Source organism: Cryptomeria japonica, chromosome 8 (assembly GCF_030272615.1).
Source record: "Cryptomeria japonica chromosome 8, Sugi_1.0, whole genome shotgun sequence".
Classification (NCBI taxonomy): domain Eukaryota; kingdom Viridiplantae; phylum Streptophyta; class Pinopsida; order Cupressales; family Cupressaceae; genus Cryptomeria; species Cryptomeria japonica.
Window position 1 is genome coordinate 731,817,530 of NC_081412.1, and position 72,089 is coordinate 731,889,618.

At 34.1% G+C, this 72,089-nt stretch overlaps 3 protein-coding genes across 3 annotated transcripts; all 3 read left to right on the forward strand.

The window, feature by feature from the left end:
* Positions 1-10,906: 10,906 nt before the first annotated feature.
* On the forward strand, positions 10,907-11,575 carry LOC131028509 (ethylene-responsive transcription factor ERF098-like). Its single transcript, XM_057958790.2, has one exon. The coding sequence runs from the start codon at positions 10,907-10,909 to the stop codon at positions 11,573-11,575; it is 669 nt and encodes a 222-aa protein (XP_057814773.1).
* Positions 11,576-32,725: 21,150 nt separating this feature from the next.
* LOC131028510 (ethylene-responsive transcription factor ERF098-like) lies at positions 32,726-33,325 on the forward strand. The gene has a single exon (XM_057958791.1). The coding sequence runs from the start codon at positions 32,726-32,728 to the stop codon at positions 33,323-33,325; it is 600 nt and encodes a 199-aa protein (XP_057814774.1).
* Positions 33,326-35,144: 1,819 nt separating this feature from the next.
* LOC131028511 (ethylene-responsive transcription factor ERF098-like) lies at positions 35,145-35,771 on the forward strand. The gene has a single exon (XM_057958792.2). It carries the CDS (start codon positions 35,145-35,147, stop codon positions 35,769-35,771), a length of 627 nt encoding a protein of 208 aa, XP_057814775.2.
* Positions 35,772-72,089: the final 36,318 nt, after the last annotated feature.

Here is a 72,089-nt window from a genome sequence, read left to right on the forward strand (position 1 = left end):
TTAGACATGTGATGGTATAATCTTTGTGATTTTCTTGATTTACATTGTCTTAGGTAATCTTCATATGTTATGGTGGATCTTTGTTGTTGTTAGGCTAGGGTTTTGTGGTTGAATCTATTTAGTCTTTCAATATTGTTGTTTCCATTTTTACCATAAACAATACCTACAATCAAATTTCAAGAATTAGGCGACCATGCATAGTTTGAATCAAGATTTGGGAGATTTTTGGAGATCCATATAATCCTAGACATTCCTAGATGATCCTATATCAAACTCCCTCATTCCAATCAATGATTTTGACAATCTTCCCCTTGATGATGATACCTTAGAGGAGTTTGAATATTGAGCATAAATAGAGCATCTTGACAACCTAGAGACTTCTCCAACAACTTCTACTTATCCAATTGAGGTTAGACATTTATCTTTTGTTGTTGGTTAATTGAGTACTTATGGTGATTCATTATAGTAGCTATTTAATTGTCTTCCTTATCAAAATTCCTATTTATAAAAAAAATACATCTTTGTTTGTAGAGTTTCACATTTTAAATTTGATGACAGTCATGGCACAACTATTGTCACATCTTCAAGTCTTTGAAGCTAGATTAATATCAGTTTCTCTTAGTTCTTAATTTTTCACTTTCTATCGTGATTGGGAATCTACCTAACTAGATTATGGCATTATCATCATCATCTTCTAAGGACTTGGTGACACATGAGTAGTTTTTAGAGACAACATCATACATTTGAATTCTTATTTTACCAATTCCTATTTGGAATGAGAAGCATTCTTTTATTTGTACTTTATCTATCTCTAAATAGTATTGAGTGCATCCCTACATGGTTAAAAACCATATATCACAAATGAAGCATTGAATTTCTTTGATAGACCATGTCTCTCTTATCTTCCCTTATTTTATATATGAAGTGCTAGACATCACAAAATTGGTTTCCTTGTTATATATATATAAATAAAATCACTGAATATAGATTTTTGGGATAACAGGAGAGGAAAAATGATCAAATTATTCAATTTCATTCGTTTAAAAAGAAAAAAATAACTGAGCAAATACTACCACAAATTTAAGCTGGTTACTAGTGGGTACAATAAAAAGAGTAGGGAAATGTACCATGGATTTGGCAATAAGACATTAATAGAAAACCTTAACAGTGAAAACATTTCAATAAGTATTAAAAGAGGACGAAAAAAAGTGAATAAATATCGAAGAAAATCACAAATGAAAAAGTGACATGCCAGAACAAAACTATATCTGATAACTGAATTTGAAATTAAAAGCTATAAATTAGGGTAACATCACATTCTTGAGAAAAATATTTACATCACAGCTTGCTCAGGGAAACAACTTTGAAAACGACAATGAAACATCTCTTCACTGTTCTATTAAAGAAAAAAGAAAATTGTTGGCATTTTTCATGTTTATGATGTGATTGTCATTGATGGACACACACTTGCATTGAGACTATTGGTGTTTTGCAGAATGTGTTTACCGATCTGAAGCGACATGTCGACCCCAAGTAGTATGTGGATCCCAAGCGGTATGAGGGACTAAAGAGGAAAAACACTTTTTTACCAGTCTTCATTTTGTCAAACCGGCAACTGGTATTCTATATGAACCGGTAATACTTTGTGATGAGTTACCAACCGGCATTTTGTGATGAGTTATCATCCACCGATTGTTTCACGGTGTCAACACTTTAACGGTGCTTTTTGTGTCGTGTTACCAAGTATGTCCAGGTTCATTAAACCTAGGGAATTGGATTGTAAACCTATTGGACCGACATGAAATCAAATTCCTTTAAAAGGACATCATGTCTAGGGTTTTAAGGTGTTGTTGATATTATTCCTAGGGTTTAAGGTGGTTGAGGAGTTAGAGAGTATGAATGTGTAGAAGACTGAAGTAATGTTGGAATGCATTAGGAACGAGCTATCAAGGATCTAACCAAGCAATCTGTGCTATTTGCTAGATCACTCACTTGTTGATTACTCACATCTTCGACAAGTCTGTAGCCCTTAACTAGGTAGGCCCAAAAGCCTTTTGTAAATCCTCTAACAAGGTGGTTCACATCTGTGGATCTAAAATCCTCTAGCAAGGTAGTCTTTGATCAGACTTATCTCCTAACAGAGATTGAGATTCCTAACAGGATCTGTTCTGGTAAAGAACATTGTAAGACCTTAATCGGTCTGTTTCCTATTCTGCAAATAGTTACTTGTGAGTTCCATCTCACCGTAGTTTTTCCCATTTGGGTTTCCACGTCAAAATATCTTGTGTTATGGTGTTTGTGCTTCTATGGATCAATGCATTATTTGCTATTTGGTTTGCATGTGTACTAACCGGTTTATCTGCTAAACTATTTTACTAGTTTACTGTTAGTCTTGCAAAGTGTTTAAGTGCAAAGATTTTTGGCATACTAATTCACCCCCCCTCTTAGTATTCATCAATTGGTATCAGAGGCTACCTTTCTATAAGTTTAACCGCTTGGAAAGAGATATGGGGGAATACACATTGAGGGAACTTACTCATCAACTCACTCAGTCTGAGCAAGCCTATGATGATCTTATGGTCAAATACAAGGCATCTCAAGCAAAGAGGAGAGAACATACTGAAATGTTGATGGAGCTATCTGAAAATAGTTCCTCTGATGAAGTGAACATGGAAGCCCTGATTCAAGAAGTAGAAAAGCTGAATGAATCCAATTCCAATTTGAGAAAAGAATTGGAAGGACTGACTATCCGAATGTGCCAAGAGCTTGAGAACCGAAGGAAAGCTAAAGATCTAGTCAAAGATAAAGATCATGAAATCTTCAACCTGAAGCAAGAGATCAGTGCCCTAACTGCTCAAGTACATGCAAGCAAAGTGGAAAAGGAAGACATGCAAGGAGAATTGAACATTGCCATCTCTGAAAATGAAAACCTGATGGAAACAAATGCTGCTATTTCCAAAGAACTCTCTGAGTAAAAGGAAATACTTGCTAAGTTCAATAAGAGTACTGTCAAGCTAGAGCAAAAACTTGAATCTGCCAAACCTATCAAGAATATTGATGGACTTGGTTAGTCTGGTCATGAGGAAGGTGAGACCTCTGGTACAAATGTTGGAATATCAAAGAACCAACCAATATCAAAGGATAAAGGTAAGCAAAAGTTTAAACCTGTTTGCTTTAACTGTCTTAAAGAAGGACATATTGCAAATGTGTGTAGGAGTAAGGCTTATAATAATTTTCCTTATTTCCTAAATTATAAGCCTAGATCCTATAGATTCAACGGTAACTGTTATGCATGTAACAAGTTTGGGCATAGAGCATGTGAATGCAGGTCTGTTATGAACAACACTGGAAGATATCCTCAGAGGACTCAAGGAGTTGGTCCTGAACCTTTTGTGAATCGGAATCACAACCGGTTTAATGCCTTCAATCATCAGCCAAGAAGCGGTGGCTATCAACCGGCAACCAGATGGAGAGAAAACTGGTGGATTTGTCATGGTCATGGTCACACTACTGCAACATGCAGAAGGAAGAATGGAAACATGAACAATGGACCTTGGAGAGAACTTGGATTGGTCTGCTATCACTGCAACAAACCGGGTCACATTGCTAGATTCTGTAGATCAAGAAAGAACATATCTGATGATATACCGGTCACTCCGGAAGGAAACATTGATGTTGAAACTGTTAAAGTGGATATGAGAAAAACCTGGAAGAAGAAACTAGCAATGTTGCAAGAGGAACCGGTTTCTGCACCTAGTATGGAAATCACAAAACCAACACACTAAGCTTTAGAAAAGCTTAGGGGGAGAAAATGGCGAAATATTTCAAACCCCTGATTTACACCAGTAAAAGACCTTAACCGGTACATGATACCTATCATTTGGCGGAAGATCGGAAATGATAAGAGGCAAATTAGGGTTTACGCCCTAATGGTTGAACATTAATTACAGTAGGTGAGGAATATGTTTAAAAGGAATTTTCAAATCATTTCTCACTATCATTTTTCAAAGCAAAGAAGGTTTTCAAGTACAGAGCGAAGAAAAGTGATTTGTGCTGTGATTCTGAGAAATTAAGGAACCTTGAAGGAGATTCAAATTCAAATTGCAAAGAGTCAATTGAAGAATGCAAAGAAGTGATTCTACAACCAATGAAGTGTGAGCTGGAGAAGAATCTGAAAGCCCTAAATTCACAATTTCCAAAAGGTATTTTTTGAGTTTTTAGTTTCTATCATGGCTTCTGCATCCCATACTAGCTCTAGTGCATCTATCGATTCAACAAGGTTTATTCAACGCAAGTCTAAATATAATGCCCTATCACAAGTTCCAACTAGTGTGATAGTAGAAGTGGGAATCTCAGATTACATAGATTGTAAAATCGAAGACCTAGGGTCTCTAGCAATTCACTCGCAGCTAGGTTTATTTTGTGGAAAAGATAAAAAGATCAAACCTGAGTATAGTATTTTGGAGAAGAAGAAGCTCCACAATGTTGTTGATTTCCTAGAGGACTTCACAGATGATCACATTAGAATCATTCTGAGCAGAGTTCATGGTGACAAGATGTACCTGGAAAGGACGCATGATATTTCACCACAAGCAATTCATGTCATCATCAGTTTCTGCAATACAGGGGAAGTGCTAGCCCTAAGGACGGTAAGCAAGACTGAAATGTCCAAACTCACCGGTTTAGTCAGCGACTCATGAGGTATGACCATCAATTCAATGAAGGACGATTTGGTCAAGTATGCCTACATGGTGATAGGCTACTGGACGTTCTCTGCTAGCAGACTTAACTCTGTATCTGTTGCAGTGGTAAATGTTGCTTACCAGATGTTCAAGGAGGATGCATCATTTGACCTATGCACTGATATGCAAAGGCAACTCCTGTTGAATCTTAAATCAATCAAACAGGATAATGCATTGAGGCTCAAGTTTGGACAACTACTGGTTGGGTTGTTCTCTTACTTCCAAGGCTACTTTCTAGGAGTAGGTGATGTCCAGTGGTCTGTTGACCAACCGGTAACCAAGAAAATCAAGGAAATCCTTCAAGCAGTTGGAATCGGTTACCCTGAAGTTCTAAACAAGTACTTTGATGAGTTCAGACACAAAATGAGTCAAAGGGTGAGAATATCAGGTGATATTGTCAAGAAATATGAAGATGATATCTGTTTCACCATTAAAGTGGATCAATGCATAATAGAGGCTGTTGAGCCAAGACAGGAGGAAGTGGAGCCTATGGGCTATGAGGTAATGAATGATATGCTGGAAGGATATGCCTCTACCCTTATTGCCTCACTGATTGATCCAAAGGCGAGGAGAACCAGCACCTACCTATAAAGGATAACATTGGTTGAGGAACCCTTAGATATGAAAGGAAAAGAACCTTCAGTGAAAAAGGCAAAAACAGTGCCTTCAGCATCGGCACTGGCTACTACAGCCAGTCCTAAAGTGACCAAGTGGTCACTTTGCTAAAAAGAAACCAGAAGCAGCACCTGCTAAAGTGTTCGAGAGAAAGAGGAAGACAAGGAATACCTCACTAGACTCGGAAGAAATTGTGTCTGAGGAAAAACCTAAGAAGACACAACAAGCAAATAAAACGACAAAGAATGAACCAGCATCATCGGCACCGGTAAATATTGACATTTCCTCCTACAAACCTTTGACACATTGTCAAAGAACTATCAAAAATATTAGGAGAAAAGTGCTAAATGATTTGATTGATTGTTTTGATGACTTTAATGATGATGAAAAGGAAGCAGTTAAAAAAGAAATTATTCAATATTTATGTGTTAATGACTAGTTGCCTTCAGAAATTAGATTTGAGACACTGAATTCTTTGTATAAGTCCTTATATAATAAATGGCGCATTGCCATAGAGCAGGAATGGGAAATGAGAGAGAAAGTTTTTGCTGAACATTTTCCTGATGTATCAAATTCGGAACTGTTCGAAGTAATGAACAAATACAAAGGCCTCTTCTTCATGAGAAGAAGAAGACTCCTGTTACTAGAAGGGAAGGGTAAAGAAGTGCTCAAGAATACACACACCCTTTCTCTAGAAGCTCTGAAGATGCATCGAGTGGCTGAAGCCAATAGGAAGGCTAAGCAAGAACCAACAATAACTAAACTAGATGAAGTGTTTGATGAAGAAGGACATCCGGTTGCTGAACTGATCGACACTATTGATGTCGATGCTTTGGACGTAGAGGATGTTACTTAGGAAACACCATCTGAGGGAACAGGATAGGAGAAGCAGGCAGAACAGGTAGACAAGCAAAAAGAAATTGAGGACAAAAAGGAGGAAGCACAGAAGCAAGCGGAGAAGAAGAAAGCAGAAGAGAAGAAGAAGGATGAAGAGGAGAAGAAGAAGAAGGATGAAGATGAGGAGAAGAGGAAAGAGAAGGAAAAGAGAAAAGGGAAAGAGGAGAAAAGAAAAGAAGATGATAAAAAGAAAAAAAAACAAGAAGAGGAAGACAAGGAAGAGGAGAAGCGGAAGGAAGCAGAGAGGAAAAAGGCAGAGGAGGACAAAGAAGAGGAGAAGAGGAGAGAAGCGGAGAAGAAAAAGATAGAGGAGGACAAAGAAGAGGAGAGAAGTGGAGAAGAAAATGGCAAAGGAGGATAAGGAAAAGGAGAAAAGGAGAGAAGCAGAAAGGAAGAAAGCTGAAGAGGACAAGGAAGGCATAGCAATAAAGAGCACACAGATGGAGACTCCGAAGGCAACCGATAGTCAAGCCAAACTGGCTGACCTCACCAGTCCTATCGACCTCCAGTCTGCAAGTGAAATGGAGTTGATGCAGAGCATCAAGGTTGCTCAAGAACGCCTTGAAGTCATACGGAGGAAAAAGGAGCAAGATGTGATCCAAGCGGCAGTGGACACTCTTACCGATTTGATACTTGGTACAAACCTTCCAAATACTGAATCATCACTAGCTAGATTAAAACTCCTATGCACATTAGTGGATGATCAGGTGTAGAGCCTAGAAGAGGCAGCAGAGGCAAATGTCAAGAAAGAGCATCAAAAGGCTCTAAATATTGATCTGGTGAAGAAGTTAAATGACTTCTGGACTGAACTCCAAAAAGCACAAAAGGATATAAGGGACACTCTGGATGAGGGGAATCTTCTACTCAGCAAGATTTGCCAACCCCATCTGTTCTGTGACGATGTGCTTGCATAGAAGCAAAAGCTTCAATCTGACTTGCAATCCTACATGAGCACATTCAAGCTACCCTATGACTCCTTTATAGCCTATGGGCAAACCATTCAACGGTTTCACATCCAAACAACAAAAATGGAGCATGAGATCAGCACCCGGTCTTGAGATTTGTAGGAGCTACAACTGGTTCTACTCCCACATCTGCAAATTCTTCAGAAGTGCTATCTTAATCTGGATGCCTTAACAGTGACACAGGAGATGAGCACAATTGACGCCATGGAAGAACAGGTCTCCCAGATGCAGACAGAGAAAGAAGTAGCCACCTCCCTACTTGAGTCCTGGTCTTTATCTATGAAACAATTCTTATAAGACTTTAAATCTATTTTTGACAAGTTTTATTCCTTATTGTCATAAACTTTTATTATTTTAATACCAAATGAAAACAGGGGTTGTTCAGCTATACTTTGTCATTGTTGGCAAAGGGGGAGAAGTATTCTAAGGGGGAGAAGTCTCTGGTATTTAAAATTTTGATGTATGCTCTGATATCTCAATGTCTATCTCTATATGCAAAATAGTTATACATTGTATTGTTAAAGGGATAGTGTATATGCTTAGGGGGAGCAATTTCGCTAATGGCATGATTTTGTTAAAAAACGCTTAGATATCAATATTTTATTTTCCTAAGTGTTGCCATCAATGCCAAAGGGGGAGATTGTTGGCATTTTTTATGTTTATGATGTGATTGTCATTGATGGACACACACTTGCATTGAGATCTCCTTTATATGTATGAGTTTAAGCTCAACCGGAATATGTTGCAATTGGTATGTTGTATTATAGTCGTTAGACTATAGGTGTTTTGTAGAATGTGTTTACCGGTCTGAAGCAGCATGTCGACCCCAAGCGGTTCATGGATCCCAAGTGTTACGAGGGATTAAAGCGGCATAACACATTTTTACCATTCTTCATTTTTGTCAAATCGGCAACCGGTATTCTGTATGAACCGATAATACTCTGTGATGAGTTACCATCCACCGATTGTTTGATGGTGCTGACACTTTAACGGTGCTTTTTGTGTCATGTTACCAAGTATGTCCAGGTTCATTGAACCTAGGGAATTGGATTGTAAACCTATTGGACCGACATGAAATCAAATTCCTTTAAAAAGGACATCATGTCTAGGGTTTTAAGGTGTTGTTGATAATATTGCTAGGGTTTAAGGTGGTGGAGGAGTTAGAGACTATGAATGTGTAGAAGACTGAAGTAATGCTGGAATGCATTAGGAATGAGCTATCAAGGATCTAACCAAGCAATCTGTGCTATTTGCTAGATCACTCACTTGTTGATTACTCACATCTTCAACAAGTCTGTTGCCCTTAACTGGGTAGGCCCAAAAGCCTTTTGTAAATCCTCTAACAAGGTGGTTCACATCTGTGGATCTAAAATCCTCTAGCAAGGTAGTCTTTGATCGGACTTATCTCCTAACAGGATTTGTTCTGGTAAAGAACATTGTAAGACCTTAATTGGTCTGACCTTAACCAGTCTGGTTCCTATTCTGCAGATAGTTACTTGTGAGTTCCATCTCACCATGGTTTTTCCCATTTGGGTTTCCACGTCAAAATCTCTTGTGTTATGGTGTTTGTGCTTCTGTGGGTGAATGCATTATTTGCTATTTGGTTTGCATGTGTACTAACTGGTTTGTCTGCTAAACTATTTTATCGGTTTACTAGTAGTCTTGCAAAGTGTTTAATTGCAAAGATTTTTGGCATACTAATTCACCCCCCCTCTTAGTATTCATAAAAAATTGCCATAAAATAGGAAATAAACAAAAGCATCATCTAAAAAAAATGTAATAATAAAATGCAAGAGAAATGAATTGAAGGAATGAATTATTTTTTCTATGATTACCAAGATTATCTCAAGATAGGTGAAGGGCAGATGGAATGAATCGATGTTTTCTATGGAACAAAAGCTTCAGTGGAGAAATGATAGCTTCAAATCAACTATGCATCCACTTACATGGATCTAAACATGATTGAAACAAAAACTTTGAATCAAAACAATAATTAGGCTCCATTGCCTATAGGCTCATGTTATGTTTGCAATTGAGATGGAGAGAGAGAGAGAGGGTGGTGGCTGGGGGGGGAGGAGGAGATTGAAAGAAGGAGAGGGATATAGAGAGAAAGAGAGAGAGAGAGAGAGAGAGAAAGAGAAGGAGAAGGAGAAGGAGAGGGATATAGAGAGAAAGAGAGGGTGAGATGAAGATAGAAAAGGGAGATGGATAGATAAACATGGAATAGATAAATATATAGAGAAGGGGAGAAAAAAAGAGGGAAAGAGAGAAAAATAAAAGAATAAATAAATTAAAATTCAATGTGATATCAAATTTATCTTCCACTATCACCTCTAAAAGTAAAACTTATTAAACCCCTTCAATTTAATTCCCTTCCAATATTGTTGAATTATGTAATCCCACGAACTAATAAATCTAATTGTGGTTTATTTGTGCTGAGGTGTAGGCATTTAATCAGCCTCCACCAAGTTTAGGGATACACAATTATTGGCAATACTGTATCCCAAAGTGTATGTACAGATTTTTTTGTACTCCATGTATATGTCCTTTGCAATCCCAACAAGGAAAAAAAAAATATCGTTAGGGGAGAGGGACTAGTAGTTGTACGAGATCCAACAGTCATTATAGCAATTGTGCATATAATATCCAGTCTTTCCACATATTTATACTATATAATATAAATAAACAATCCACATGCAAATAAAAAAATTACCAAATGTTGATCAAAATGGACCAATACTTGAACATAAGAGAACCCATAAATGTTATATAAAAAAGACATAAATACATTAATTAACAAGTGAAATAGATCATTTTTTGTTTTAAATGAAATATCATAGCTATCCACTATAAGTATGTCATATATAAAATAAGGTACTCACTTAAAAAAGTAGTGTTATCATAGTGTAAAAATATTATTCTTATGTGTACAACTATTGGGTTAGCAATGTATATGCACTGGAGTATTTCATATTAGTAATTTGTCCTATCACAAATATAAAAGGTGAACACAATAAATACCTTGTTTTTCTCCATGAAATGTGAAGGATTGTCCAAAGATTTAAGTGTTCAACAATTGGTCCCTTTGTATTTATATAAGTTTTATTTTATATCATAATATGTTGTTTTTGTGTTTAACTATTGGTCCTTTAGTGTTGGATATAAAGTTAGAGATAACACACATTTATGATTACTAATAGGTATTTGGTCCATTTAAGTTTCATATAAGTTATATTTTACATAAAAATATGATATTATACTAATTGCAAATGATAATTTTTTATTCAACAACTAGGGATTTTTAGATTAAGTTTTGGTCGAATCTTTTAAAAGTCATTTTTTTACCCTTTGCACTAGACGTGTTATTTTGACGACTTGCATGATGAGTCACGCCTTCAAACCTTAGATGTAGATAGTTATGTGTCCATATTAGATTCCTAAACAAAACAGAGGTCTTACGATATTCCATGTGACGGCTACATGTTGATGAAGTTAGCCCTAACAACTACTGGTCCCTCTCCCCTAAAGCCAACAAAATCGAAATGTGAAGAGGCGATCTTATTTAGTTGCAGAACCCAATGCTAAATTTTCCATTTTTAAAAGAAGCACAGTACTGTGGGAACGTCACAGCTGCTAACGTATGCACAAATTTTTTAGCGCCATGGAAGATGCCTTCGTGATTTATAGATGTATACAAAGTTGGGAAGAAATAGAGTTATAATAGCTGCAAGCTCTGATTTGAAAGATAGAGCATCCATTATGATAACTGTAAGCTCTGATGACAAAAATGAAAAATCACAAGGCGGAAACCAGAAGAAGCCCGGAACAGGGAAGTCGGTGGTTGAGAATGGATACAGAGGAGTGAGAAGGCGGCCATGGGGAAAATATGGTGCAGAGATCAGGGATTCGAAGAAGCAAGGCATTCGGACTTGGCTTGGAACATTTAACACTGTAGAAGAAGCAGCCATGGCTTATGACAAAGCTGCCTTCAATATGAGAGGCTCTCGTGCTATTCTCAACTTCCCTAATCAATTTGTCTGCAGATCATCCGAAGAAACAGGAAGCCCCAATGAAGGTTCTGAAATATGTATCTCATCATCTTCTAGTGAAGAGAGTTTGAGTGCCAACAAATCGTCATTGGGCAGGAGATCATACAAGAGACACAGGCCATGTGTTCATGAATCTGCTTGCCCAAATCAGAGCCAAAATGAGAATAGTGATGAAATGAATAAGATGACCAAATTGTACCAGAGTGGTCACGTTAAAGAGGCCGTGTTGGAATTGGAGGTTCTTAGTGTGGATTATTTGGAGGATCTGCTGGTTGCACATCAATCGACTCAGAACAGTTTACCTTGATTCTCAGACTTGTGAGCTGATTACGGACATTATTACCTGGTTTTTCTTACATGCTTCTTTCAGGAAATAAATTCCTCTTTCGCTATGTATCTGGAGATCTTATTACTCTCCCGTTTAATATGAGGTTACTTGTACTATGGACCACCACTGGGATGATATGATCGATTCAGAAGAAATTAATTAATAATAACGACCAAGTGGGCATCCAATTTTGGCATGGGCCACTACATCTATGAAAATTGATAGATTTAGCATAATTTCCTCATGTCAATCGACAACGCTCATGCTTCTAGTATTCAATGAATTGATTACCATATTCAGCAAGTTAGTGGACACCCTTGCTGTCCAGATCGACTTCCTAGATATGAGTGGGGATCACTTATTATTAGATTATTAGGGGATCAATGATTGTGTGTATAGGATGAAACCAAATGATTTTTTAAATGTGTATTTGTATTGAAAGGAGGTCTAATTGTTATGTGGATTGTAATTTATTTAATGTGTCTTATAAATTTGATCGACGAAAGTAATCAATGTTTTTTAAATATTTTAACAATTATTGGATTTTTAGAGTATTTTACATGGATGAATACTCAATAATTGACTATAATTTTATTCATCACCTTTGGATGATAAGATGCATGTTTCTATTGTTTAATAAAATTTTTATCATATGCACGTACACCCTTGTTGTCAAGATCAACTTACTAGATATATGTGGTGATCAATTGTTGACTTGTTAAATAATTAGGGATCAATGATTGTGTGCAAGGGAGGAAATCAAACATTTTTTTTTAATTTTATTATATATAACTTTGGGGTTTGAACTTTATTATTGTTTTTAGTTTACCATGTATGAAGAAATAATGAGGCTTTAAATCTAAATTTCTTATGTTATTGTTAGAGAAAAAATGTATAGGTGATAACAATAAAAGAAAATTATAATTAAATTTGTTAATATAAATAACATTTAAATAGAATATATTGTATTAATTTTATTTTTAATTTCAAAATTTTATGTTATATGTAGGAAGAGTAACCTATATAGATTAGAACAAGGACAAGGAAGTAAGCAAAGATAGTAATTCATATCGGAAGCATGACATAAATTTCTACCAGAGGAGATAATCAGATGGCTAGCGGAATGAGAATTTTGGAAAAGATGACAAGAGACAAGATAAGAGAGTGTTTAGAGGAACTTATTTTAAATGTGGGGGAGAAGAACATCGTGCATTTGAATGTAAGAAGACTGAGAATACATGAAGAGAAGCAGTGGTGGAAGAGATCCCCACCGGATCATCTAACAAACTGGAAGATAGAGAATTGTTGATGATGAGGAGAGTTTTGTGTCATACCGAAGAAGATGAAGAACCCTTGCAAAGAAGAATTTTTTTTCAAGACCAGATGCAAAGTATTTGGTAAGTTTTGTAAAGTTGTTATTGATAGTGGTAGTTCAGATAATCTTGTTTTAGAGGAGATGGTGAATAAGTTGAACTTGGCAAGATTGAAACACTATAAACCTTATCAGATAGCATGCATTCAAGATGAACATAAGTTGTTAGTAACTGAGCAATGTTTGGTAAAATTGAAGATTGGGAATTATCATGATGAAGTCTTGTGTGATATTATGCCTATGGATATTTGTCACCTTTTGTTGGGTAGACCTTGGCAGTTTGATAGACAGGCAGTACATGATGGTAGAAAGAACATATACACTATTGTGGCTAATGGAATGAAGCAAACCTTGGTACCCTTAGAGGAGCATTTTAAGAGTGAATTTTTTACATGTGTCAGAATCTGTTTGTGTAAAGACGTAAATTAATCTATAAGACATAATCTACTCTTTATTCATAAATAAATTCATAGGTCAATTAAAAAGTCTATTTCATTCATAATATAAGGAAATATCAATAAGTTGATAAAAGAATGATAGATATACAATTTTCATGTAAAATGAAAGATACAAATTTTTCAATATATAAATCCTTATTCCCTACTTAGGCTTTCATATTGCCTTAAGTAATATACATATAGAAAGAAGGTGAGATACATTTGTCGATCTCCATTCTGAGTCACTTCCTTTCAGTCATTTGAACGAAGACGAGAACAAGATTCAGGCGCTTTTTCTGCCAACCTTGAAGCTTATGCTTCCCCCAAATTCTTGGTCAATCAAGAATACCCGACCTTACATGAATTGTTTTAACCAAAGAATTCGAAAGACAAGAGGGAATCTGGTGCATGCCTAGATGATACAAGCATTTTCATTTTTCTAATTCATTTTAAAAACAAGCATTCACTATCATTCAAGGATATGGTAGAGAGGATAAAATAATGAATTCCATCTATTTCTATGGATAATTCAAATAATTACTCGGCCGAGTATAATGCCATGCACAACAAAATAAATAGTTGGAAAAGGCAACTATTCTCTCTAAGAATCCATATTCGGCACCCGTCCCGAAAGGTAACTTTCTATACACAAGCCTATCCATAGCTTGGTTCCCACAAACAAGAATACATTTTAAGAATACAATCTTTTGACTAATTGATATAGCATCTTCCCTATCACTTTCATAAACACTATTTCATTACTTTCACCTAAATGAATACAATCTTTCGTAATTTGAAAACCAAATATAATTTCATCAACATTATTCGAATAAATACAAAATAAAAAGATAATATTTTGCCTTTCAATTCTAGCTTCCTATTTCTTGCAAGATAAAATCCAATTCTAAAGAAGACAATCTTTCCCTTCTATTTTACAAGCAATTTAAAGACAATAATTAAATGTTAAGAAGGTGTAACACATGTATGTATCTTACATATAAATTGAATAAAATGAGTACACATTCTTTTATTCAATTATTAAAATATTTAAATAGCATAATCATTAACATGCATTCCATTCTTATGGTTTAGAATACTAAATTTATCTCATCTAAACTCTCTCTATCTTTCCAAGTGTCGTGGTTCATTTACCTCTTTTCTCAAAACATCATATTTAGTTTAATACTAATATGTGACTTTTCATGATTTAAAACTTAACACACCGACTTCACTTATTTACCATAACGAAAATCTAATATGATACAAGTTCATAACGCCTATCTATAAGGCTTTTCAAATGAGACACTCAATAACCATCTTTATTTTTCATGCAAAATTCGAAAGTGTAAGTCTTTCCTTGTGATATCAAAATAACTTCATTATTTTATAAGTCGTTATCCTATTATTTCATCTTCTTCGTGGTTCAATCTCAAAGTTTCTCTCTCTATCCTCTTACTTAATTTCTAGAGGATTTTGTGATCTAATTCTATGAGTTACACTATGTTTCCCAACAAACCTTAAGAAAATATTTCATTATTTCATCTCTATTTACATGAATATGTATTAAAGCGATCTAAAATGGTTTCATATTAGGAAATCGAATATCATGATTCTAATTCCTTTATTGTATAAATCTAAACAAAATAGAACATTCTTTTATCTTTTAGATCTCTACAACAAAACAAGCTAGAATAGAGCCTACCTCCGGAATACGATCCAAGTCTATTATGATCACTGATAACTTTAAACTTTCTGCAATACGTCCAAATTCCAATGCTTTTCTCCTCTGCACTATTTTACCTCATGAGATCTCTCTTCCCTACTTACTACTCAATATTTTCATTCTCCGTTCTTTAGTTCTTTCTCTATTCTAAATGCTCTAAAATTCAACGCTAAATCTGAGATGATCATAACCAATCCTCTACGTCTGGTTGTCATACTCCTAAATCTCCAATGTCTTTTCTCTTCTACATTCCATTCTCTAATCCTTTGTTGTCTATGTCTATCCTTCTAGACTCTTCAATAACCTTCTTATTGCTCTATGCTTCTCACACCATCGCTCTTCTAATACACTATTTTATAACTTTACTATTCCTGCATCTCTTTCCTTCTCTATTCTTTTTGTTGTCTCTATCGAGCTCATACCGCTATTTATCTTACTATCCTCCTATGTTAGCTGCTATTATTTTGGTTTTGACTCAAACTTTTTAACCACCTCGGTAGCCACATCTGCTAGTCGTAATATAGTTTCAGTTTCAAATGGTTTAAAACTCATGAAGGAATGTTTACATGTCGTCCATGCACTGCAAATACCATTTTAATGATTGAGAACCTTGTTACTAATCACCCATGTCTATCTGTTCTCATCAACCGATAGTTCATTTTTAATAAAAACACCAAGTGCTTGATATTAATATTGATTCACTTATCTCGCGGTTTACTCTTAGTCGATGAAAGGTTTTAACACTATCGACCTCCTCTAATAACCCATCAGGTACCATGCAAAGTTTGAGTTTATAACAAATACTTAAGCGTTTGTTACATGCAAGTTTACCGTTATTTCTGCTAATGGTTACCTAAGTTGATTAATATCGACCTATCCTAAGTCTAGGTCTGTTGTACCCTTAGCAACCAATTTCAGTTAACATGGTTCTAAGTCGACTTCCTTATCAACGTGGTCCTACTAACATGCAAAACAGTTGTTGACTTAAGTCTAAGTCGATAAGACCCACCTGCTTTCCTTATTTTATAATTATATTAAATGATTATATTTGAGAAAATTTAAACGTAAAGATTTTAGAATACAAAAGCATAAATCACAATTTTGTATATGTATATATACATACATAATTTTAAATGATTATGTATATGTATAAATATACAATAAGAAAATAATCACATAAGAGTAATCAAATAATTACATATGAAATATATATATATATATATATGATTAAGTTCTAGTTATTGGGCTAATATGCATATAAAATATGTATAATTGTAATATAATTTTGAAAACCAATTAGTAAATATAGTTTCAATAAATTACATACTCCTATACAAGGAATGTTAAATCATAAAGACTAACTATTTTCAACTTATTAACAAATTTTCACTCTCATAGATGAATAAAACATAACATTTGTCATTACTCACAAAATTTCATTCATACTCAAAACCATGCATCAATGTAAACATAAATGTATATACATAACTTCTGTATTGTGGTATGTGAGATTCCCCTAGTCTAGAGAAGTCATAAGTTAAAAATAACTCTACCTGAGTCATGTTATCGCCTTCAACTTTGTTCACCTATCCCTACATCACTTGAACTCAATAATTCATCAGCATTGACAATCCCCAATTAAGATAATACTAGATATCGAATTACATATTGCATGAATAAAATGCATACATCATTTCCTATTATTTGTATACAACTGAATTATCATCAAAATGAATGCTCATATCTGTTTCAATTTCAATTCATAAATAAAAACCTACATTATATCTCTTACTAACATATTATCAAAAATATGGTTCGTGACAGTTTGGTAGATGGAAGGAAGCTCTTGGATGGAATGAGACATGGGAATGTGTGTTTTGCCTTAGTTCCTAAGAAGACTAAGAATTCAGAGTATGAAGAAGGAAAACCAGAGGAGATAAAGGAGTTGCTATTAGAGTATGAAGACATTATTTCAGATAATGTGCCTGATGGATTACCTTCGGTAAGAAGTATCAGTCATTGTATGGACCTAATTATAGGAGCTAGTTTTCCTAACAAAGTTGCACACCGATAGAGATCAACAGAGAATGGAGAGTTGAATAGACAACTACAGGGGTTGTTGAAGAAATGTTTGATTAGAGAAAGTACATGAGTCCTTGTGCAGTACCAGAAGTATTAGCACCTAAGAAAGAATGGAGCATGGAGGATGTGTACCGATACTAGAGAAATAAACAAGATCATAGTGAAATATCAGTTTCCATTTCCTAGGATGGATGAGATAATGGACTGTTTGAGTGAAGCCAGATACTTCACAAAGATAGAATTGAAGAGTGTATATCATTAGATTAGGATTAGAGAAGGAAATGGGTGGAAGACAACATTCAAGACAAATGAAGGACTATATGAATGGTTGGTGATGCCTTTTGGGTTAACTAATGCACCTAATACTTTCATGAGGCTAATTAATGATGTATTGAAGAGATTCTTGGGTAAGTTTTTTATTGTGTATTCAAATGATATTCTAGTTATCAGTAAGACAAAATAGGAGCATTTGTTGCATCTGAGACAAGTTTTGTAGAGGTTGAGAGAAAAGAAGCTATTGATAAATCTTAAGAAGGGTAATTTCATGAAGTAAGAGTTAGTCTATTTGGGATTTGTGATATCTGTTGATGGACTGAAGATGGACCCTGAGAAAGTGAAAGGAATTGTTGAATGGCATGCACCAGAAATAATTGGAGAGGTAAGATCATTTCATGGATTGGCTAGTTTCTACTAGAAGTCTATCAAGAATTTCAGTTTTGTTTGTAACCCTATGACTGAGACAATGAGAGGAGATAAGAAGGAATTCAAGTGGACTATAGGAGCAAACAAAAGATTTGAACTATTGAAGCAAAAAGTTACTGAGCAACCTGTGTTGGCTTTACCATATTTCAACAAAGTATTTCAAGTTCACTGTGATGCAAGTAGAACAACAATTGGACCAATCTTGAGTCAACAAGGAAGAGTTGTAGCCTATTCCAGTGAGAAGTTGAATGATGCTAGGAGGAGATATTTAGTTTATGATTAGTAATTTTATGCCATAATTCAAGCCTTGAAGAAGTGAAGACATTACTTGTTGCCTATGGAGTTTGTGTTGTATAAATATCATCAAGCCTTATAGTATTTGAACAATCAGAGTAAGTTGAATCAGAGACATGAGATGGCTAGAATTTTTGCAGAGTTACACCTTTATGTTGAAGTATAGGAGTGGGAAATCTAACAAAGTTGTTGATGCATTGAGTAGAAGGAGGAATTTATTGACAGAGATGAGAGTGACAGTATTAGGATTTGAGGAATTGAAGACCTTGTATGATGATGACTCGGATTTTGCAAAACCTTGGAAAGAATGTAAAGAACTATTTATGGTGGATAGGAGTAAATGATTGGACTATTTCATTCAAGAAGGGATGTTATTTAGAGGAGTTCAATTGTGTCTACCTAAAACTTTTATGAGGGAGAATTCGATAAAGGAGAAACATAGTGGAGGATCAGCTGGACACTTTGGTGTTGACAAAACAATGGCATTGGTGATTGAGCGTTACTTTTGGCCCCAAATTCACAAGGATGTTAAGAAATTTGTGTAGAGTTTTAGAGTTTGTCAATTCGCAACAGGGTGTAGTCAAAATTTGGGATTGTACAAACCTTTGATAGTACCAAAAAGACCTTGGGAAGACATAAGCATGGATTTCATACTTGGATTGCCTAAAACAAAGAGAGGGAATGATTCTATATTTGTAGTGGTGGATATATTCTCTAAGATGACTCATTTCATACCTTGTAGGAAGACATCAAATGTAGTACATGTAGCAGACCTATTTTTCAAGGAAGTGGTGAGATTGCATGGATTACCTAGAAGCATAGTTTCAGACAGAGATACTAACTTTGTTTGTTATTTTTGGAGGACACTTTGGAAGAAGATAAAAACGGATTTAAAATTCAGTTCTACTTTTCATCCACAAATTGATGGATAGACAGAGGTAGTTAACCAAAGCTTGGGAAACTTATTGAGATGTTTAGTGGGAGACAAAACCAGAAGTTGGGATTTGACTTTAGCACAAGAAAAGTTTGCCTACAATAACTTAGCGAACAGGAGTACCAGAAGAGCACTTTTTTGATATTTTTACCAAAGCACACCCTAGGGGTATATCAAAGTTGAGAGATGTCAGCAATGAAGACTGGAGAAGTTCAGAAGCAGAAGACTTTGCAGACCAAATCATAGCCTTTCATAATCAGGTTAAATAACATTTGGAAGACATGAACAACAAGTATAAGGAGAAATAAGATGAGAAGAGGAGACATAGGGAATTTGAATTTGGTGATGAAGTGAAGGTATTTGATAAAAGAGAGATTCTTGGTTATAAATTATAATAAATTGGGGATGAAGTTTGGACCTTGTAAGATCTTGAGGAAATTCAGTTTTGGAAACACATATGAAGTGGAGATACCAGATGACTTGAGTATTTCACCTATATTCAACATTGCAGACCTACATCAGTATCATGATTCAGAATTGAGTAAGGACAGTATTGCAGACTCGGAGAAATAGTTGCCCTGGAAGGAACCAAATCAGATTGAAGACATTTTGGACAATAGGATTGGGCGTAGTACCCGGAGCAGTTAGTATAAAGAGTATATTGTGAAGTGGAAAGGCAGACCAACTGAAGATTCATCTTGGACTTCTCAGGAAGAGGTAGACCAACTTGGTTTTACTCTGACCCCTGCAAAGTGAGAGACTCACTTTTTCAACAACCCCGAATGTCCGATGAAAGAGAATCCCCAGTTCTTGGAAATCTTGCATCAATCAAAAATTTTTTTTTTTGTTTTCTTTCTTGTTTTGCAATTTCAGCATTTCTTTTTTTTTGTTACTGGATTTGGCTCACTGGAACCCATGGATTTGGATTTTACTTCAAGACTTTATCATCTTCCTTATTCCCAGACCATAGAGCATTTGGATCATTTTTGGCAAGAGATCGCTATCAATTTCCAGGATGGTTTCTCTGTTACCGGTTGCTTGTTTGTAACTGGTTACTTGTACCTATTTGATCTACCAGATCCCTTCCATAGCTTGTAGAGCTTTGAGCATTGATTTCGATGTTCCTTGGCGTTTGGTCGACCTTCCCTTTGAACTGCACTTCATCCTCTAGATTTTCCAGAAGGATTTCTTTGGCAGAGGCCGACCGGATCCCCTTGGATTATATAAATAATTTTAATAGATCATTTGAATGCAATGGAAGGTGGTAGAACGAACATAGAAGAAAGATCTATAGCTTTGAGGTCCTTGTTGTGACATGTTTGTACTTTGAGCATGTTTTAGTAGACCTGTGAGTCAGTTTATGTAACCCGATTGTTACTGGTTGATTGTATTCAGTTTTCATGATATAATTTCATATGATCTGCATTGCCTCCATCATATCTTTGTGTTACCATTGTTTTTACTCTTACGGACCAGTCCAGACTTATCTCTTTGAGGTCCCTTCTCACTGGTGACTACACCAGAAGGAGAAGCTTGTTGTAATCCTTCTCGTGTCCTACCAAATACACACTTTAGCAAAGGCCAAAATGAACAATCCAACAATAGAGAATATAGATGAAGTGGGGATAATAGTGTGACCATAACTAACTCTTGAGTTTTGTCTAAAGAACGTTTGTTATACAATAACATACTTATATTCCTAGAGTCAATTACTAATCCTTGAATCAAAGTTAAGAATTTGTAGTCTGTTTAGAGAATTTATAAAATGTAATAAGCATTTGTTATTGTAGATAATACACTCGTTATCCTTATAAAAGATCAAGGAAATAGAGGAATTAGTGGTCCTTCTATTTCTTATGACAATTGCAATCTTTGAAATATTTTTTATTTTTCAAGAATTGCTAAAAATTTTATAAAATAATTTAAATAACTCAACTTAAAAATAATATACAATGATTTTATCATTATTTTGATTTCCAAAAGTTTAACTAATTAAAAAATAATTACCTAAAGTGATTCAAGTATCTCTTACATAAGATGGTGGAAATGATATTTAAGTGAACTTAGAAATTAATTTAAATGTTTTTCTCTTTGGCTACAAATCGTCATTGGTCAGGAGATTATACAAGAGACACAGGCCATGTGTTCATGAATCTGCCTGCCCTGATCAGAGACAAAATGAGAATAGTGATGAAATGGATAAGATGACATTAAAGAGGCCGTGTTGGAATTGGAGGTTCTTAGTGTGGATTATTTGGACGATCTTCTGGTTGCACATCCATCTCAGAACAGTTTACCTTGATTCTCAGACTTGTGACCTGATTACGGACATTATTACCTGCTTTTTCTTTCAGGAAAATATTTCCTTATTGGCTATGTATCTGGAGATTTAATTACTCTCGCGTTTAATATAAGGTTACTAGTACTATGGACCACCATTGGCATGATGTAGTCGATTCAGAAGAAATTAATTAATAATAACGACCAAGTGGCCATCCGGTTCTGGCTAGGCATGGGCCACTACATCTATGAAAATTGATAGATTTAGCATAATTTTAGTTGTCATGTCAATCGAGAATGCTCAAACTTCTATTATTCAATGAATTGATTACCATATTAAGCAAGTCAATACATACCATTGCTGTCCAGATCGACTTCCTAATATGAGTGGGGATCACTAATTAGATTATTAGGGGATCAATGATTGTGTGTATAGGAAGAAATCGAACGATTTTATTTGTATTGAAAGAAGTTGTAATGGTTATGTTGATTGTAATTTACTTAATGTGTCATATAAATTTGACAAAATTAATAAATGTTTCTTAAAATATTTTAGCAACGGTTGGATTTTTAGATCACATGAATGAATATTCAAACATTGAGCATTATTTTATTCATCATCTTGAGCGATAAGACACATGCCTCTATTATTTAACACAATAATTATCAGATAAACGCACACCCTTGTTGTGAAGATCAACTTACTAGATATAAGTGGGGATAAATTGTTGACTTGTTAAATAATTAGGGGATCAATAATTAAGTGCATGGGAGGAAATCAAACAATTTTTTAATTTAATTATATATAATTTTGGGGTTGAACTTTATTATTGTTTTTAGGTTACCATGTGTGAAGAAATAATGAAGCTCTAAATTTAATTTTCTTATGTTATTGTTAGAGAAAAACTGTATAAGTGGTAATAATAAAATTTATTTTATAATAACAAATTTTAATATAAATAAGATTGAAATAAAATGCACTGTATTAATTTTATTTTTAATTTCAATTTGTTATGTTACGTATGTATGTATGTATGAGAAATTGTTGATGTGTCACACATTATTGTTGCATATGATTTATTTAATATAAAGGAATTGATTGATGGATAGTAGGGATTTACCCAAACTTTCAATGATGGTAGGAAGGAAAAACTTGTTGGTTATATACCATGTTCCAATCCTTCTCATGTATTGCCAAATACACACTCAAGCAAATGCCAAAATGAATGCTTCAATAATGAAGAATATAGATGATAGATGAAGTGGGGATACTAGTCTGACCATAACAAAATCTTGATTTTTCTCTAAAGAACATTTGTTATAGAATAACATACTTATATTCCTAAAGTCAATTACTAATCCTTGAATCAAAGTTAAGAATTTGTAGTTTACCTAGAGAGTTTATAAAATTTAATGAGCATTCCTCATTGTAGATAATACATAAATGTTATCTTTATAAAAGATCAAGGAAAGAGAGAAAAAGGCAGTCCTTCTATTTCTTGTGGCAATTGCAATCTTTGAGATATTTATATTTTTCAAGAGTTAGTAAAATTTTGATAAAATGCAACTATGAAATCTTCAAAATTGGTATATATTCAAGTGATCATAGTACCATGTATTATTCATTTCAAATTTCAAATAAAAACAAAAAATGACATAAATTTATTTTACTTCAAAAATATCTACACAAACATTCTAATAAAAATAATAATTAAATATCATATATTTAAAAGATATATATTTTTTTTAAAAATAGACAATAAAAATGAATATAATACATTCCATTTCAACCCAATGTACATTAAATTCTTCTATTAGAAAACAAATTTTAATATTATAAGTGCACATATTTTTCTTTATTCAACCTTATTATTTTTTCACACATGTTAACCTAAAAACAATAATAAAGTTCTAGTGCCAAATTATATAAATAAAATTTAAAAAATGGTTTAGTTTCTCCCATACTCACAATTATCATTCCCTTAATTTATTTAGGCAACAATTAATCTCCTTTATTTTTGAGTTTTCACAAAGTGCATTATCTAGCTCATGTTCATGTAGAGTGTGATACAAAACCAATGGGCAGGTTTGCGAGACATAGAAGTTGAACAATCGAACCTAGAGACTTTCCTACAAGAGCTTGAAGGAGATAGGATAGCTCTGTTGCAGGAAATAATTCTTCATTGTGGCCTGCCTTTTGCATCTAGTTTTTTGACTGTCATGCCTAGTGTAGATTTAATTATTGCATGCTCTGAAAGATACAACCCAAATACACAAGAAATCTGAGCAGATGGGGGTAAGGTTGTAGCATGGATCAATGTTGAAAGTGTCTCTCATGCTTTATGCCTTCCTGAGAGGAAACCCTCTGAAGACATGTCCATTCTAGCTAGTGAAGAGTATTTCAAAGTGCATGGAGACTTGTGTTTGAACTACATTGCCAAAAATTGGTTGAAGTCTGAAAAAGGAGGTAAGTCTCAATCGCTCGCAAAATTGAAAATAATGCATTTTAAGGATGAAGTTGCAGAGATTATAGTCCTTCTACACTGTGTTATAGAGAGTGCTTGCTTTGATTCTTTTGAATTCTAGATGTGCCATTTTATCTTGGTAATTTGTGCTCCCGGGAGTTTTATTGACTAGGATACCATCATTACCTATCATTTGCATGAACAATTATGGAATTTCCACCAGTCCTTTGCCTTTCTTATGTGTTTGTACTTGATCTTCATACTAAATAGTCAAGAGTCTGCTTGGTCGGGGTTGGAATTGCATCATCCTCTCCCTGCATTTGCACCCATCTATCAAAAATCCCCCTAGGTCACCATGTGTAAGGGTATGCAGGCTTTCTCCTATGTCAATGATGTATTCTTGATGGATATGGTTAGAAAACTAGAAGGAAACCCTGGTTTATGGATTTCCCATGACTTTGCAACCTTTGTGATGAAGTTTGGAAGTTTCTTCACCCAATTCGACAGGCTCACATACCTTAGGATTGGGGGTTTTGAAAAAGCCACGTTGAAATTTCCTTAGTTTCCATCTGATTATATTGTTTTCTTGGAGGTTTTCCACAAGACGGTTGTCCTAAATGTTAAATATCTAAATATGGGAAAGAAAGGATACTCCTTCACATTGTCTACATTTCATTTCTCTTGCAAAACAAATGGCATTGCTAAGGCCATGGAAACATTTCTAGAGAAGTTTCATTTTCAATCCACGTCGTCTAGAAATGGTTTTGATAGCAAGGGATATAATGGGCACACTTTGTATGGAGCCAAAGGCCATATCCACCGACCTGAACTCAAGGATTTCTAGGAAGATTGTTTGGATGATGTTGAAGTGTTCAAAAGAAGTTTCATGAGAATTTCCTTGCAGAAAATTCATACTCTTGGCATTTCATTTAATATTCTTGATGATCTTATTGAAGATGAGGTCATTTTGGACCCAGAGTGTCATACTCTTGTCAATGGGGCCCCCACAAAAGTTGATTGGTCCAAAGAGGAGGTCTCGGACCTAATGGTTCATACCACTCTGGTATTGAGAAGAACGCCTAACTAGTTAAATGGCAAGTAGAAACAACATGTCAGCTCCTCACAAAGCCAAAGGTCATCATCCCATAAACAGAAAGGAGTAGTTTCTTCTTCCCTTGTTCCAACATCTACAGCCAAATCTACAAATAGGTTACCAACTCGAGGTTCTCAGCCAGGCAACGATGGGAAGAAGCCTAAAGAGATTGTTGCTAGGCTAAAATCAACCTATGAGCAAGATGAAAGAGTTATACTACCCAAAGGGAAGTATCCTCTTGCTGATTCTGAAGGTATTTACTAGCAGACAATTAATGATCATTCTTTCTCGGATTTGCTTGAAATTCCCTTTTCTCTTGTGCAATATCCCCCCAACACTACTAATAAAGAATCAAGAGTTGAAACAACCTATTCGACATGGTTGAAGAAGGCGGTAGAGAAGAAAAGGAAAGTGTCCACTCATGTTTCTAGTGTGATAGATACAGTTGCACTGTTGTTACAGAGCTCTCGTAAGCCTAAAAAGGCTAAGTGAATGTCTCAAATCATTGTCGATCATGTATCTGGTCACCAAGAATAAATAAGATTGAAATAAAATGTATTGTATTAATTTTATTTTATATTCATTTTTTTATATGTTATATATGTATGCATGCATGCATGAGAAATTGTTGATGTCATATATATAATATGAGTTTATGTTTTGATAATAAAAAGCATTGATGAGGAGCAATATTGTTGCATATGATTTACTGAATATGAACGGGTTGATTGATGGATAGTAGAGATTTACCCAAACTTCCAATGATGGTAGGAAGGAGAAGCTTGTTGGTTACACACCATGTTCCAATCCTTCTCATGTCTTGCCAAATAAACACTCTAGCAAGGGTCAAAATGAATGCTTCAATAATGGAAAATCTAGATGAATTGGGGATAACAGCGTGACCATAACAAACTCTTGAGTTTTCTCTGAAGAAATTTTTTTATACGATAACATACTTATATTCAAATTTGTAGTATATCTAGAGAGTATATAAAATGTATTGAGTATACCTCAATGTAGATAGTACATCTCTTATACTTTTAAAAGATTAAGGAAAGAGAGAAAAAGGTGGCCCTTCCATTTCTTGTGGTAGTTGCAATCTTTGGACTATTTATATTTTTCAAGAGTTGGTAAAACTTTGATAAAATAATTTCAATAATTTAATTTAACAATAATATACAATGATTTTATTTTTAATTTCAATTTTCAATAATTCAACTAATTATAAACGAATTAATTACTTAAAGTGAGTCAAGTATCTCTTACATAAGATGGTGGAAATGAAACCTAAGTTCTTAGTAATGAATTTAAATTTGTCTTTCTCTTAAATTGTAAAAAAATACATTCTTCAAAATAATAATAAAATTATATGTACTACCTAATACAAAATTTATAGAATAATAGGTAATGATCTACTATTACTGAGTTCAATGTCGATGATTGGGTGTAATATATATTCAAACATAGTACAAATATTGATGATTCAGACGAACCAGAGTGGCGACATTAAGGAGGGCGTGTTAGAATTGGAGGTTCTTAGTGTGGACTACTTGGAGGATCTGCTGGTTGCACATCCATCTCAGAACTGTTTACCTCCATTCTATCACTTGTGAGCTGATTACGGACATTATTAACTGTTTCTTCTGAAAATGTTTCCCTTTTGCTATGTATGTGAATGTTTTATTACTCTCCCATTTCTTATAACATTGCCTGTACTTTGGACCACCATTGGCATACTATTGTCGGTCCAATAAATTGATTAATAATTACGGCCACACAGGTATCAAGTTCTGGATAGGCATTGCTCACTACACATATAGTATGATTTTATTCATTATGCCAGGCGATAAGACACATGCCTCTATTATTCAATGCATATTACTTACCATAAAAAGCGATTCAATGAACTATGGTTTTAATTCACTGAATAAATTATTAGGGGAACAATAATTGTGTGCATGGGAGGAAATTAAACGAGTTTTATATACTGTTAGTGGGTATAACTTTATTTCTCTTTTATTATTGTTTTCGACTAACTATTTGTGAAGAAATAGTACGGCTCCAACTCTAAATTTTTTTTAAGAAAATAACTGTAGTGGTAGTGGTGATGATAAAATTTGTTGTATAATAGAAAAATCAAATATGAGAGAGTATTTTTATTTTGTTTATTATTTTTATTTTGTTTAATTATTTTTAATTTGTAATATCGGTTACATTTTTTTAATAAGATTGTTTGTGAATATATGTTCTTTGAAATAAAATAAAATATACATGAAATTGTTGATGTGATGGTATATATAGCTTTTATTTATATTTGATGCATGAAAAGAATCAGCATTTGTTATGTGAATGTTTGTTTTATCTTTCAAATTTCAAATAAATGGCATTATGGCGATTATTTCAATACATTTCTATTTAAAAGATTTAATAGGTGTTTCTGTTGATATTTAACTAAGCACAAGCAATAAATGACTCTAGTAAGAGGTTATTCTTGTTGAGTAGGGAATGTATATTATTGTTTTTGAAGAAATTTTGTAAAGTATATGATTATTTATGGTATCCACTGTTAAAGTTGAACTCACAAAAAAGTAATATATGATCACTGAGTTGTAGCTCAAGTAATGTACTCAACCAATAATATCTATATTATTCTCAATACTTATCAGTTGATTATTTCTTTGGGAAAATATATTTTACATAGTTTAATACAAAGGAGTATGTAGATTCATTCCAAAGATCTTATAGATTGATGAATAATCTAGAGAGAACCCACTTTGTTCTTGACCTACCCAGACAGAACCCACTTTGTTCTTGTGAGATTACAACTCTCAAAATTTTCTTCATTCTATTTTATATTATGTTGGTAATTATTTTGTATATCGTATTGCATAGGCAATAGGCCTAAAGTCGCATAGTATATGAATCTATTTTCATGGGGATGAAGGAAAGGAATGCATGATTTATGTCCCCCAATATTGTCATTTTCTTCATAGATTCCTCAATAGCATTAGTCAAGTTGACGCATACAATCTCCCAAAAGTTCTAAAAAAAGCTTGCCAGAAAGTCATCCAAGCTAGGAGTTTTTTCAAGGTTGAGTTGAAATGTCACTATTCTAACCTCCTTCATTGTGATTTCTTTTAGTAAAGCATCATTTTTCTCATTGTTTATTAGTGGGAGGATAGCGCTAAGCATAGCATCCCTCTCATCTCTATGCTCTTGAACATCCCTATTTATTATTGCCTCGAAGAAACTAATTCCTTCCCTATTGACTTCCTCCATGGATTGCACCATCATTCCATCATCCTTCCTTAAAACAACTATTATTTTCCTAATTGAATTTGCAATGACTAGTCTATGAAAAAATAAATTATTTTTGTCCCCTTCCTTCAATCTGGTTTCCCTTGACTTTTGTCTCCAATAGCATTCTTCGCTAGCAAGTAATTATGATAGGTCCTCTTTTAGTGATTTCTCTATTTCATAGTCATCCACACTCATTCCTATTTCTATTATAATTTAATTGAATGCAGTCATACCCTTTTCAACTCTCTCCTTTTCTATGAATATGTTTTTGAATTGTTCCTTGTTCCACACCTACAGTTATTTTTTATGTAGTTTAATTTATTATTTATTTGATAAAGCTTTGAGTGGTTTTTGATATTAATTTCTTACCACTAGCATGCAATGAGGTTTTCCCCTTGGTCACACGTTTTTGAATTTGAATGGGCTTCCTATAGGGGGTTCCTTAGTCCTAATAACGAGCTAGATGAGAAAGTGATCCTATCCATGATAGGGAAAAATTATGGCTTCTTACATATCCACTTGATTATCCCATTCCCCTACCAATAGGAATCTAACTAGCCTCTTAGAATTGCTCATGAATCCCTTCCTTCAGTTAGTCCATGTAAAGATGACATTTTTTGCTTATATGTCTCTAATTTTGTTGTGGTCCACAAATGCTTGTAAGTCCTGCTAGATTATTCTAATATTAGTGAGGCAACCCCATTTTTGCATATTAGTCAAGGTGGCAGTGAAGTCCCCTCCAATAATTCATCTCTCGTCTCTATAGTTTAACAACTTATTGGATAGTTGTGTCCATAGCTCCCTTTTTCCTATGGTTGATATCAGTCCATACACATTGATGATGAAAAAGCTCTTAGTCTGTTGCAAGAGTTTGCATCTTATCATAATCTATTTTTGGTTATCTTCTTCAACTACTCCCTCAATTGTAACGGGATTCCAGATTATCCCCTAGCCACCTAATGCCCTCATAGATCCTACAAATTATACTTTCAATTGTTTCTAGTTGATTTGTCTTTTGATACTTTCCTCATTACTCCATTTAGTCTCCTAGAGTAAAACTAAGTTTTATTTTGTCCAGTCAATATCGCACTTGACTATGCACCATTTGTTAGGGGCATTAATGCCATGTTAGGGGCCTCATTTCCCCTTGGGAATGAGGATCTCCTTCCCTGATCTCAATTTCCTTTTCCCCTTAGCATTGGCAATAATCTCTAGTTTTGGCTTGCTCATTTTCAGTCCTGACTTTCCTTTTTGTTTGATGTTTGGTTTTTTTACTTCTATTGGGTTTGTTCTAGCATTATTTTCTCTAATATTTCTCCCTTCTCTTCCTCCCATCCTCTCTCCTCTTCCAACTTTGTCTCATCCTCCCTTTCATCCTCAAAATTCGGGACCATTGCTTCTTCTAGGAGTTCATTATTTGTGAGGCCTTCAAATTCCTATTCTTGCTCTAACTCTTCTTTCTTCTTGTCTACTTTTGAGGGCCTAGAATTCTTTGTAACTGTCTCTACATTCTTGTTTGTAGTCCTCTCAATAGGTTTTGGAGTTTCCATAGTCTTTCCTTATGGTTCCACCAGATTCTAGTATAGTAGCCCTCCACTATACTGATGTCTAAATTATTGTCCCTTATTTGATTTTCCTCTATATCTTCTTGTGGGATGAGAAAAATTAGGGTTTCTACTCCCTCATTTGTCTCTTTCCTCTAGTCAAGCATGGACTAGATCTCCCTCCCTCTTAGCTGACCTAGGTCATTTCTTGATGATGATTCCCTAGATGATAATATTGTCGGTGTTTGTCTTCTTGTACATCTTTGTTGGCTATTATAGAACTCAACACTCCATCTAGTCATGCCCTATGGATTTGATTTTGGGGCATAGGATTAGGTTGTCCTCCCTCTCTACCTTCTGTCTCCAAACACCCCATCTAGTGTGTATTTCAATTTATTGTTTAATTAAGGGATGTGGAATTAGGTTTGCATATGTGTCAAAGTACCTATCTTCTAGCTTCTTATCCACTTGGATGAGTGGGCCTATATTTTATTCAATCTCTTTCTAGATTTTTTCTTCCTAGTATTCTACTAGGAGGTTGTAAAGATGGATCCAAACTGGTCTTGCTTTCACCTTTTGCTTCCATGGATCAAAATTAGGTATCCAATCTTTGATGTGTATCTATGTTCCATCCAAGATGTAGGGCCAATGAATTAATATGATCCATCTATCTCTTTCTGATGGAAATTTTGCTAGATAGAATCCATTGGGTAGGGCTTTCAGATGTATATTGGTGATCTTGTGTTTGTTTCACCAACTCCTCATCTTCGGGTATGCTAGCCAACCATCCCCTCTTTTTATGAAAAGCCTAACTTCCTTTGTCCTTGCTTTTGAATTTTCTACTTGAGTATGCTCTGAAAAATTTGAAACACATTTTCTAAGGGGTTTTTTTAGGTCTTGGGACTCACCTTTGTGATGTGCCATATTTGTTTATGATGCCATCTCTGAGTGCAACACTCCTTTGCCTTTCCATAGCCTTCTTGTTCTTATTCCATTTACCTTTCGTTTGATGTGTGGTTCCTTTGTCAAGCAGTTCCATGAGTAGTCAATATTTGTTTGCACTTTTTTCCAAAACCATCCATACCTACGATTCTCCATCTTGCCTTTGTATTTAGGGTTCCATATTTGCCAATTTTTAGCATATCCTTCATTTGCCCTAGGTTCTGCCTTGTTTATCCCCTACTCCTAGTTTCTTCCTTACTAGTCCCTTGTAGGGTTGTTGATCCATTTGGTATTGCAGTTCCTTCTATCTTTACCTCATTTTCTTGTTTTTTCCACTCCATTCCTCTCCACAGGTTGGTGAAATCTTGGCTTTGGAATTGGGAGATCTTCGTCCACCTATTTTAACCACCAACTAGGCCACCTACCCATATTCAAGGGTCTATTTTTCCACCCAAAATGAATTTTGTTTGCTCTTATAAGTATTGTCACAATTTCATCTAGCTTTCGGTGGAATTGTTGATCTCTATAGAATTCCATTCCTTCACCCACTCTACTTTTTTTTTATATATTATTTATTATTAGAAAAGTATTTAATATTATATAAGTTATAAATTATGTTAACATTCTTATTTGAAATACCTATTTAAGATCTAATTTTAAATCATTGATCAGCCCAACATTTGATCCAATAATGAGTAAATCATCTACATAGAATACAACAAGAATAATCTCATCTTGAATTTTTTTCATATAAATATTTGAATCTGATTTACATCTTTTAAATTCATATATGTCTTCTCATTGGATCTCGTGACACTTATTCAAGACAATAAAGTAGCAATATTAAGTTATTTATGATCTACAAAATTTGTACCTACCTACCTATCTATCTATCTATCTATCGATCTATATATCTACAAAATTTCCATTAGAAAGAGATAGATGGATCATATTAAATCATTGCCCCTACATCTTGGATGGAACATAGATACACATGAAATATTGGATACCTAATTTTGATCCATGGAAACAAAAGGTGGAAGTAAGACTAGTTTGGATCCATCTTTACAACCTCCTAGTAGAATACTAGGGAGAAAAAATCTAGAAAGAGATTGAACAAAATATAGGCCCACTCATCCAAGTGGATAAGAAGCTGGAAGATAGGTACTTTGACACATATGCAAACCTAATTCCATATCCCTTAATTCTGCAATAAATTGAAATACACACTAGATGGGGTGTTTGGAGACAAAAGATAGAGAGGGAAGACAACCTAATCCTATGCCCCAAAATCAAATCCATAGGGCATGACTAGATGGAGTGTTGAGTTCTGTAATAGCCAACAAAGATGTACAAGAAGACAAGCATCGACAAGAAAAGAAGAGGAATATATTATCATCCAGGGAATCATCATCAAGAAATGACCTATTTCAGATAAGAGGGAGTCAGATTTGGTCCATGCTTGACTAGAGGAAAGAGACAAATGAGGGAGTAGAAACCCTAATTTTTCTCATCCCACAAGAAGATATAGAGGACAATCAAATAAGAGACAATAATTTAGACATCACTATAGTGGAGGGCTACTCTACTAGAATCTGGTGGAACCATAAGGAAAGACCATGGAAAATATCACCGAAGACTTATACTTTAAGAATGTATAATAGTTTTAACTATATTTGTTCTAATGTCAGAAGAAAATATTTATTCATAATCAACACTCTTTTTGAAATATATTTATTCATACTGAACATCTATGTGTGTCTTTCAAAAGCAGCAAGGACTAACCAATAACATTAAACAAGTTCGAGCTCAAATTTCCATCTTTAGACAAAACAAAGTACGGTGTCAACGTCATAGCTGCTGACGTATTGGTAGTGACATGGAAGATGCCTTCGATATCTGATTTATACAAAGTTGGGAAGCAATGGAGTTATAGCTGTAAGCTCTGATTTGAAAGCATTATGAGAACTTTAAGCTCTGGTGAGAAAAATGAAAAATCACAAGGAAAAAAGCAGAAGACGCACGGCAAGGAGAAGCGGATGATGGAGAAGAAGTACAGAGGAGTGAGGAGACGGCCATGGGGAAAATACGCAGCAGAAATCAGGGACTCAAATAGGAATGGTGTCAGAGTGTGGCTTGGAACATTTAACTCTGCAGAAGAAGCAGCCATGGCTTATGACCAAGCTGCCTTCAATATGAGAGGCTCTCGGGCCATTCTCAACTTCCCTAATCATTTTGTGCCCACATCACCCAAAGAAACCGTAAGCCCTGATGAGTGTCATGAAATATGGATCTCATCATCCTCTGGTGAAGACATTTTCAGTGCCAAGTCATCGTCATTGGGCAGGAGATCATACAAGAGACACAGGCCAAGTTTCCATGAATTGGCCAGCTCAGATCAGAGCCAAAATGAGAATAGTGATGAATTGAATAAGATGAACCAGAGTGGTGACATTAAAGAGGGCGTGATAGAATTGGAGGTTCTTAGTGTGGATTACTTGGAGGATCTGCTGATAGCATATCAATCTGAGAACAGTTTACCTTCATTCTCAGACATGTAAATTTATCACAGAGATTATTACCTTTTTGTTCCCTTTTGCTATGTATTTGGAGGTTTTATTACTCTCCCATTTCATATAGGTTGCGTGTACTTTGGACCGCCATTGGCGTCGTATTGTCTGTCCGGAATAAATTGATTAATAATTACGGCCACACAGGTATCCAGGTCTGGATAGGCATTGCCCACTACATCTACGAAAATCTACAAATTTAGTATGATTTTATTCATTATGTCAGGCGATAAGGCACATGCCTCTTTTATTCAATGCATTACTGCCCATAAAAAGCAAGTCAATGCTTCGTGTCAGGCGGGGATTCACTTTTCATTGAATAAATTATTAGGGCAACAATAATTGTGTGCATGGGAGGAAATTAAACGATTTTTTAAATGTTTTTAAATAATGTTGGGGGAATAATTTTATTTCTCTTTTATTATTGTTTTCCACTCACCATGTGAGAAGAATTAGTACGGTTTTTACTCAATTTATTTATGAACGTTCAATGAATGTATGAATGATTTTCTTTTTATGTATACTTAAATCTAGATGGTGGTTTGATTACAAAACAATATCTAGTCTATAATGAGTCTAATAAACAAAGTTTCCAACAAGTTGGCTATATAAAGTGGTATAACACTGTTAGAAGTATATTCTTTAATAAGTATCATTCTAGATTGAAAGGGATCAAAGTAGTTTTTGCATTCAAGCATTTTAATTTTTTTAAATATTCAAATCATATTTTGATTGTAAAATGAACAATCCATGCAACCAAGAAAATACTTTATCTCACCCAAATCATTATTTCAAATGCCTATTTAAAATCTAAATTTGAATCATTGATTTCATAGAAGTTTGAAGCTAAGTAAAATTATAATTTATTTAATTTAATCCTTTATTGTAAAATAATTTTTATTTTGATACAGACACATACATATATACATATACACATACATACATACATACATACATACATACACACACACACACACAAACACACACACACACATATATATATAGACACACACATATAGATATATAAAAAATTTATTTTTTTATTTAAAACAATCAATATTATATATATAAAAAAAAAAAATCTTCATAGAAAAACATAATGCACAATATGTAAGCATTAATTTAATTTTTGCAATCAAATCATCATACATAATTGAAATTAATTTTGGCAACAACATTTATTTTATTTTATTTAATCATATATATATATAAACATAATGGATAATATATAAACATTAATTTAATTTTTATAATCAAATCATCATAATATGCAATCATTGAAAAATAAATATTAAATCTAATAATAAGTATATCATCTGCATGAAATATAAGAATCTTGAACTTTCTTCATATAAACATTTGGATTTGATTTACATCATTTAAATCGACAGAATTAAAATGCATGGAAGTCTTCTCATTCCATGCTCATGCCACTCGCTTAAGACCGTAAAGTGGCTTTCTTATTTGCTAAGAAGATTAACATATTTTGAAGACCTGTAGCCAAAGAGAGAATTATTTTAACTATATTCATTTTGATGACACGAGAAAATAGTTATTCATTATCAACTCTCTCTTTTGAGAAAATATTTATTCATAGTCAACACGTATGTGTCTCCTTCCAAAACAACAAGGACAAAGTAACAACATTAAACAAGCTTTGAGCAGAAAAATAAGAAGCGTGAAGAGGCGAGCTTATCTGGGTAGTTGCATGCAGCTCAAATGCTTAATCCGTATTCTTTGCTAAATTTTCTATTTTAGACAAAACAATGTACGGTGTGAACATGGAAGATGCCTTCCATGTCTGATGTCCATGGCTCTGAAAGCCAGAGCACCCATTATGACAACTGTAAACTCTGATGAGAAAAATGAAAAATCACAGCGAAAAAAGCAGAAGCAGCCCGGCAAGCAGAAGTGTGTGATGGAGAGGAAGTACAGAGGAGTGAGGAGACGGCCATGGGGAAAATATGCAGCAGAGATCAGGGACTCAAATAGGAATGGTGTCAGAGTGTGGCTTGGGACATTTAACTCTGCAGAAGAAGCAGCCATGGCTTATGACAAAGCTGCCTTCAATATGAGAGGCTCTCGGGCTATTCTCAACTTCCCTAATCAATTTGTCTGCAGATCATCCGAAGAAACAGGAAGCCCCAATGAATGTTCTGAAATATGTATCTCATCATCTTGTCTTGAAGAAAGTTTCAGTGCCAACTCATCGTCATTGGGCAGGAGATCATACGAGAGACAGAGTTCAAGTGTCAATGAATCGGGCAGCTCAGATCAGAGCCAAAATGAGAATAGTGATGAATTGAATAAGATGAACCAGAGTGGTGACATTAAAGAGGGCGTGATAGAATTGGAGGTTCTTAGTGTGGATTACTTGGAGGATCTGCTGATAGCATACACATCTGAGAACAGTTTACCTGTATTCTCAGACTTGTGAGCTGATCACAGAGATTATTACCTGTTTCTTAGGAAAATCTCACTTTTTGGCTATGTATTATTACTCTCCCATTAATTATAAAATTGCTTGTACTTTGGACCACCATTGGCATCTTATTGTTGGTCCATAATAAGTTGATTAATAATTAAGGCCAAACAGGTATCCAAATTCTAGATAGGCATTGACCACTACATATACATTTAGTCTGATTTTGCTCATTGTTTCAGGCGATAAGGCACATGCCTCTTTTATTCAATGCATTACTTACCATAAAGAGCAAGTAAATGGAATTGTCGTCTTCAGCTCGGATTCCCTGTTCACTGAATAAATTATTAGGGGATAAATAATTGTGTGCATGGGAGGAACCTTAAATGCTTTTTTTAATGTTTTGATATAATGTTGGGTATATAACTTTATTTCTCTTTTATTGTTGTTTTCAAGTGGCCATGTGTGAAGAAATAGTACGGCTCTAACTCTACTTTTTATAAAAATAAATGCAGTGGTAGTGGTGATAAAAAATTTTGTTGTTTAATAAAAAAAATCAAGGACGCGTCTATTCTGGTTTCAAAACGGCAGTACGGATTGAGTCGCACGTTTTACACCGTCAATTTTACAATAAACAGCTGCAATTGACTAACACGTCGCTACCACATTGTACCAAAGGTCTGTTTTTGAGCAAGAATAGCTTCGACCAAAAATCAAATGTAAAAAGGATTGAATAATATGTATGGTATAATCTTTTATTTTGTTTATTATTATGATTTATTTATTTGTGTTTTGTTTTTTTCTAATATCTGTGACATTTCTTTTTATAAGATTTTTTGTGAATATGTTTTTTGAAATAAAATGAAATGGGCATGAAATTGTTGATGTGATGGTAATATGTATCTTTTTTATTTATATTTGATTCATTGTATGAGTTTGCATTTGTTATGTGAATGTTTCTTTTGTGTTTCAAAATTGAAATAAAAGACATTATGGTGACCATTTCAATACATTTCTATTGTAAATATTTAAGAGTTGTTTTTGTTGATATTTAACCTACCATGATCAATAAATGACTCTAGTAAAAGGCTATTCTTATTGATTAGGGAATGTATATCATTGTTTTTTAAGAATATTTATAAAGTATTTGAATATTTACTATATCCATCATAAAAATTGAACTTGCAAAGAAGTAATATATCTTCACTAAATTGTAGCTCAACTAATACTTGACCAATAGTATCTATAGTATTCTCAATACTTATAAGTTGATTATTTCTTCAGGAAATATATTTTACATACTTTAAGAAAAGAGACAATATAGATTCATTCCAAAGATCTTATGGATTGATGAATGTATTTGCTGACACATATAAGTTGATTGTTTCTTTGGGGATTAGATTTTATATACTTTAAGAAAATGGAAAATGTAGATTCAATTTCCATTATCTCTATATGTAATAGATCAATCCCTCTAAATTATGTCTCATGTGTCTCTCTATTTCTACTACACCCTTCCACCCAACAATTATTGTGGGTGGTACAAGACATACTTGAGCCACTGTAGACAAGTCTTTTATAATTATTTGGACTATTAAGAAATTAAAAAAGATATCATTTTTCTTAAGACTATAAGAAAATAGATTTTTGAATTGTTGATGGTTGTGGTATTACTATAACCAATGTCAAGTAGAATGATAGAACACCCTACTCTTTCTCAACATTATTTTTGGGCCAAGTCTTGACCATGTTGGAAAGATAAGTGGCCTATGCAATTTGTTTACAAGGGGCCTATGTTGGTAAATTAACAAATTGAACTTTGATCTACAATTAAACACTTCATGTATCTACTAAATAGAAGAATATATCTCTAAGGCTAAGATGGGAAATATCTTGTCTAATCTATTCCATTGATCTAAACTATTCTAGTTATTTACTTGGATTTAAATTAATCTATATCAATAAATAGCCTCAAACCGTTAACCTAGAAAAGACATAAAAAATGGTTAGTGTTTAGAGAAAATTAACTAAAAAAATGAAATATTCAATAATTTATTCAAATTTATCCCTTGGGTCTAAATGAGCTAATGACCTCAAAGAAACTAATGTTGTAATGGTTAGTATTCACTTAGCTATCCACAATACTAGTGCAATCATCTAAGAAAAGCCACAATATAAATATTTTCATATATAATGTGATTGAATCACCATGTTCCTAGTGTTGATTCAAAAAAAAACTCTATCATAAATAGAGCAAATAAATCTCACCGAGTTTTTCAATTTCAATGAGATTATGAAAAATAAATTATCAACAAGATTGAAACACTCAGTAGAGAAAATAATGAGACATATTTAGATTCAACTATATTCAGAAAATTGGTTGGTAGTTTGATGTATCTCACTACAACTAGACCATATATAATTTATGGAGTTAGTTTGATTTTTAGATTCATGGATTCACCAAAGAACTCACATTGGCAAGCAAGAAAAAGGTTATTGAGGTACATTGCAGAAACTATGAATCATGCCATATTGTATTCTACTTTAGATAATTTTCAATTGATTGGATATACAGATAGTGATTTTGCAAGCATCATTGACGATAGAAAGAGGACATCTAGATATGCATTCCATCTTGGAACAGGTGTTGTAGCATGGGCATCAAAGAAGAAGTCTATAGTGAAAATTTTATCAGCGAAAGCAAAGTATGTGGCAGGTACATCAACAACATGTCAAGCAATATGGATGCGAAAAATCTCGAAGGATATAATGCATGAACAAAAATAGTCTACTACAATCTATTGTGACAACAAGTCCACCATTTCACTTTCAAAGAATCATGTTTATCACAAAAGGACAAAGCACATTGACACTAGATATCACTTCATTCGTGAGTTGGTTAAGAATGGAGAGATTATCCTACAACATTGTAAATCAAAGAAGAAACTTGTAGATATATTCACCAAGGCATTAGCACAAGAATAATTTGAGTATTTGAGAGGAGTTTTGGGTATTTTAAATATTGATGTAATTAGTGGTAGAAATTAGGGGGCAGTGTTAGAATGTTATAGATGATTTTGGTAATTTCTACCAGACTAAAAAATTTCTATATTTTGTTTTATTGTTGTTTTTTTTAGGAAGTTTCTACCACAGTTTATAATTAGTTAAATTTTTAGGTTTTTCCTTCTTTCAGTCATGTAAAACTGTATATCATATAGTATTTTTTAAAATTGTAAATTGGATCATTCTTGAATTTTCTATATGTTTCTAAATCCCTCTATAAAAGAGGTAGATGTAAACAGTTTTATGCAAGCAATACAATTAGAAATTTTGTGTAGAAATTTGTAATTACTTTATGTGTTTTGCCTTTGCCCACTAACAAGTAGGTGATAATATGTAAACAAAATATTACTATGTGAACCTCTTGACAAATGGAATTATTCAAAAAACCTACTATTTAATGCAGATTTTTATCCTTTTTATCCAATTCGATATGGGATAATGTATTAACATATTTAGGCAATACAAGAGGTTGTTATTTTCCCAATAGTAGACAATTTGTCATGCCTAATTTAGTTGTTATTGTATTTTATGCTATGGTTATGTTTAAATATCAGGAAGCCATTTTATATTTACCAATAATTCATGTTTGTTTGAAGAGTTTTTTCTCCTTGAATAATAAGGTGCACTACCTTAGATTGGTCAATCACAAATCTTGTTTGAAGCCTCCATGCTTTGGACATATGTCATATGATGCACATTTTAGATCCCCAGTGAGGAGGACTCTGAGATCATATGTAATTAGTTTTTAGATTACTATTCAAATTGTAACCTTTCTAGAGGCAATGCCTAGTTATTTGTTTATATAAACACAAGTATAAGATTTTGCTATTGTTTAATTATTGTTTGAGCAAGCAAGTGGACTTATTGTAGAGAAAACTACTCAAATTTGATTATGACTATGTATAAATTCTTTTTGGGTTTGAACCTTCATTCTTATACATTTCTAGAACATGATGAAATTAAAAATTTGGATTAGTAATGTAAAAGTTACACTTGTTTAAAAGATGTCTTTTTTTGTTGCAATCAACAGATCAGGAGCAGTTAAATGATTATAAATAAAAATATTATTTGATTGGAAGGGGTATTACTATAAATGTGTTAGCATGCAACTATATGAATTTATTATTGCTATCAATTCTTTCCTTGGATTTTAGTAAGACTGCAGATTTAGGGAAATATCAAAAGAGGAAGTAAGATCCCCATTTATATATATCATCTAATAGTGAGTATAATTGGGAGTTGTGTTCATATCATGAATTAACTTCCTTGGAGGACTAGTTAGTGGATATAATTACCATTGAATTATAATTTAAAATTTAAAGGTCTATATGTTAGTTAATGGTTTGTATTTTTGTATTATCTACCTATGTTATTAAATGTCTAGATACCATAGTGTGTGATGATTGGAATATTTTATGAGGTGAACATTGTTTTTGTTGGGTTACATTCACATGCATTGGATGGATACATATCCTCTTCCTTAATATATGAGATCAATAGACATGTGTAGTAATCATTTGGGTATATAGGAATTATATCTATTTAATAGTTCACTTAGTACCTGAGATTTCATCATGCATTCCATTCACATTATGCTAGCTCCTTTGTGATGGGTTGGGCTTCTCCAATGGAGTAACACGGGAAAGCTTGATGCTTCGTGGTAGGTGGGAGAGCCTCAATGATGCTCTCCCTCTTATTTATATGATTTAGAGTAAGAAAATAGAATAGGTTTAATGACGCAAGTGTTGGTGTATTGCCCATCTTGTGACTTATTGATTAGGAAGAGTAATTAAATCTTGTTTATTTGTTTATTCTTATAATCAAATGCTATAGATATATTTTTATATAGATGAGTTTGCCTACTAAAATTGTATTTGTTGCATGCATTGTCAATCTGGTTTGAAAGACTATAGACTGATACCTGTTATTTAAATAATTTGAGTTTATAGTTCATCCCAGAATATTGTACATGGATTTTACTCTTATTAACAAGATCATTGAATCAAATATATATATCTAAACAGAATAGTCCAAGAGTTTGACTCTTGAATTTGAGTAACTCTTAAGCATTAATTATCTATTTCTTTCTTTTTTTATTAAGTGATTATGAGTAGATGTTTCATTGAGGACAGACATGTACCCTTTGTCACTCACTAGTTATTCACCATGGTGCCTTTGATTGAATTTTATGACCATGGAAAACTCTTAGTTATCACTATCATAGCTTGATGCACCCTTATTTTCTTACTATCCAATTAATGGGTTGTCACACTTTGCATTGTTCTTGGACTACATTCTATAACTCCTTGTGTTTGGATTTCATGATAGTGATAATGATCTTTCCTCCTTGAACCCTTAATCATCTTGTAGTTGGTGCATTTTTTTTATTTTCCTTGAACAAGGCATGTTACTGCTTCTCTTCGGTGGCTTTGTTGTGTTTCTTGAGTTGTTTCCCATAGCCTTATATGTATGCTTTTTTCAATAGGACTTCCCTTTGATTTGTCTCTATTTTTCTCACTGTCCTTTTCCATGGAACTAATACTCTATCAAAGTACTGACATAACCATTGATCAGACCATTCTTTATTGATCTTGAAGCACGTCCCTTTAAAGTTCTCTTCTATCATGGACTTGAACTCTTTCTTTGTTATCATTTGAACTGGTGTTTATCCAAATCATGAAATACATGAGCAATGAGAGTTTCTTGAAACCAATCTGTTGTGCTGAGCCATTTAGATGACTTCTTCCTTGATATCAATCTTAGAGATGGAACAAATAAAAAATCAAGAACTATGAATGCTTGGACAATAGAAAACACCTTAATCTATCTCAAACAAACCCATAATCTCAGTTCAAATATGGATGTCTTCTTGTATACAGTTGATCATTGAGTAAGCTTGTGGTGCTGCTAACAATATTATTACATACTCCCATCCTACCTAATATCACTTTATTTGAGTTTGACAATTTGATAGTCCTTTATATTCATTGTTTTTTTTTTCTAATTTGTGATTATGAGTTTGCTTTCTTTTTCTCGAAAGTTATTATGATTGTCTACAATAAATTTAAAACTCATAATTCAATGTCATATTTTGTCATGGGCTGTGATCATGAATTTCATTAACTTTCTTGACTTTCTTCACTCCATGGTATTATCTTATGATCCATCCCTTAGATGAGTCTTTCAACTCTTCAATAGTGCTTGGATTGAGGAGTTTTCAATGATAGTGAGTTTGTATTCTCATTATCCTAAATAATCTATGTTTCTTTCGATAGTCAATGTCCTTGTTTCTTCATCTCAATCATATTTTCTAACATGTATTCACTTTCTACCGCCTCCAATCTTATGAATCTATTTGTGATGAAAGCCTTGAATTGAAACCTTTTCCAGGTGTCTCTCTAAATTTGCCTTTTCTCAGCATTTGTGACTATTATTAAGGCCTATTTCCGTCTGTTAACTAACCTTAAACCTTCATAATGCACTATGGGTGAATACTTCACTATCTCAAGCCCTTATTTTCTAAAAAACCTCAGGCCTCATGGATGTCTTTTGTTTCTCCATTGAGCTTTAGGCTGTCAAAAACACCTTTTTACTATCATTTATCTTTTATCTTTGCAAAGACTTTTCTCTTGGGACAATCCTAGGGTTTCTACCTTGCATTATTTGTAGAGAATGTGTTTACTCCTTATTTACTATCTATTGTTGCATTCCCCTCTCAAAGAATATCATGCATGATTTTAAAATGTCTTGATCATTTCTATTTCCATGAACAAGACTGACATAACACCCTTTTAGATGGATGAACAAATAGAGCCTTGTGAGAAAACCTTATTCTTGATTATATCAACTCTATCTCTAATGCATGATCACAAGAACATCTCATGAATGGAATGTAGAGACTTTCTTGGTAGAGTAGAGATTTGAAAATCCTACCTCAAGGTAGATTTTGCTTGTCTGTACCTCTGGTCCTACTCTTTTCATGAGATAACTTCTGCATATCTCTAGCAACTAACCCTTGATGACTCCTTGGTAATAGTGTGAAGTGTAGGAGTGTTTCCATGGAGGTATGACAGCTTGGAAACACCTGCATGGAGTCAAATATGTTAACATGCTCCTTTCTACAATTGAACTCATAGAACTTCGACTTCCTATTAAAAAAATGGATAGAAACAAAGTTTGGTGAAAGACCTGCGAGAAAAAATCCCAATCTTACAATGTGAGTGTTAAGAAATCAAACTATTGATTACCCCAACTTTGTATGTGACCCTTACTAGAAATCACTAAAATTTTGACAAGATAAAAAAAGGTCGAGCTCCCCTCTTTGATATTTATAAACACAATACAAAGGATTTTTATTTTTAAAATTACCTCTCTTTTAACATTTTAAAAACATTCTAAAGCCTCTATATCAGACTTAGGGCCTTGGGTAGGTTATTTTAATCCTGGAAGTAAAACAACTATGGTAAGAAGTATTACTTTAGTTAGATAGAAAGTTTAAAATAGATTTGTGTACTATGTCACAGTGTTAAAGGATAACGTAAGTTGATGGTATAAATGTTGAGCATCCTCCAAAAATATGATAACACACTAGTACATTTGGAGAAGTTTTCCGACGACCATTTGTCTGAACTCAAACAACTAAACATCGAAATTCTGACGTATTTGTTCCTCGCTACTTTTTTGTCAGTGATTCTGACGATGGGATTCACATCAAAATTTAGATGACACCACGTCAAAGACTTTCTTGCACCCGCAATATGCTTTTTTGACAAGGAGATGTTGCAATTCCGACCTCTTTGCATCCTTTATTGCCGTAACCTTTGCCGATGACCCTTTATATATTGTCGTAACCTTTTTCGATGCATTTTTACTTTGGGAGTGTCCATCAGGATAAGTCTTACCAATAGCCTCATTGACTATCGGTAAGATGAGATTTACCCATTGCCGCTAGGAGGCATGTTTGTTTGATGAGGAGATGATAAAATTTTGACCTCATTGCATCCTTTATCGTTGTAACCTTTGCCGATGACCCTTTAACGTCATAACCTTTGCTAATGCATTTTACATTTTCCAGTTTCCATCAGGATAAATATTACCGATAGCCTTGTCAGCTATCGACAGGATGTGATTTCTCCTTTTTCGCTAGTGTGTGTTCTGTTGATGGACCATCTTCAGGGAGATGTCAGAATTTATGCAATTAAGACAACAGAGGAGGCTACATCATGCGATGTTTTTTTTGTCATAGGTATGGAAACATCGTCAGTTGTCTTGTGGTGTTCATCGGAATTCCAACCTTCCCCAACATTTATAAAAAAAAACAAATCCCGATTGCTTTTGTCTACACCAATGATCCTTTATCGTTGTAACCTTTGCCAATGCATTTTAATTTTTCCCAGTGTCCATCAGGATAATTTGTAACAATAGCCTCATCGGCTATCGGAAAGACAAGATTTATCTATTGCTGCTAGTGTGTGTTCTACTGATGGACTCAAATGGTGTATGTTATCTCAATCACATGCTTCTACTTTTTGGTGTTACCATCTAGTTGACTTTTGCCGATTACAAAAGATTAATATCAACAACATTAATATCAGTGAGCTTATAAAGGATTAAGTGCAGTTGGTACTTCATTATCAGGAAGATAAAGATGAAATAGCTACAAGAATGCATGAAAAGACTTATCATAAGGAATCATAATAGTAAATTCCAAAAATTGCTTGCTGCCAGTACATAAAGCATTCATAAATAGTCATACAGATAGTCATATTGTTGTTTAAAAATACTATCAAAGGAAGATATTATAAAGATAGAGACCTAGAACTCAGTATGCAATCATGGATAACAGTGAAGGGTTAGGTATAGTCCTAGATCTTGTTTAAAGGGAAACATGTGATAGTGTATGTGCCTAAGGAAAACTCTACAAAATACTGAGCGGCAAGACTATCAAGAACAATAATTCAGTCTTAGGCATACACAACTCAAGGAGATAATGATTAACAAAGAAAGCACTTACAAAGATATATCTAGTGATAAAAGATAATCATATGAGTTGGAGATATGATAATATTATAGAACACAAAGTAGATAGTGTCATCATAAGGCGTACACTCCATTTCAAGGCCCCAAACTTAAGGGCAATACAAGGAGATTTCATCAATGTCAATTGTAGCCCATAAAATCCTCGTTGCAAAGCAAATCAAAGATAAAGTATAGTCATAGAGAGATAAGAAGATCAAGTCTATCAAAGAAAAAAAAGAACTCAAAGGCATTCAAAGATGTAATAGTCATAAGGCATGCACAAAGGCTCAATACAATGGTGATACAGTATTGTAGACTAGTAATGAGGAGTGAAGAATAAGGACTGTGATAGAAATCAGGTTCTAAATATAGAGGCACATGAAAGTAAGTTTGAGATTATACAATACAACATGGAGAGATGATCACCTTCTATGAGAAATGAAAGTGCAGTCATGATAGTACTTTTTAGTAGATTGGACTACCATAAACATGCACATGGAAATGACTAAATGGTGGGAGTTTTAGTTAAGTGAACTTCAATTTCTTAGTATCATTCATTAGTTCAGGCATTAGTTTTTAGAGAAAATGTGGATTTCTAAGTTCATCATCAGTTTGAGGCTTGAAAAGGTGGAGTTTTAAGGACAATTTCATTAGTTCTACATTAGTTAGAAGCCCCTCATAGGTCATACATGAGACAAGATGAATTTTAGATAATTTAATAGCTAAGTTACCGATTTGAGTATGCATACAGATATGGATACGGAATCAATAAAAAATAAAATCCTTGGGTATGGGTACGAGTACGTCTGTACACATACACACACACACAAACACACACACACACACACACACACACACACACACACACACACACACACACACACACACACACACACACACACAAATGATATAAAAGTAGCTAAGAGCAAATATAATCTTGAATTTATTTAGTTTATGACAGATTTAAATGAAATCAAGTTAAACACTCATATAGTGAATTGCATAGATGCATAAATAGATTTGATTAATGATGCTCAATTAGGTCTTGAAACCGTAAAAAAATATTGACAATACCAGATCTAGTCATCAAGATAGTAGGATGATAAAATCTAGTGATAAATAATTCCACTATAACTATTGGAAGATCTCAAAGTTGATTACTAATCAATATGATAACTAGTTGACCAATAAGAAATCACTAATAGTAGTTTGACATCCTTATGACAGTATGAAGAAATCAAGAAAAATAGTAATAAAGACCAGATTTCACCAATGATGACAAGAGTTGTGTATTTATGACAATTGCAATTGAATAGTAGTTTGGGTCAGATCACACCCCTTACAAAAGGTTGCAGCGTATATGAGATAGCAATTTAAATTGTACACTTTGCAACCAAAACTGCTTTATTAATTTGCCCAAAAATTAGGTACAGCAAGTGATAAATAATCACTGAGGACCCAGGCACCTAAGAAGGACCTTGAAGGAATCCAAGGGGAATTAGGCTCAGACCAGGACCCAGGCAGAATCAGAATTAGGATCCAAGGGTTTTAGTGAAGAATTTATAACTTAGTTTAACAATCAGTTTCTGGCAGTTCCACCTCCTTTTATGCATGCTCTTTCTTCAAATTCAACCCAAAATAACTCAAAATGAACATTGAATGAATAAAATGAGGTAGTGTGTTTATTCTAAAACAAAATGAACAAATGTGACAAAGAAAGTATGTATATTCTAGAACAAAATAAACTCACAAAACCAATGAGGCATGCATTCACTTGTAATGGGGAACTGTCTTGTAGAAGCATCTTCACAACCTACAACACTAAATATATAACCTGCAAACAAGATGCTTAGCATCAATAAGATTAACAGTGGAGCATAATAAAATATTGAAAAGTGTGTTACTTTATTGAGATTCTCTTTGTTTCAAGAATAGTTTAATATTCTCTACTTAATAGGGCCAACCATGTGAAGGTGGAAGCTCATTTGGCTCCTCCCCCCTCCCCCTAATATCACTCGAAATTCCTATTAACATCTAACATTCTTTCATCCATTAATGAAACATAGCATTCATTCATTATCACATAACATTCATCAACATTAATTAACACATATCATTCATTAACATTCATTAAAAAGTAACATTAATCAACATTCATTAACACATACCATTCATTAATATTCATTAACACATAAAATCCAGTTGTTAACATATAATAAGATTACAACCAGTTTTTCTTTCTTTTGGAAGTTTGGAGGTAAAGACTAATTGGACCATCATTGCAATCATCACTTGACCCCTCTTCAGTTCTTCTTCCATGTGCTTGTGATCTAGCTAATGTATCCCTAGTCCTGTACTCATGATGAGGACACATATGCTAAGGGGGGTTCGTTGCAATAACAAATAAATGGGTTAAATTCATGAGTTTTATTATCATCATGACCACCACCACCATCATCATCATCATCATCATCATCATCATCATCATCATCTTGTTTTTCTTCATGAACATTTCCATCAAGAACATCATCAACTAACTGTCGATCGTGATCATCATCTATGTCATCTTCCACTTCTTCAGTATCTTCTTCTTCCATCACATTATACTTTACCGCCCTTCCTCTTGGACAACTTCTAACAACAAATGACCAACCTAGTTTATAAGGAACCTCTGAGTAAAATACCTGCTCACATTATCTTGGAAGTATTGGAGTTGAGAAAATACAACACCACAGGAGCCCAAATGATCTCTGCAAGATGAAAACCCTGTTGCAAGGAGAAGCAAGGAAGCAAATCACAGAAGGAACAAAAACACAAAAAATATGCTAAAAAAGAGAGAGCTCAATAATCTCCAAAAATGTATTGTAATAATAATCCTTCTTCTTACAAAGAAAAGAAAGAACTCAACCTTTAATAGGTCAACAAACCCTAAAAGGGAAAACCTAGGTTTGCATATAATAATTAATAAAATAATTAATTAATATGCACCTAATGTTAGCTTAAGTGTAAAAAGATAACTGGGAACTTAAAGAATTAAACAAATATTGTTTAATTAATCAAGTAAATACCCAATTACTCTAACACCCCCCCTTAAGCTAGACTTAGGGAGAAGCTAAAACCTAGAACAACTACTAAAAGCATGAAAGATTGGTCCCAACAACAAGGCCTGATCAGGTACCCAAATACAATGAAATCTCAATGAATTGGAGAAATAGAGAAAACCACGTGGGAACAAAACTCTACTCCAAAAAGAGATGGAAAAGAACACCACTGAAGCATGAAGAACCTGCAAACTCTGTCAAAGAATAACTACTGATCTGAAGAACCTCCACTGAAATAGAACATGACCAGGTAGAGAAGACTGTAATCTGCATGAGTGCCCTCAAATGACACTACTCGAATCAGATGGCAAACAAGGCAAACATTAAACTCGAAGATACAGATGGCATGAGAAACCAAAGCCTGAAGAGTTGATCAATCGAACCATGGAAGCATTAGAACCAATAGGATAAACCTCCCCATAATGTGGAAGAGGGAGAGGGACAGGAACACTGGAAAGAACAGTCAAGAAGAACTGTATGACGAAGAACCAGGAACATCAAAGGTGCTGAGAAAAGTACATGGGGTCATGGAAAGAACACTCACTTGACAAAGGAAGATGGCAAACAAAAGGAAAACATCGACCCCCTCATGGCACTTTATAAGTAGTGCATGTACAATAAGGCACAAGATGTGCATGATCCCAAGTAAACAATGCATGATAACATTTTGTCTCAGTGCATTTGCATAAATACAAGCTACAATGATAAGAAGACTGGAAATAGAAATGAGAACCAAAATAGAGACATCCTACCCAGAGAAGAGATCCTAGGACCTGAAACAACCAAGATATCCACCAGAGTGCTGAAAAGCAAAAAACTAAATAAAATATTCTTGGAGAAGAATGTGGAAATAAAACTCATATGGCTAGAATGTACACAGCAAACGCTCTCCAATAATATAAACTTTTCAAAAAACAGAGGTCGGATGCTCATTCTATGGCTTCCAGAGTGCAAAAAAGAACATCTAGCTTTGATAGAAAAAAAACTATCAAAAAAACAAAATCAAAAGTTCAAACCTCTAGATCTAGATAGAGCTTGGAAAGAGCTTTCCGACGATATAAGATTTATCGAAAAATGCCTCTATATGACCAAGTTACGACCAAAATAAAAAAAAAAACCTCTTTTAGGGCATAAAAAAGGGTGAAAAAAAAATTAATAATTTTTTTTTTTTTTTTTTTGACGAAAATTTTCTAACGCATTTGCAGGTACAGCAGTACGGATTTCTATGCCTCGAAAAATGTGCCAATAAAAAAAACATGCCCCAGATACCCCTATCACTGAAAATAGGCAAATTATATATCAAAATTCGTGGAATCAACCTTCTAAATCCAACTATGAGGTTCTTTTGGCACCAAAATGTGCCAAAAAATCAGCTATCCCCAGAAATTAAAAAAACAACTGCACAAACCCCCAAATATACAGATCTGAAGAACAAGTCCAAAAATCACCTAGAGGCTCAGGAGTAAAAAAGGGTCAATTTTTATATGACCATAGGGGTTTTCGGGCCTTCTGAGCACGATGGTGAGGTCCGTTTAGGCCCAAAGTGCTCAGAAAAAAAGCCTATACCTAGGTGCATTAAAAAAACTTTCGAAAACCGCAGATCTGCTTCCAATGCAAAAATTCTCAAAACAAGAACAGATAGTTGCAGATCTGAAGCTTTGATACCATATTGGAGTTGAAAAAATACAACACCACAGGAGCCCAAATGATCTCTACAAGCTGAAAACCCTATTACAAGGACAAGCAAGGAAGCAAATCACAGAAGGAACAAAAACATAGAAAATATTCTCAGAAAGAGAAAGCTCAATAATCTCCAAAAATGTATTGTAATAATAATCCTTCTTCTTACAAAGAAAAGAAAGAACTCAACCTTTAATTGGTCAAGAAACCCTAAAAGGGAAAACCTAGGTTTGCATATAATAATTAATAAAATAATTAATTAATATGCACCTAATGTTAGCTTAAGTGTAAAGAGATAATTGGGAACTTAACAAATTAAAAAAATATTGTTTAATTAATCAAGTAAAGACCCAATTACTCTGACAAGAAGAACATAGGGCTCATTTCTAGCTCACTCAAACAACCTTGTATTAACCATTGTAAATCCATTATCATGTTCAATAACAGTTATGTAAGGATCATTTTCATTCAATCATAGACTGTACCATTGGACGGTAAAGAGAACTAATTTGAAGGACCTAAAGTCACACTCAAGTATAACATCAAAAATATCATATTATTGATTTTCTGAGACTCGAGGATGTATATAGCTTGTAGGCGAAACATTAGTCACGTGAAATACTACACTTATTCCAAAATCACACATTTTCATCATGTCATCCAACATTTTGATGCGAAATTTATGACCATTGCACCACATAGCCTTGTGGTGTTTCACCTACAAAATGCCAAACATATATAATATGTACATCATTACAATTGGAAGAAAATTAAATAATATGGGTGATTAATATATGTATATGTACATGTTTATCTCTTAAACCATATGCTAAATCAATTTCTCTTTGTGTAACACTAGAGATTCAAGACGGAAATATATTAACAATATTTTACAAAATAATATACAATATATTACATAACAACTAATATCACTACAAATTGAACAAATATTACTACTTGGCTCATGTATTTTCCAATATCATATATAACTTGCTTGACATTATTGTCGAAGTGGTCTGGGAGAGATAGAGGTAGAACATACTGCAACAATTATAAAATGATATTTTTCATTGTTTACTAACATAATACAATGAAAAGTACATGCAGTATATAAATATATAGTAAATACACAAGAACATGAATTACCTTAATGAAGGTATGACAATCACGCATTTTCATCCATGGCCCAAATTCACTTTTCTTTGTTATGAAATTGTTTATGTTTGTAGCAAATCCTGTGGAAAATCAAATTTTTCGTATGACTTATTTTATAGCATTGCTTTGTTTCTCCATTAATAACCAAGAAAGGGCACTTATATTAATCTACTCCAATGATATAAAAGCAGCTAAGAGCAAATGTAATCTTGAATTTATTTAGTTTATGCTAGATTGAAATGAAATCAAGTTAAACACTCATATAGTGAATTGTATAGATGTAGAAACAAATTTGATTAATGATGCTCAATTAGGTCTTGAAACCATCAAAAAATATTGACAATATTAGATCTAGTCATCAAGATAGTAGGACAGAAAAATCTAGTGATAAATAATGCCACTATAACTATTGGAAGATCTCAAAGTTGATTACTAATCAATATGATAACCAGTTGACCAATAAGAAATCACTAATAGTAGTTTCACATCCTTATGATAGTATGAAGAAATCAAGAAAAATAGAAATAAAGATCAGATTTCACCAATGATGACAAGAGTTGTGTATTTATGACAATTGCAATTGAATTGTAGTTTGGGTCAGATCACACCCCTTACAAAAGGTTGTAGCATATATGAGATAGCAATTTAAATTGGACACTTTGCAACGAACACTACTTTATTAATTTTCCCAAAAATTAGGCACAGCAGATGATGAATAATCACTGAGGACGCAGGCACCTAAGAAGGACCTTGGAGGAATCCAAGGGTGATCAGGCTCAGACTAGGACCCAAGCAGAATCAGAATCAGGATCCAAGCGTTTTAGTGAAGAATTTGTAACTTAGTTTAACAGTCGGTTTCCAGCAGTTCCACCTCCTTTTATGCATGCTCTTTCTTCCAATTTGACCCAAAATAACTCAAAATGAACATTGAATGAATAAAATGAGCCAGTCTATTTATTCTAAAACAAAATGAACAAATGTGGCAGAGAAAGTATGTATATTCTAGAACAAAATAAATGCACAAAACCAATAAGGCATGCATTCAGTTGTAATGGGAAACTGTCTTGTAGAAGCATCTTCACAACCCGCAACACTGAATATATAACATGCAAACAAGATGCTTAGCATCAATAAGATTAACAATGGAGCATAATGAAATATTGAAAAGTGTATTACTTTATTGAGCTTCTCTTTGTTTCAAGAATAGTTTAATATTCTCTACTTAACAGGGCCAACCATGTGAAGGTGGAAGCTCATTTGGCCCCTCCCCCCTCCTCCTAATATAACTCTAAATTCCCCGTTAACATCTAACTGGATAAAGGTTAATTTTGATGGGGCAGCTAAAGGGAACCCTGGAAAGGCTGGTGGAGGGGGAGTTATTAGAAATGCTCAAGGAATTTGCATTGTTTCTTTTTCTTCCCCTTTTGGAACCCAAAATAACCATGTGGTTGAAGCTCTGGAAATGCTAAAGAGCCTCCAGCTAGCTCAGGAATTCAAATTCAAAAAAATTTGGCTCGAAGGGGACTCTTTAAACATCATACAAGCCCTTAAAGGTACTAGTTTTGTTTCCTGGAATATTGCCAATGTTATTAAAAATGCTAAAGATATTCTAAATAACTATGTTAGCATTATTATAACTCATACCTTTAGAGAGGGCAATAAGGTTGCGGATATCCTTGCCAATGAAGGGGTCAATTTGGAGAAGGATGTCAAATACATAGGAGAAAATCACATCAAACAGGAGATTAAGGAGCAATTATACTTTGATCACCTCAATGGATCAAGATAATATCATGATTTATTTCTGGGGAACAAGTACCAATGACAAATTTTGAGGGCGGATTAACTGTCAGATGATGAGTGTTTCTCGGCATCATAACCAAGATCATATGTGTGCAAAAGATAATAGTAATAATAGCTGGGCTTGTATGGACATGAGTAGCAATCTCAAAACTGCAAAAGAGTCTTTACACGGGGAAACCAGAAATAACAAGTCTTTAGAGCTTTATCCGCAGATTGAGATTTGCAGTAGAGGGTATCTTTACCTGGAAAGCAGAATGGGAGGTAACCTAAATAGGAATGAGCCTTCAGGTTGTGAGAATTGGAAGAGCGAAAGAAAGGTTTGGAGAAGGCTCCACAAACATGGCTTCACTAATTATATGGAGAAGCTCCATGGTAGTAGAAACTCTGTGTCTCACGGTTTTGCTAAAAGCTGGAGCAACAACAGGGCTACCCTGTTTGGGGAAATTTGGCAAATCGATGAAAATTTGATTGTGGAGGTCACAGGACTCAAGATGGAGGGGATTAAATTCTACAGGGATAGGAAGTATGCCGCTGAGGCTTTCAAAAATTTCCTGAAGATGAAGGACGAGAAGGGCAACCTGGCAAAGAAGGACAACATATCATACTACACCCCCCAACAGGTAAAACCTTTCTGGCAAAAAGTTCTTAGGGCTTTAATGGAATATTTGACTATGGATGGCAGATTTACAAAAAATTATAACTATCATTTCACTATTCTGAACCACTTCCACCATGGGGCTAAAATATCCTTGCCCTTCTATTTAGCCTCCTCTCTAAACGAGAGCCTTGCCGACCATGCCAAAAAGCCTAGCTCCTATCCTTTAGTGCACTAGGGACTCATTCTGCTTATTTATGAACATATTAAGGATAAGGCTAGGGCAACCAAGGATGATCCTTTGATCATCAATGCTCAGATATCTAAGAAATGCATAGATTCTGATTCGAATGGGGAGCCCAACACCCCTACCCATGAAAAAAGGAAGGTTGAAATCGAGCATGAAGAAAAGGATGTGCATTGTGATGAAGAAGAGGGAAAGGATAAGGACACTAATTTTGAAATGGAGCCTAACAAGGAGGAGAATTATGGTGAAGGGGAGGAAGGGGTAAATTTTGAGAATCTTCATTCCAACCCTAAGGGCTTGGAAAGTGAGAATGAGGCTCTGAATCCTAAGGAGGGTGAAAACCCTAATGCTGAGGAGACTAAATAGAGCAAGGACTCTACGGATACCATCCTAGACACCGCCCGCAACTGCACCCTTGAATTCTTCAATTTTCAGAAGTGGGTTGTTGAAAACATCACCAGCATGCAGGGTACGCAAAGGGAGCTGGAAGATAAGATCGATAAGCTGATTAAGATGTCTGACTCTGGGAAACAGAATGAGGAGACGAAAAACAGTGAAGCAAAGGAGGAAATGGAAATGGAGGATTGGCTGGAGAAAGATCTGATAAAAGGCGACTTGAAACATTTGGAGGACGTTATTAAAACCATGAAAGAACAGGTGGAGGAGGACAAAGACAACGTCAATGCCCAGATGGCCCGTAATGAGAAAGCATTGAAAAGCCTTATGAACCACATCCTCCAGGTCCTTAAAGTTTCCTCCCAGAATATGAATGCGTTGGTGGATCATCTGGAAAAGAAAAACCAGGAGAAGAACCTGGTAATTATAGAAGATGCTTCAACTTCCAGCCTAACCCACCAAACCCCTAGGTGCAGAACCAGGCAGACTACTGCCGAGAAGGACACGAAAATGAAAGAGAGTCAGATTGTTCAGGAAAACACTGACTTGAGGGAAGCGTCCAAGGCAATGATGCTCTTGGTGCAAAATGCAGAAGAAACCATGAAGAGTTTTTAAATTTCTTGTAATGCTGGGCTTGGGATCAATTTCTTGCTGGCCTCTTGCTGTCCTTTTCTCTGCTGCTGGTTTTTTTGCTGGTCTTTTGCAGCTATTTTGTTTTGTTTCTTTCCTAAATATCTTTCGAATGTAATTGGGTTTCGAGTCCCTTAAAACCTTTTTTTACTTAATCAAAAACATCTAACATTCTTCCATCCATTAATGAAACATAACATTCATTCATTATCACGTAACATTCATTAACACATAGTGTTCATTAACATTCATTAACACGTAACATTCATCAACATTAATTAACACATATCATTCATTAACATTCATTAAAAAGTAACATTCATCAACATTCATTAACACATACCATTGATTAATATTCATTAACATATAATTAAATTCATTAACACATAAAATCCAGTTGTTAACATATAATAAGATTACAACCATTTTTTTTCTTTCTTTTTGAATCTTGGAGGTAAAGACTAATTGGACCATCGTTGTCATCATCACTTGACCCCTCTTTAGTTCTTCTTCCATGTGCTTGTAATCTAGTTAATGTATGCCTAGTCTTGTACTCATGATGAGGACACATATGCAAAAGGGGGTCTGTTGCAATAATAAAGAAAAGGGTTAAATTCATGAGTTTTATTATTATTGTTACAAGTATTCCATTAATTAAAAGAAAATTATAGGGGTGCTCTTTACCTAATGGGGCCACATAAACTTCCTAATCATTTTGTCTATCCCCATTGTCAACATCCTGAACACCCTCTAGATCCTCTGGAGTTGAAACACGAAAGGTTACATTAATCAGTACACCAATTGCAATTAAATTTGTTTAAAGGAATAATGGTGGTCATTTTTACCTAGTGGGACCCCACCACATTCCTGATGTTATTTACCTAGAGCATGCTCAACTTTCTCTCCATGGTCTACATGCTATAAAATAAAATCAGGGCTAGCCGACACTCTATCTGTCTCCATTTGCTACGGGTGGCATAGTTCTACTATTAGGACATCATGAATAAATTATGTAAAGACATTAAAATTTAAAACACAATATATTAATTATGTGACCATATATATAAGTGAAATAAATTTCTATCAAGAAATGAATATCAAATATATAATATTCTAATTGCATACCAATACATTTCATTCATGTCTTTGATCTTCTTCTTCATCCAACTCATCATCATGACCACCACCACCACCACCACCACCACCATCATCATCATCATCATCATCGTCATCATCGTCATCATCATCATCCTCATCTTGTTCTTCTTCATGAACATTTCCATTAGGAACATCATCAACTAACTATTGATCTTGATCTATCATCTATGTCATCTTCCACTTCTTCGGTATCTTCTTCTTCCTTCACATTATACTTTACCGCCCTTCCTCTTGGATAATTTTTAACAAAAAATGACCAACCTAGTTTACGAGGAACCTCTGAGTAAAATACCTGCTCACATTGTCTTGGAAGAACATAGGGCTCATTTCCAACTCACTCAAACAACCTTGTATTAACCATTGTAAATCCATTATCATGTTCAATAATAGTTCTGCCAGGATCATTTTCATTCAATCGTAGACTATACCATTGGATGGTGAAGAGAACCAATTTGAAGGACCTAAAGTCACACTCAGGTATATCATCAAAAATCTCATATTATCAATTTTCTAAGACTCGAGGATGTATATAGCTTCTAGGCGAAACATTAGTCACCTAAAATACTGCACTTATTCAAAAATCACATGTTTTCTTCATGTCATCTAATTTTTTGATGCGAAATTTATGACCATTGCACCACATAGCCTTGTGGTGTTTCACCTGCAAAATGCCAAACATATATAATATGTACATCATTACAATTGGAAGAAAATTAAATAATATGGGTGATTAATATATGTATACGTACTTGTTTATCTCTTAAACCATATGCTAAATCAATTTCTCTTTGTGTAACACTAGAGATTCAAGACGGAAATATATTAACAATATTTTACAAAATAATATACAATATATTACATAACAAGTAATATCACTACAAATTGAACAAATATTACTACTTGTCTCATGTATTTTCCAAGATCATATATAACTTGCTTGACATTATTGTCGAAGTGGTCTAGGAGAGATAGAGGTAGAACGTACTACAACAATTATAAAATGATATTTTTCATTGTTTACTAACATAATACAATGAAAAGTACATGCAGTATATAAATATATAGTAAATACACAAGAACATGAATTATCTTAATGAAGGTATGACAATCACGCGTTTTCATCCCTGGCCCAAATTCACTTTTCTTTGTTATGAGATTGTTTATGTTTGTAGCAAATCCTGTGGAAAATCAAATTTTTCGTATGACTTATTTTATAGCATTGCTTTGTTACTCCATTAATAACCAAGAAAGGGCACTCATATTAATCTGGTCTCCATCGCTATTTGATTGAATGACATTTTTCATTGCATGATTGGATTCCTGAATGTCACTACCAATTTTGACAATTTTGTCTTTGTCACACCTTCCATCCAGTATTTTCCATAATGTCTCTGTTATATTCTTTCCAATATGCACAATATCAAACAAATGCACAATTTGTAGCTGCTTGTAGTAGGACAAACTACTAAATTGTCTAGGATAACTCTTTAGTCCCTTGGATGGTGGTCATTAATGCCTTGATGACCTTCATGAGGCATATAATATGTTAACAAAGTTAACAATGATGATGATCATCAATTGTATCATTAGTAAACAAAACACAATATAAAAAATATATTCCAAACATAAACCATTAGATGGAATGACATTACCTTGACGATTAATTTTATTATATTCCAACTTTCATAGGTGAGGTGTCATTCTTCGTGGCTTTGATGTATTCTCTTCTTTCCCATTAAAAATATTATTTTCAGTATTTTGATACATATGAAAACAGATTGGGGGTCAACTTGCATGAGAAGAATTTGGAGGGATCATATGCCAAAGAGATTGAGAAAATTGAAAGGATACTTGCAAAGCATGATAAATTCGATGCAGAATTACAAAAAGAATATGATGAGTGTAAAGATGTAATCCAACATGGTATTCTTATGTTAGTTGACCAGAAAGGTGAAATTAAGGATAAGGATAAATGGATTGTTGAATACCAGAGTCTCATCAGTGTTCCCTTGATGTTGCCCAAATAGATGGAGTATAGTTAAAGGAAGCCACTGCACAGATGGAGTGGTTTGTCACATTGGAGATCATGGTCAGTGATGTGATTTATGATGCAAATACCTATAAGTCAGAAAAGTATTTGGAGCATATTAAGAAATGTTGTGAAGTGTTTGGCAATTAGCTCTTGTTCTGAATGTTTCAAATTGTTATCTTTTAAAGTCTTATGTAATATGTTTGTTATGTTGGTTGTTGTATTAGGGTGAATTAGTTGGTTTTTTTAGTTAATATATTAGTTAGTGTAATTCTGAATGAAGGGGTATGCCCTTTCATTTTGAAACTGAACCATCATTTGTATATATATAGAGGATCTTTTGATGAAATGAGAGATAGGTTCGAAGATGCAATTATATACAATACTCTCGGGGTTTATTTTCTAGAAATGCCAAACTAGTGAAAAGATATTGTGCTATATGTAATCAGTTGATTATCTTATGTTTATTTCAATACAAAGATCAAGTGTTTTCATCTCTTTATCTTTTTGATTGTTTGATTAGTTCCCTGTGATAAATCTATTCATTTAAATTGTTTCAATGTGCTATTCTATGTTATTATAATTTGGGTTAAGTTTTAATTTGATTATTAGTTTGAAGGATTGGATGTCAAGCATCATTCTGTCTTATTGGTCTTCTAGAGAAAAGTTAAATTTTGTAAGACTAACCGCAATATTATGTCAAGGGTGAATGCACTGGTCTACTATTGTTTGAAGATAATTTAATTAGGTGTTTTTAGAGTAATCTCAATTAAGAAATCTTTAATGTCCCCACTTTGAAATAGGATTCAATAATATATAATAATAGTAATAAATTAAAATACAAAAGATTTAAAAAATAACATTTAAATTAAAATATAAATTAAATATAATTAAAATTTAATATTAAGTTAATGAATGATCAAAAGACATAAAATGAAAAGGTGTGACTCCCTCAAACATGAGATATAAAAGGGAGAAGAGAACCTCATTTGAAAGGGGGATGATTAGGGAATGAGAGGTGTTGATCTTATTTAAATAGTAAGTGGAAATCTGATTGTGAAAGGTTGTGTCCCTTTCAAAGGGTAGAAAGAATGAAGAGGTGCACTCTTTCAAAGGGTCCTAATGGTGAAAGGGTGTGTCTCTTACCAAAAAACATACATGAAGAGAATTTGATAGTAATATAAATATAGAACATGGAGCAAACTATAGGCAATTGTAATCTAGTCTGTGCACATGATAACACATCCAAACTTCCGCCCTTTTTCTGGTATGTATTTTGGTTTAGCACTTGAATATACTACAACCCCTATATTAATCTTTGTATATTATTGGTCCAATACTTCTGCAATAATAAGTTCTTACAGTAATAATAATAACCTTTATATATACATATATATTAGAACGATCACTGATATTTAGTGGCCAATGTCACTTGAAGATAAAACTAGAAATAATCTAAAAATTACTAATTCTCTTAAATTGTAAGTGCTAACGGATAAACTAGAATTTAATAACCATTCTAATTGTTGGTAATAGATTAGATAATTGATGATATTTTAAGCACTGATAAAAAATTAAATAATTGGTAATAATCTGAGTATTTACAATAACTTCAACAACTGATAATAATTCAAACAATTGATAATAAATTTGAGTGTTGGTTATGATTCAAATATTGATAATCTGAATAAACTAAATCAATTCATATGGAGTAGGGAGAACTAATGCTAAAGGGCACCCTACCTGATAATATGGGTAGTGATAACTGCTTAAGGGAAACCTTCAAGATCATTGACCGAGGAGAACTGATGTAGGGCACCCTGCCTGATAAATGCGCAAGGAGAACTGCTATAGGGCACCCTACATGACAAGATTGGGTAGGGAGAATTGTTGTGTAAGGCACCATACATGGTTATATTGGATAAGGGAAAATGGTCAATCAAGACACCCCACCAAATCCTACATCACAACCTAGTAACATAACTTATGAGTCTATCTCTGATATTATTACAAGGATCCCTCTTTATGTTATATGCAGTTAATTCTTTATATAGTGATTTATATGACCATTCCTTAATGAAATTTGTAGCACCTTTGGAGTTTATTTTTGCAATTTTTTTACTACAGTAGAGGCTAAACTTAAAAGATTCTATGGAGCCATTTACCAGGAATTAAAGTTGGTTACAACTGGAAATAAAGTGAACAAGAGAATGCAACGAAAGCAAAGGAACTAGCAAAAAAATATTGATGACAAGAACAAAAGGACCAACCTCTTGTACAGTTGCTACCGAGCCTCTATCTGCAGCAATTGTGCCTGCTTCCTCCCAATTTTTACACCTTGAGCCTGCGTATAATGATGGTACGTAATTACTTTTTTTAAAAAATATCTCGTGTTTGTCAAAATTCCAACGCCAAATATGAAATTTGAACTATCAGCAAAAGTCAACCTAATGGTAACACACAAGTAGAAGCATGTGATCAGGATAGAATACACCGATGAAGTACATAGACAGAACGCACACTAGCAGCAATGGAGAAATCTTGTATTATCAATAGTCAATGATGCTATTGGTAAGACTTATCTCACTGGACACTAGAAATAGTAAAACACATCGGCAAAGGTTATGGCGATAAAGGGTCAAAGCTTATGCTAGGAGAAATAACGTGTCGGGAGGAGCTATGTCGAAGAAAAAGACATCGAGGAAATTATGCCCATAGCCTAAACACATTTTAAGCTATCCCGATGCTCGATGAGACTAGCGGGATAACTCTCACTGATCAATAGGAAGAGAGGTCATCGACTTATGTTATCCCGATGAGGCAGAAGAAATCAAGTGGCTGTGAAAATCATCGAACCAACATATGCCAATCAACAGGTAAAATCCATGTTCGTCGGGATGCCGACATGAAATTTCAACACGTCTGAATTCTGACGAACACAGGGTATGCTTTTGAAAAAAAAAATTAATCCAACAAAGCAAAAGAAATCCCATAGCCAGTCGGAAATGTTCGTCGGTTTTTTGTCCAAATTCCGACGTGAAATTTTAACATGTTGGAACTCCAACGAACACGGGGTAATTTTTGAAAAGAAAAGAAATTAATCCGACAAAACAAAAAAAATCCCATAACTCGTCGAAAAACCGCTCTAAATGTACTAGTGACATGAACTACAACATTTGTCTTGACACATCAATCACCACAAGGGTGTCCTTTTGATCACTAAAAGTTGTACACCTAAAAAATATGCCAACATGACCAATACATTATCACCTCTCTTGTCAGCTTAATTATTTGTGTGCTCTTAGATGAATAACACATGTGCCTGCACTAGTCAAGATTCCAATTGAAGACATGCCAATTTATCTTTATTTAGTAATTTCCTCCTTACCCCAAGAAATAAAAATTTATTGCACATCTTAACCCTCTAATAGGGGCACTAAGACTGATATAAATAGTACAGTCTATACTCTAGAACCAAAATAATCATTCAAATATCAATTAATCATGGTTTATGACCAGATATATGTGCCAGCCCACTCATGGTTTATGACTAATGTGCACAGCAAAGATTAATCAAACTGTTACAAATATTACTCAGTGCAAAGGTTTCGAGGCAACATACATTGAGAGATGTTGGAATGTTCAATGCTCTTGCTTTGGAATAGACAATCATATTAATGCAAGAAATGGATTTGGTATTAAAAAACCATGACAGCAAAGCCTGCAATTAACGTGAATTATATCTGTTGTAAATATACAAGAAATTGTTATATCCGGTGTAAGCTCTAATGAAGTTGATTGGAGTTGGAATGTAAAGATTGCCAGTCTTTGTTTCTTCTCATTTAGTTTATTCAACTCTTTGATTGATTATTATTCTTTTTATTAAAATTTTATGTTTTGTTAATTTATAAATGATTTTATCTTCTAAAAATGATGGATCTGTAATGAACTTCTTAATTTTCATCTTGTAGTTACTGTTTAAAATCTTTCTATAATTTAATTAACATAAATTTTCTTTTAATAAAAACTATGAGGAAAAAATATCAAGAATGTAAAACATTTATCCGAATTTGGTAGATCAATATGTCCCATAGGAAAAACATAATAATTGAAATTGAGCTCATGAGGCCTTATAATATTACTGTAGGAAAACATAGTTTTATTGCTTGTAAAATAAGCCTAGTTAAAAAAACTGAATATGATGATCCTGCTGTATGGTTCCAGAATAAAAACCATAATATAACAAACACACATATTATATTTATTAAATAATATGAACCATAAAACTTGAGGATTCACAGATCCTACCATGAAGCTCCAAAGCAGATCTACCTACATTCTGTTTTAAGAGTTAAAGGAAATTGACAGGTTACAAAACACTGAAGCTAAACATCTATAATTGTATTATTGAACCTACTATAGCTATTATACTAAGCTGCTTCATCTTCCAGATTGCAATTCGACATCCTGCAATAAGTAAACAAAAATATTCAAGTGCAGAAATAATAGTAGTTATACAATACCAAATCATACAAATATAAATCCAAGAACAAGCTACGATGTACAACACCTAAAATAATATGATGGATGATTGAAAATAAAAAATGCAATGAATGACATACCTTGTAATGGTGTCTTTCTAATATGAAGGAGGAGACTTATAACGACGAGGAGGTGGTGTGAAGACTGGAGATTTGGACTGTGGAGGTGGATCTTCAGGAAAAGGTGGGAAAGGTTGAGGCTTCAATACCGTAGGTGAAGGTGGCGTTCGAGGTGGGTTTGCAGGGAAAGAATGAGGTGGTTGAGGGTTAAATGCCATATGTAGGGTTGGAGGTCTGTAGTTGGGCGGTGTGGATAATGGAGCTTTTTGTGTCTTGGAAGGAGGAGAAGTTGTGGGTCGATTGTGCATCGGGATAGAATAATCTAGAGAATCGATTGTAGGGGATAATGGGGTTTTTGGTGGCTTAGGAGGAGGATGAGGAGAAGTGAACGGTCTGTGGATTGGGAAAGAATTAAGTGTAATTCGTTTTGGAGGAAACATCTCATGAATAGGTGGAAGTGGGGCTTTGTCAGTTAGATGAGGAGGAGAAAAAGGCTTTGGAGGGGCCTTGGTATACAGAGTCTGGGAAAATGGTGATGGCAGATCAGTGGGTGGAGGAGAGTTGTATGGCTTTGGAGGGGGAGGGGGTGGAGGAGGAGAGTTCTATGGCTTTGGAGGAGGAGGAGGGGTATTATGGATTGTGGCATTTGTGAGAGTTGCAAAACAAGTGCAGGCAGCAAAAAAAGCCACCAACAACTTGTGGAAGGCATCCATTTTTGTTAGAATTTAATCCCAATTGCAGGGAACTTTAATGCATCCGTATACTCCTCCTGCAAGCTCAACTACTCCTCTCTCTTCTCGCCTCCATTTTAGGACAGTTTTTGGATTTGGTTTGATGGCATATCCTGATCATATCTTTCTCTGCACGGTAGCTGCTAAGTCAGCATTAAATATATTTAATTAGTTTTTGTTTTCCCCCCCATATACGATGGAAGCTTATCAGAGCATTAAGACAGAGATATATGTGAAAGAAAAGGGCATCGCACGGGTAAGAAAAACAGGGCAGAATAGGGAGAACAGAGAGCAGAATCAGAACAGGGGTTTCCATTTTTCATGTCTAAGAAACTATTTGAAGAGCTCAAGCTCTGTCTTATTTGTATGGTTTGATATTTGAATGAATGAAGAGAAGGACTGGTTATTTGAATGTTTTTGTCTCTTGTTTTCAGAGCAGATTAACTTTAGATTTGTTCTAGTATTTTCTGTTTCTATTTTGCCCTTCTCTGTTTGTTCATCTCTGCCTCCAGAGCCAGCACGTGGTATCAGAGCAGGTTGATCAGAGCCAAAGGTTGCTCAAGGAAAGCTTTAAGGAAGAACTGAAGGTTATTAGTGCAGGAGCTTCATCAACAAAAGGCTTCAACAAAGTTTATTTTCTGATCAAGGGTATTCACAGCCAACAATGGCAAGCACAAGCTTGACAAACCCACAAATTCCTCAATTTAATGGCAAGAACTATGACTACTGGGCAATCACAATGAAGGCATTGTTTAGTGCTCAAGATTTATGGGAGCTTGTTGAGAATGGCTACCCAGAACCAATAGACACAGCAGCATATAATGCATTGTCTCAAGCAGATAAAGATTTATTGAAGGAAAATAGAAAGAAGGATTCAAAAGCTCTCTTCTTCATCTTTCAAGGAGTTCATGAAAGCATTTTTCCAAGGATTCAAGGTGCATCAAAATCAAAACAAGCATGGGATATTCTCCAAACAGCCTACCAAGGAATGACAAAGGTGAAGACAGCCAAACTACAAATGTTGAGAAGGGACTTTGAAACAATATATATGAAGGACACTGAATCAGTAGATTCATTCTTCACTCAAATCATTGGATTAGTAAATCAAATCAGATCTCATGGAGAGACACTTGAAGATCAAAGAGTGGTTGAAAAGATTTTAAGGAGTTTGCCCACAAAATTTGAATCAATTGCTGTAACCATAGAGGAGACAAAAGATCTCTCACAGTTTTCAGTTGATGAGCTTCATGCATCTCTTATTTCTCATGAACATAGGCTGAGTAGGACAGCAAACACTTCGTTGGAGCATGCATTCAAGTCTCAAGTTTCAATCAGCCATGGTAGAGGCAGAGGTAGATCAAATCTCAGAGGTAGAGGAAGAAATTTTCATAGAGGAAGAGGAGGCAGCCCATCAAGCTCAAGTGGAAGAGGTAGCAGCCAATATTCATGTCAAAATCCATCTCAAAATCACCTTCAAATCCAAAGGTATGACAAATCTCAAGTCCAATGTCACTATTGCAAGAAATTTGGGCATTATATGAATGAATGTAGAAAGAAACAATATGACTCTAGGCAGCAAAATGCAAATTTCATAAAAGAAAATCAAAACCAAAAATCAGAATAGCCCACTATGTTTTTGGCATGCAATGTTGCTCAAGCAAATGAAAAAGATGTATGGTTCTTAGATTCGGGTTGTAGCAATCATATGACAGGGAATTTAGAAATGTTTTCTAGTTTGGATAACAACATAAAGTCTGATGTAACTTTGGGCAATGATAATAAAGTTGAAGTCAAAGGAAAAGGGAACATCAACATTCTAACCAAGAAGGGGGAGAAGAAACATATAACCGATGTCTATTTTGTTCCTGGTTTAAAACATAATCTAATGAGCATTGGGCAGATTGTCCAAAAGGGTTATAGAGTCTCTTTCAAAAACAAAGAGTGCATAATTTTAGACAAATATCCAAGCAATCAGCTCATAGCAAAGGTTCAAATGACAAACAATAGGATGTTTCCATTAAGGATAAAACCTGATTTAAAAATTGAATTTTCTCAAGGACCCCCCTCAACAAACTCACAAGAGGATGAAGAAAAAACTACAGCAGTCACTCAAGTAATCTTTCAAGCAGAAATTAAAGATGAAAATTGGATTTGGCATCTAAGATTTGGGCATTTAAATTTTGCAGCTTTAAATCTACTTCATAGGAAAAGCATGGTCAATGGATTGCCTTTAATTGAGAAACCGGAAAGAGTATGTGAAGGGTGCATCTTTGGAAAGCAGCATAGAGAATTATTTCCAGCAGGTATGTCAATGAGAGCTAAGGCACCTTTGGAGATAATCCATTCAGATTTGTGTGGCCCAATGCAAACACCCTCAATAGGTGGTAGATTCTACTTTTTAACATTTATTGATGATTACTCAAGGAAAACATGGGTTTACTTTCTAAAGCATAAAAGTGAAGTGTTTGAATATTTTTGTCAATTCAAAGCTCTAGTTGAAAAACAAAGTGGTCACTACATCAAAGCATTGAGAACGGATAGAGGTGGTGAATACATCTCAAATGATCTTCTAAGATTTTGCAAGAAACATGGAATCCACAAGCAATTCACCACTAGCTACACACCTCAACAAAATGGGGTAGCTGAAAGAAAAAATAGGACAATCATGGAAATGGCTAGAAGCATGTTGAAGGCCAAACATTTGCCAAATGAGTATTGGGCTGAAGCTATATCATGTGCAGCCTATATAATGAATAGATGTCCAACAAAAAGTGTGAAGAATATGATTCCGGAAGAAGCTTGGAGTGGAAGAAAACATAATGTTGCTCACATGAGAGTTTTTGGATGTGTTGCATATGCACATGTACCTAATCAATTGAGAAGAAAATTAGACAACAAAGGAGAAAAATGCATATTTGTGGGATATAGTAATCAATCCAAGGCATACAAGCTATATAATCCAATCAGCAAGAAGGTAATAATCAGCAGGGATGTTCAATTTGTAGAAGATGAAGCATGGGATGGAACCATGGATAAAACCATTAATATTGTAGCCACTTTACCACAAGAAGAAAATGAAAATGATATAGCAGCAGGCAGTCTTCCAAATGTCAGTCCTCGTACACCCATTCAAGGACAACAAGATAGTCAAGCAACACCATCATCAAGTGTAAGAACAGCGTCACGTATGCAAACAAACACTCAAGCAAATAGGCAGCAAACACCATCAACAATAGGGATTTTTAGTGCAGGGACAGCAAGTCCACATTCCACAGGGTCTACATCAAGTGACATGTCAAATCCTACATTGGCAAGCTTAAGAAGACAAAAAATCAGAAGTTTAAGAGAGATTTATGAGCAAAATGAAAGTGGAAACAATGAAGGACAGACTTCTCTTTTTGCTTTATATTCACATGTAGATGATCCAATTCATTTTGAAGAAGCAATTAAAGAAGAAAAATGGATACATGCAATGGATGAAGAAATAGATTCTATTGAAAAGAATCAAACATGGGAGTTGGTGAATCTTCCACAAGGAAAAGAGGTGATTGGAGTGAAATGGGTTTACAAAACCAAATTGAATGCAAATGGTGATGTCCAAAAACATAAGGCAAGGTTAGTAGCAAAGGGTTACTCTCAACAACCCGGAATAGACTACAATGAGACATTTGCACCGGTTGCTCATATGGACACCGTAAGAACAATATTGGCCATAGCAGCTCAAAACAAATGGGCAGTATATCAAATGGACGTGAAATCAACTTTCTTGAATGGCATTTTAGAAGAAGAAGTCTATGTGGAACAGCCACTTGGTTATGAGACTTTGGGTCATGAAAACAAGGTTTACAAGCTCAAGAAGGCTCTTTATGGACTCAAACAAGCCCCAAGGGCATGGTATAGTAGAATTGACTCTTATCTTTTACAAAATGGATTCAATAGGTGCAGCAGTGAGCCTACTTTATACACCAAAATGAATGAGCAAGGTGAGATCATAATTGTTTGCTTATATGTTGATGACTTAGTATTCACAGGTGATCTATCAATTGAAAAGTTCAAATCAGATATGAAGAAAGAATTTGAGATGACTGATTTGGGTTTAATGAAGTATTTTCTTGGCATTGAGGTGAATCAAAATGAAAATGGTATATTCATCTCTCAAACAAAATATGCAAATGACATTTTGAAGAGGTTTAATATGATGAATTGCAAATCAGCCCCAACACCAATTGTGACAGGTTTGAAATTGAGTAAAGATGACAAAGGAACTGAGGTAAATCCAACTTTGTATAAAAAACTTGTTGGAAGCCTCATGTATTTAACAGCAACAAGGCCAGACATTATGTATGGTGTAAGTTTGATTTCAAGGTTCATGGAGTCTCCAAAAGTTTCGCATTGGCAAGCTGGTAAAAGAATTTTGAGATATGTGAGTGGAACCAAGAATTATGGGATCCAATATTCAAGTTCAAAAGAGTTCAAACTCATAGGATACACGGATAGTGATAGTGCTGGAAGCATTGATGATAGGAAGAGCACTTCCGGCTATGTCTTTCATTTTGGAACAGGTGCAGTTTCATGGTCTTCAAAGAAACAACCAATTGTCACTCTTTCATCAGCTGAAGCAGAGTATGTAGCAGCCACAAGTGCATCATGTCAAGTAGTTTGGATGAGAAGAGTTTTGAAAGATCTCAAACAAGAACAAGAGGAGGCAACAAAGATCTACTGTGACAACAATTCAGCCATAGCATTGTCAAAGAATCCAGTATTTCACAAGAGAAGCAAACATATTGACACTAGATATCATTTCATTAGAGAACTAATCAGCAATGGAGAAATCTTTTTGGAATTTTGCAGGTCTCAAGATCAATGTGCAGATATCTTCACCAAGGCATTGGGAAAAGAAAGTTTTGTCTATCAAAGAGATCGATTGGGCATCATAGATGGTAGCAATTGTGATTAAGGGGGAGTGTTAGAATTTAATCCCAATTGCAGGGAACTTTAATGCATCCGTATACTCCTCCTGCAAGCTCAACTACTCCTCTCTCTTCTCGCCTCCATTTTAGGACAGTTTTTGGATTTGGTTTGATGGCATATCCTGATCATATCTTTCTCTGCACGGTAGCTGCTAAGTCAACATTAAATATATTTAATTAGTTTTTGTTTTCCCCCCCATATACGATGGAAGCTTATCAGAGCATTAAGACAGAGATATATGTGAAAGAAAAGGGCATCGCACGGGTAAGAAAAACAGGGCAGAATAGGGAGAACAGAGAGCAGAATCAGAACAGGGGTTTCCATTTTTCATGTCTAAGAAACTATTTGAAGAGCTCAAGCTCTATCTTATTTGTATGGTTTGATATTTGAATGAATGAAGAGAAGGACTGGTTATTTGAATGTTTTTATCTCTTGTTTTCAGAGCAGATTAACTTTAGATTTGTTCTAGTATTTTCTGTTTCTATTTTGCCCTTCTCTGTTTGTTCATCTCTGCCTCCAGAGCCAGCAATTTTTGCTACAAAAAAAGGTCTGCGATTTTCTTACATGGCGAACGGCTATTTATAGTGATTTTCAGGTGTAGAGAAGACTTAGTAGATTCTTCTATGTCATTCCTTTGATGAGACGTGTTGGGAAGCTTTGTTTTAACTAATTTTGAAACCACAAATGGAACTATGTGTATACAGAAAATCATATATTCTAACACATCATTTGACTAAATTTAGGATGTGTGGTACCCATGGCATATCATTTCCACATTTCCGTTTTCGATGAAGTCCGTTACCGCAACCTCTGTTTTCACATAGAACGGTTTCATTTAGTAGTGAGTGGCATTTTTGGATACTTTGACAAAAGCTGTCCTGGTAATGCTTCACTGATAGAAGTTGTGGTTTCATAATCATTACCCAACCCATCTACGTGATTTGTCCACCACTTGACAGATCCCATCAAGACCACACTCACCATATCCCTCACATCTCTCTCCCTTAACACCCACCAAGCAGCCCACCACACAAACCACACAGAGGAAATAAGGAGAAACAGTAGCAGCCATATCCACAGAAATATAATGCCCAAGAAAAAATTAATAGTACTTAATCATCAAGCTCAAATCCATACTAAAAATAATCTTACAAACTCTTATGAAACCCAAGATAACCCCACACAAATAGTGGAACAACCACGAGCTATCTCACCTCCAGTAGGGGATGCAACCACCGATTTCTAGAAATAGGAGAAGGATGAGGGTAACATTCATCTCCAATCCATTCAAAATAACCTTAAATGCATCTAAACACAAGGAAAAACCTTCACAAGAGGTAGCCTTACTTTGAGGTACAAGCCCTCCACAACTGGAATGAGGATAGGTCCTTTCCAAGCAATGTCATGCTTCCTAATGCTAAAAGTGCCATAACTCTGTATAAAACTTTTGGATGAAGCCATAACATAGGAAGACTCACCATGTCAAGGGGAACAACTTTTACACACATTTTTTTCCCAAAAAAATAGTTGAAAGAACTTGCTATATGATGAAATAGAGGACATTAGTGTGCCAAGGGATAATAGTGCCTAGAAAGGACATTAAGGCACCAAGAAACCCCCTCTCAAAAAATTGTATAAAATTTTGGCGAATATTGAATTTAAAATAATAATAATAATTTTTATTGGCAAAACTTTCCTTTTTTTAAAGAAAAGTTTTATTTTATTGGCAAATTTTTTTATATCAATTCTTTTTGATAGAAAATATTGGCGAATCTTGAAAAATAATAATAGTATGCATTAATTGCCCTTGCAAATCCTTTCCTTTAAAAAATAGTTTTTTAATAGAAAAGTAGAGGCCCGAATGTGGAAATCATTAATGAGTTTAAGGGGTAGACTCTACTTTGTTTAGTTTCTACCATTAATTTAAAATAATTTAATAGCCCTCTTTGTATTTTGTGAGATAAAAGGTACCAACAATTTGTAATACTCATGGGGCCAAAAATTGTTTTTAGACCATTGATTTTCATTGAGGTCAACAATTCAAAAGTAATTTTAACCCCCACAAGAATTACAACTTGTAGGCCCAATTTACCTCATGGAATACAATGAAGGTCATTAGATTATATTTTAAATCAATGGTAGCAACTAAAGATTGTTGATATAACCCTAAAGTAACTAATAATTATGAAATATTATTAGAAAATTTATTTATATTTCTACAATAAATTATAAAATGTTGGCGAATTTGATCCAATCATGTATCAGATATTGTGGTGAATCTATGAGCTAAAAAAATTAATAAAATAAATTCTCCGGCGATTTAAAAAACACTAAAATGAATGTTTGTAAAAATGTGGTGATTCGGGTCACCTTAAAAGTTGAACTTATTAGCCAAATTTTGATTGCCAAATTTTAAAAAATAGTCTATTGACAAATATTAGCCACTAAAAAAATCATTGATCTATGGTGTAGTCTTGTTTTGGCACTATGGTCTTGATAATACATTGTAGTCCTAGATGGAGTTTGAACATATGATAATTTGTAGGCCTCATACATAGGGAAAAAAATTAGCACTCACAAAAATAATAATACAACACAAACAAACTCCCAAATGATCAAAAACTAGGAGCTAGGAGGGACAACCCCACCCAATCTTCAACACATTGACCAACAAAGGAGATGCTCCACATGGGATGAGAGGCCTATAAGGGACTCCAAAATAATTCCAAGCACACAAGTGATAGAGGAAACGCTTCCAATGTACCTTACTAGTCCTTGAAACAAGAAGAGAACCACAATGATCAAGTTCTCACCAACTCACAATCCTTAAACTCAATAGATAGACCATGGAGGATCATGCAAGAACCAATGTCAAATTGAATGTTTTATACCACAATAGATTCATTTTAAGCCCAAATTTAAATGTGTTCTATATTCATTTTAACGACATAACCAGAATGATAAATTGTAAATGAAATAAATAAGCATTCGACACCAACAACCAATTTAAATGCAAGAAATCCAATAATTGTCCCATAGTGATTTAATTCACAACCAAAGAAATTTTAAAACTAATGAAATCAATCCAGCTTCCAATTTTTGAGGAGATGATTTGAGAAGGAGAGCATTTTTTCAAAAAAAACAAGAAATCAATAAAAGAATGTCTTTTACCTTTGATCACTTTTTCACTTTTATTTCTTTATATATTTTCTTTTCTTGGAATGATTATATGATTTTTCATAAATTAAGATTAAATTCCGAAGCCATTTTTTCCAAGAAAAACAAAGAAATACTAATTAAACATTTCAAGAAGTTATAATTAAACAATTTAATCAAATTTCTAAAGCCGATTCTTTTTTCACTAACTAGCATATTCAAAGTTGAGTTTTTCTTTTAAAATTGAGGAGAAAAAATTATACGAAAAATTTGCACACAAAAGATAAATTTGGTCAAAGATTGACTTATTTTGATTTTGAGGAGTTAGTTTCTTAGAAAAATTATGTTAATATTGGCTTTGAAGAAGTCTTGTCTTATACTATAATTGTTTATAGTTCTTCAAAATGGGTATGGCTATTCTTTTATAATATGAGGAGACTAATATCTTTTGACATCTTTTGAATAGATATATTTAAGATATATCTATACTAATTACTATTATATTGCACACAAAGTTTTTTATATAATTATAAATTTAAAGTGATATAATTAACATTTTAAAAAATATTTTAAATTTCTATGTACTATTGAACAAAATAACATCTAATTTTTAAGTAATATTTATTTTTAAATTTTATAAATTATGTGTTTAAATTTTGTAATCTATATACATATCTCAAAAGATTACAATAAGACAAAGTTTCTTGTCCTTATCATATAAAAAATCCAAACACTACCAACAAGTATTAAAAAATTATATATATTTTTATATGCTTATGGTTTATTTTATAATCTTAATTACTTACCTATGAGTTATTTTAAATTTATTTTATTTATAAAGTAAAATTAATTTTATTGTAAAACAAACTTTAAAAATAAATATAATACTACTTTATTTATAAACTATTTTCAATGTATTGATATAAAGTTATGCATTTTTTCAACACCCTTCACTATATTTTCTTAAAATTTCAAAATCCATATAATATATACTTTTAA

Coding starts and splice junctions, on each gene's coding strand:
- LOC131028509 (XM_057958790.2), top strand. CDS start 10,907: ATGTATACAAAGTTGGGAAGAAATAGAGTTATAATAGCTGCAAGCTCT.
- LOC131028510 (XM_057958791.1), top strand. CDS start 32,726: ATGAGAACTTTAAGCTCTGGTGAGAAAAATGAAAAATCACAAGGAAAA.
- LOC131028511 (XM_057958792.2), top strand. CDS start 35,145: ATGGCTCTGAAAGCCAGAGCACCCATTATGACAACTGTAAACTCTGAT.